Source organism: Dermacentor silvarum, chromosome 3 (genome assembly GCF_013339745.2).
Source record: "Dermacentor silvarum isolate Dsil-2018 chromosome 3, BIME_Dsil_1.4, whole genome shotgun sequence".
Lineage (NCBI taxonomy): Eukaryota > Metazoa > Arthropoda > Arachnida > Ixodida > Ixodidae > Dermacentor > Dermacentor silvarum.
In genome coordinates this window covers 166,017,274-166,079,837 of record NC_051156.1, presented here as the reverse complement: position 1 = coordinate 166,079,837, position 62,564 = coordinate 166,017,274, and the positions used below count along the sequence as shown (strand labels likewise).

General features: G+C 46.9%; 2 protein-coding genes across 3 annotated transcripts in view; both read right to left on the bottom strand.

Annotated features, from left to right (window-relative positions):
- Nucleotides 1-12,485: 12,485 nt before the first annotated feature.
- LOC125944401 (Na(+)/H(+) exchange regulatory cofactor NHE-RF1-like) lies at nt 12,486-26,000 on the bottom strand. Its single transcript, XM_049664833.1, has 4 exons — nt 25,728-26,000; nt 22,651-22,899; nt 15,102-15,317; nt 12,486-12,713 (listed from the first exon to the last, which is right to left on the bottom strand). Exons 1-4 carry the CDS (start codon nt 25,998-26,000, stop codon nt 12,486-12,488), a joined length of 966 nt encoding a protein of 321 aa, XP_049520790.1.
- A 9,509-nt stretch (nt 26,001-35,509) lies between these two features.
- The window catches only part of LOC119445997 (solute carrier family 13 member 2), a 30,719-nt gene continuing 3,664 nt past the window's right edge, over nt 35,510-62,564 (bottom strand). Inside the window, exons 2-15 of one of the 2 annotated variants that reach the window (XM_037710298.2) lie at nt 60,345-60,463; nt 59,029-59,178; nt 57,415-57,530; nt 54,607-54,737; nt 51,705-51,807; nt 48,257-48,388; nt 48,048-48,167; nt 45,778-45,858; nt 44,815-44,922; nt 42,071-42,251; nt 40,591-40,752; nt 39,534-39,671; nt 36,177-36,889; nt 35,510-36,077 (exon numbers count right to left, since the gene is read on the bottom strand). In XM_037710298.2, coding sequence (XP_037566226.1) covers nt 36,671-36,889; nt 39,534-39,671; nt 40,591-40,752; nt 42,071-42,251; nt 44,815-44,922; nt 45,778-45,858; nt 48,048-48,167; nt 48,257-48,388; nt 51,705-51,807; nt 54,607-54,737; nt 57,415-57,530; nt 59,029-59,178; nt 60,345-60,443 — 1,740 coding nt within the window. In that variant the 5' untranslated portion in view covers nt 60,444-60,463 and the 3' untranslated portion in view covers nt 35,510-36,077; nt 36,177-36,670. The remainder of the gene's footprint in view (nt 36,078-36,176; nt 36,890-39,533; nt 39,672-40,590; nt 40,753-42,070; nt 42,252-44,814; nt 44,923-45,777; nt 45,859-48,047; nt 48,168-48,256; nt 48,389-51,704; nt 51,808-54,606; nt 54,738-57,414; nt 57,531-59,028; nt 59,179-60,344; nt 60,464-62,564) is intronic. The other variant, XM_049663801.1, reaches the window with a different exon arrangement.

Here is a 62,564-nt window from a genome sequence, read left to right as displayed (position 1 = left end):
TTAGGGCTACCAAAATTTTGACGGTGGGTTCGCAACAGCCAACCATCCATTCCGTGACCTCTCAAATAAATAAGCAGTTCCATTTATGGCATATTCCTTATAATAGAAGCTCAATTCTGATAAGCAACGCCCTGTACACATCGTGTTCGATTGAAGAAGTGGCATAGAAACACATTTAAATGCTGGCATATCTGAATTGAAACACTATTGTTAACCCTGATTATTGTTGGCGGGCTCAAAATGCTCATTTGGGCAGCCACCGTCGAGTTTGACGCTCCCCATAGTGAAATAGCAGTAGTTGAAGCACGCTTTTTGGCTCTGTTAGCAGTCTGCACTGGAAATCACAGTCATGTCATAGCCAGTGCTGGTGAAATAGCAGTAGACAACACGAAACTGACAGCCACTGTTAGCAGCTTGCACGCCAAAGCACATTCATGTGGTTGCATTGTTTATTTTGTTATCTGGCTCTCACAAGTAATGCGAATAAGAGAACAAATATAAAACACCATTATCTTAGTGAGGCCCAAATTGCTCATTCAGGCAGCCACCATCGAGTTTGACGCGCCCCGTAGTGAAAGAGCAGTAGTCGGAGCACGCTTTATGGTTCTGTTAGCAGTCTGCACTGGAAATCAGTCATGTCATAGCCAGTGCTGCTGAAATAGCAGTAGACAACACGAAACTGACAGCCACTGTTAGTAGCTTGCAAGACAAAGTACATTCATCTGGTTGCATTGCTTATTTTGTTATCTGGCTCACACAAGTAATGCAAATAAGAGAGTGAGTGAGTGAGTACGAACTTTATTGAGGTCATGAGGAGAAAGAATTAAAACGGGGCTGGAGTCCCCGCCAATCAATCCGTTGGCTCCACCCAGGTCGGGGCCGGTAGACAGAGTCCTTCGGAGACGGCCCGGGCCCTCTGGACAGCCTTGAGCTGAGCTATGTGCTCTGTACTTCTGAAATGCAAATAAGAGAACAAATATAAAACATCATTAGCTTAGTGAGGGCAAAAATGGTCATTCAGGCAGCCACCGTTGAGTTTGACGCGCCCCATAGTGAAATAGCAGATGTCGGAGCACGCTTTATGGCTCCGTTAGTAGTCTGCACTGAAAATTGAAGTGTTGTCATAGCCAATTTTTTATTTATTGATCTGACTCGGGCGATAATGCGAATGCAAGCACAATTATTAACGTGATTAACTTTGCTAGCATTTTTTGTCATATTTAAGTACCAGAAAAATGCTCAGCAAAGTTGAACGTGTTTTGATGAGTCACTTTGTTCATTACAAGCCGTAGGCAAAGTGACGGACAGATTCAGACAGTGATATTGGTGAAGTAATAAATGGTGAAAGTTGCAAAAGCTTTCACAGCACTGCTTTGCTGGACTCCATTCAATAGAAAACTGCGTTTGTAATGATGAAAGCGTCAAGACAGGAAATGATACCCCACTGCACAATGTTATATATGTGTACCACCACATGTGACGGGCAGAAAAACCATCGGTTTATTAAGATTGAATGCAACAACATAGCAAGGTACTGTTTCACAATATGGCACCTTTTCATGTGCACTTCTGGCAAGCTGTCGTGTGCACTGATGCATATGGTAGCTTGCAGGGGTAAGAGACACATTAACAGGGGTGAGAGACGAGGTAACTGTGCAAGCCACGTGATGCTTTTAACATTTTGTATCTGTCAATGTTTCTGTTGTCACAGCTGATAGAACTTTCCTTGGTGCACGTTGGTTAATCACCTTGCGGCAACTGCACAAGAAGCAAGGTCAGAATAGTAGGAGAAAACAAAGCAAGATGGCAGACTGAGGAGGCAAGGTAGACGAGAGAGAAAGGCTTTAATGACATCGAAGAGGCCAGCCCTGCTATTCACAGGACTTGGTGCTTTGAATGAGACGAGCTAATGAAATTGTAAAGAAAGATGTGACTGCAGCATGCCTACAAGAACAAACACAAAAATAAAAGGACGGAAATAGGAATAAACGCATACACGCACGGAAGCACTCACATATTCACACACATGAACACAAACGCGAGCGCGAAGACTAAGATCTAAAATACAAAAAAGGGGAAAATAACAAATATACACAAGCACGCAAGAAACACGCACGCACATTTAGCGCAGACGTGAGTACAACTATTAGGAGTCAGTTCACAAGCAGCTGTGCCTACTTGGTCGTACTTTTTTTTACTGTACATATTGGCTCTGTCGCCTTCACTGTCATAGGAATTCTTTAGTAGCGACATATCACGACAAAGCGCAAAGCTGTGTTGTGGAAAAGCAAGTCGAGCGCTGACAGCACAGCTTATGCGCGATTGTGTCACAGCAGGCTTTCTACAGCTGGCGCGTGCAGTGAGCGAAGAGTTCTAAGCCACACAGCGATGCGAATTCATGCGAAGCTCCCTTGTAATGGCACCAGTGTATCAGTCATAATTTTATATTATCACTGAGGCTGACTTTAAGGAAACAAACACTGCTCCCAAACGCCTGACCGTTAACAATCCAATGACATTCGCTCAAGCAGCACGTGTTAGTCACTGATTGTTAGCATTGGTGGAAAGCAATCAATCGACGGTGCTACACAACACTCGAACGAAGCTGCTAGACGCTCGGCTATCTTATCACACTTCTGCCAACAATCGGTTGTTTGCACGCTGAGCTGGCGGCAACGAATCTTTGTGTTGGAGGTTGCTTTCACGAATATTTTCTGTTGAGAAACTTGCAGGTTGGTTTCATCCGCGCACGCTTTTCTCATTTATCTTGATAAGGGTTGTGCTCCATCCGTTCGCCACGTCCGACGAGAAACGTAGGGGAACAGTACACAAATACACCCACCGCTCACAGTAGGTACCAGACTGGCGAACTCTCCTCGTCGTAACTTCACTTAGGAGCAAAACAAAACACCATGTAACAAACACGCACGATGTTTGTTTGCAGCGGTATGTCGCCGCGGGATCCTGTTTCCGAAACGCCACGCAGCGTCAGCGATATTCGCTGCAATCTTTGGTCGCCGGCTCACGGCTCAGAACAAACGCACGCGGCAGAAGTTGTGCATCGTAAGCTCACAATATTTCCGGCATGACAGACCACCACAAACAATTCGAATTCACTCAGATGAAGGGAGACGCACAGAGCTGACGCGACTCGACTCAGTTCGAAGCGAGGGCGGCCACGTTAGGCATGTTCTCCATCGGCGGGGTCACCGGCCGTCCGGCTCATGACGTCACCTAACGTGCGCACCTATTGGGGGAGGCTCGTGTGCATCCGCCTTTGAGGGGCAAATGCCACTGCCTTCTAAAGTTGTATCCGACTCTATCTATCTATCTATCTATCTATCTATCTATCTATCTATCTATCTATCTATCTATCTATCTATCTATCTATCTATCTATCTATCTATCTATCTATCTATCTATCTATCTATCTATCTATCTATCTATCTATCTATCTATCTATCTATCTATCTATCTATCTATCTATCTATCTATCTATCTATCTATCTATCTATCTATCTATCTATCTATCTATCTATCTATCTATCTATTGTATGCCGAATCAGTGGCCCAAGTTGTCTACGAGCCTGGTCCACTAGGTATGCGCTCATTACCGTCATGTCGTCGTGGCCGTTCCATCGTCTTCATTCCATCTTCATCATGCGAATATCCCCATACCGTAGGCGTCACGCCTCTTACGCCGGTCCAATGGCTTAAGTTCTCTAATAGCATGGGCCACTAGGTATGACCTCGTGATGGTGATGCCGTCGAGGTCGCTGCATCGTCGTCATAACGACTTTGTCATCTGACTCTCGTCAGGTCGTCGTCGTTATAATGTCTTCGTCCTTCCATCATTCTTTCTTCTTCGTCGTCCCATCCGCCTGTATGATTGACACTATGCGGGAGCTTAACTAAGAAGCTGGCGGTTAAATCTGGTTTGCCAAAGTAAAAAGCTTAAAGAAAGCAAGCAACACTGTAGGAAAACGTTCGCGACATTGATACAATGCTGACATGAGTTGCGAGAAAGGTGGAATTCTGCTGCGTGCAGCAGGGAGCCCACAATCTTGCATAAAAGATAGCTCACTGTGAGCTGAGGGTTTCAAAGCCCCCCGTCAAAGGCAGGATATAAATACTGCCTATGACGTCACAGACTAGCGTGCGCCAACTCATAGATGCCAGCCATTGGGCAATTGCTCCTGACCATGAGTTACTCCCGCGCACACATGGACATTATTTCCAGTATTCTACCTAACGGAGGAGCAGTGGTCGTTGACAGGTCCCATTCATTCTGTCGTTGATTCTCTGTCGTTCACGTCCAATTTCACACGTAATGCGCCCTTGCTGACCTGACAGCCACGTGATCTGTTCAGTCACGTTAGGTCATCCCTGGCCTTATCACGTGATCAGGCCAGGGATGCCCTGACGGAGATGATGAGGAGGCGCACTGTCGTTATATAAATAAAGAGGTTGTTTCATATTTTTATGGTACTTTTAATCTGGCCTATAAAAGGCATCTCGTTAAAGCAAATCCTTATGAAAGGATTTGCTTTGCTTTGCCAGACTGGAAAAGAATACAAGGAACAGTGTTCCTTGCTCGGTTGGCCCTTGGGTTCGTTTATGTCTTAATTCCGACTACCAATAAAGAAATTTCATGTTTGCAGATGCTGCCTTTAATGCGTACGGTTAAATCTTTCTAATATTTTTGAAGGTGCGCATGTGGAGTAATGGTAGACCATCCGCTTCATAGCATTTGTATGCTTGGTTCGAACCCACGTTATCGTTTCCGAGGCTCGTGACGGTACAAGAATATTCCGGTGCCTGACTCATACGAGTATGTGCTCGGCGCAGTAAAAAAAAAAAAAAAAAAAAAAAAAAAAAAAAGACGAAGAAAGAAGCTTGGTGGAATATTTACCCTTAAAGAGAAACGGAGCCGACTAATTCTGTAGAGTACTACGTACTACCGCGTTCGTGCTGAAATAAAATTGAGAGCACCAGTAAGGTCAGAGGCGAAGAGCTACAACGAAGAAGCAGTGCAACCTTTCTTTTTATTGTATTGCTTGCGAGAGTCACGTTCAGTGATTTCGCAAGCAGAATCAGTGCTTCGGTAAGCACGAGTAGAGCAACCACCCTTGGCATTGCCTCGGAGGACATCATCGCTCAGGAATGGTCTGCCCTGTCAAGATTAGCACAGCGTCATCACTCCAGTGCATGGAAGCTCCACAGGAGAAGAAGGAAGGGGTCCACGTTCCAGAAAACTCCTTCGGAAATATGACGCTGTGCGGCTAGCCCTCCTTACGTCGGTTGATGTAGGCGTACAAATAGTACACCACAAGCAGGGACATCATGATCAGGCCCAGGAGCAGTCCCAGCGGCAAGTGCAGCGGGATCAACAGGCGCACCGTCAACTCCAGCGCATCGAGCGGCGGAAGCTGCATGGGCTGCACCTCTCTGCTGACGGGATCTTGCGCGACAGCAACATCCGGTGCCGGTGCCGGCTCAGTGCTTGCTGATGTCCTGCGTTTATTTAGGTTAGCTTAAGAAGTTTCAAGTTTCAACGGTAAAGAAGTTTCATGCGTGCTCTTTCCTGTTGATAAGTTATCGTCAATCTTAAGCAAGACATATTTTCGTCATAGCACATCGTTGTCGTTAGACGAGTGCTGCTTTCTTTGAAAAGAAGACCACGGCCAGAATAATGTCGCGATTCTATACCAATTGTTTTATTTGTCGTGCTTCAACAGTGGTCTGGGCGCCGCTCCACCTACGTATCACTACTATCGGCCGGTTCTAAGCGATGAATGATAATGAAATATATATCCAAGATCAAGTGTAATGGATGCATGCACTAAGTATACTGGTCCAGACCCATATTTTCTAACCATCTCTTTTATGTATTTTTCGGGTTTGATGAATAAACAAGAGAGACGGAACAGTAAAAAAATCTTTACTGTTAAGAAATGGCCGAACAGTAATAAAGGTCACGAAAGCATGATATTCGTAACACATGAGAACTACACAATAAACAGAATGCGACCGGCTTGAAAACTGTAGATTTGGCAGTTTCTTGCAGCAGCAAACCAGAGGAGCAGTTACTAGTGTTAAGCGATGCTCAGGAGAAATAAAAATTCCAGCAGCATCTGTTCTGATAATCATAGAATTGCCATTGGGTCAGCTCTTGGTTGGAGCGGGGTCTTGTTGAACCAGAAAGATTACCCGCAGCGAACGACGAGGGGCGAGGGGCCTTCAAATCCCAGCAGCCGCTTCCCGTGGCGTGGGAATTTTCGCAAGGTCTGCTCGACGCTAAATAATTGTCTACTAATAAACAGAAACGCACATTACTTCGAAAGTATGCAAAGAAAATTTTGACAAGTTGTCAGACTGACTTCCTTGGCCTTTTTTCTTACACCGAAACCAACTTGAGATCCTCCAAGTAACGCGAATGTTCCCGGCATTCTAACGTGGGCGCCTAACTTGAGACAAATAAACTGAGGAGTTTGCTCTTTTTTTCATTTATTCTTCACTCCGCTTCATCCGTAAAAAAGAAGGTATGAAAAAAAAAAAAGACCTGTACATAATGGTTGTGTGTTTTTCAGTATGGTTTAGCTTTGAAGCGTTACATTAACGAATACAAGTAGGAAGCTGCACGTAAAATATATCGGAGTATACACTTAGGTTTGCCTTTTCTTAGTGTTTATGTCTGCTAAAACGCCCGATGCCATTTCTCAGCGGATGGTGCTAATGGGAACGAAAGCGGCTTGAGGTACCAGGAAAAAGAGGAGAAGCGTCTCGAAGTAAACAAAACACTGGCAGCATTCACTTCAAAGCACACATTAGTCCACATCAGCAACAATTCTGCTCTCTCAAGATGGAGCAGCTCTGTACCAAACAAAGCACAAGATTGAACATACAAGCCCCCTCTGGAAATCTCATTCTGCCATACCACTTGTATTGTGGTACTGCTGGACTTTCCCGTAATAATATACTCCAGAGGAGACATTCACAAATCATCATCATCATAATCATCAGCCTATCAGGTCCATTGCAGGACGAAGGCCTTTTCCTGCGATCTCCAATTACCCCTGTCTGGCGCTACCTGATTCCAACTTGCACCTGCAAATGTCCTAATTTCATCACCCCACCTAATTTTTTGCCGTCCTTCGGCTGCGATTCCCTTCCCTTGGTATCCGTTCTGTAACTCCAATGATCCACTGGTTATCTACACTACACATTGCACGGCCAGCCTAGCTCCATTTTTTTTTCTGAATGTCAATTAAAACATCGACTACCCCTGTTTGCTATGTGATCGTTACCCCTCTCTTCGTGCGTCTTTACATTATGCCAAACATTTTCTCGTTCCATCACTCTTCACGTGGTCCGAAATTGTTCTCGAGCTCCTTCGTTAGCCTCCAAGTTTCTGCCCCATATGTTAGCTCCGGTAGAAATGCACTCATTGCAAATTTTCCTTTTCAACGACAGTGGGAAGCTCCCAGTTAGGATTTGGTAATGCCTGCCATATGCACTGCAACCCATATTTAATCTGTTAATTTCCTTCTCATGACCAAGGTAGCCCGTGAGTAAGTGATCTATATAAACTTACTTCTGTACAGAAATATAGCTCGCTAAATTCGGAAGCTCCATATACATCGCCGAGTTTTTCTTCGGGTGCTACTTTGGTGTGTCTCCCCTGTATGGTTCAAAACGAAAACCTGAGCACAGAAACAGAAATGAAATAAGAAACGATGGTGCCTTCTCGCAGTTGGCTTAACAACGTGGGCATCGCGAAGGCGCCTCGGACAGGATGAGAGCTTGTTCAAGAATGTCATTTTTATATCATTGATACAGCCGATGGTTCCTGGATGGTGCGTGACCCTTTCTGGAATTCGCGGTAATTCTTCCCTTTCCTATTCCTAAGCTCAAATTTCTTTGTTTGTAAAGTGAGAATAAATCGCGCTATATGTAATACTCGCGTATACTTGAAGTGTCTTGCAGCCACTCCAAAACAACTTTGAAAATGTTAAAGCTTTTTACAATTCCAATATGCAGATTTCAACGAGAAATATATCGGGAGAACGGCCATCTTTATAGCTTACTGGAGCAAAAAAAAAAAAAAAATGGGGGGGGGGGGGAAGGGCTGGATAGCTTCAGGGTACATGTAGATAAGGCGGCTCAAGATATTCACTTATGCTGACGTTTTGGAAAAATAATTTTTGTTATAAGTTTCACAGTGTGCTGTGATGCGTATGAATTGTCATTTCATTGCAACGTCGGTATTTTCAAAGGCAGCCACTGCAGAAAATGGTTAAAGATTGCTAAGACGTACGCTTCCGCTAAATAAAAGCAAGAAAAAAAGTAACGTAATAAAGTGGAAGATGATGAAGGTACCCGCTATCTTCTAAATGCGTGATTGCGCCGATAAAAAGTTGGAAAAGAAGATCCACAAGGTCGGACGAAAATGATCTAAAATAGCACAGCCGGTTTCCGTACAAAAGTGGTTATTCGACTGTTACGTTGATGACGTTTTCTTGCTTTCAATGAACCTTACGTTGAGATTTAACTAACAACATAAACGCTTTTTTCAAGAGTACACCTTGTGTTCGCTGCCATCAGACTTTGGCTGGGTCCCTTCGGCTGCAGTGCGTCGTCGCAATGTGCCCTCTGCCAGACTATCAGGCTCCTGCTGGCTGTTCATGAACGGCTCGTCCTTGTTCGACGTGCTGCTAGGCAGGTTCGGCGTGCTCCGGTCCGGGTCGGTGTGCTCCACCGATTTCTTCAGGACCTCGTGGTCGGCCACTTGAGCGGGGACCTGCACGAACAGGTAATTACGACGGATATACGCACATAACGTCGATACAACATCAGTGTAACACTGAGTATGTAATGCTCCAATCAGTGTCGATTTCAATTAAGTCCGGTGAACTTTCTTTGTCTCCCTTTCTCAGTACAGTTTCACTTTTAAGCGTTACATTAACGAATACAAGTCGCGAGCTGCACGTTAAAATGTATCGGAGGAGACTTAGGTTTTCCTTTGCTTAGTGTTTGTCTGCTAAAATCGCCGGATGCCGTTTCTTGGTGGATGGTGCTAATGGGAACGAAAGCGACTTGCGGTAACAGAAAAAAAGAGGAGAAGCGTCTCGAAGTAAACAAAATTGGAGGACGCTTAAGCTTCGCCTTTAAGAGTAGAACGCGATAGCGTTATCGGGACCCATTAGCATCGCATCGTTCGCATACGGCAAGTAGGCTTCATTCACTGCAACACTGAATGTGGAAACGCCAGCTTACAAAGACCAAGCAAACACCGATCCCCTTAAAGTTGACTTCACAATTAAACAGAAATGCATTTGGAAAGACGGTTTTTCCAGGGCAATATAAGTTCCTATATTAAAATGTGAGGGCCCTAGCACCTTTTTTATTATTTTATTACCTGTTTGCTATTGCCCCGACGCGCGCAGGTCTTGTAGAAATGCTGGAAAAGGGGGGTTTGTGTTTTAGTTTCCTTGTAGCAGAATTAGGTTTTCTCGCACATTAGAATTGCAATCCGATGCCGATTGGTAAACAATTCCATGATGAATCCGACGCCGAAATGTAAAGTCTTACTTTACCATTTTCTGACGGATTTCAGTGTCAGAAAATCAATTTTTGTTCACCAAAACCTTCACCAGGTGGAGGGCCTGCGCGGTCGGGGTGGTTGGGGTGGTTGCGGATGATTTTCTCGGCCACCCCGCCGACATCGCCCGCCGACGCTGATTGCCGACGCCAAATCTTGTGCGACACGGGGTCCTTAGCGCTATCGCGTTAAAATACTTGCCGCATTCACTTCAAAGCACACATCAGTCCACATGAGCAACAATACTGCTCTCTCAAGATTAAGCAGCTCTGTACCTAACAAAGCACACGAAGGTTGAACATACAAGCCCCTCTGGGAATCTAATTCTGCCATACCACTTGTGTTGTTGTACTGCTGGGCTTTCACGTAATAGAGGAGGCACACACAAATCATCGTCATCATCATCATCATCATCATCATCATGGTCCTTAACTTATTCTCGAGCTTCTTCGTTAGCCTCCATGTTTCCGCTCGTTATTTTAGCACCGGTACAATGCAAGAGATTGTACACTTCTCTTTTCAGCGCCAGTGGAAAGCTCCCAGTGAGGATTTGGTAATGCCTGCCGGATGTACTGCAACCCATTTTATTGCGACAGCAAATATATAGACACTCCAAGCGGATTTTTGCCGTCGCCGTCGCCGTGAGGTTCCATATAGAGTCCAACGGCGATGAAATCGTCGCCGCGCGCCGTATGCTGTATGTGCGAGTGAAAGGGAGCGAGGGACGCGCACTTTCACGGGGAGCGAACTCACGGCGGACAGCAAACGCGACATCTTCCGTCGCGCGAAAGGCCGTGGTGGGACGGGAGGGAGGGGAGGCGACGTTTAGCTGCGGCACCAAATTCGTATTTATATAAAAATTGTCGCAGTTTCACTCGAAAGGCAAAGCATCAATTGCGATAGCAAATTAGCAGAGAGCAATACGGAGTAAGGATAGTAGTTTTATCAGCTGTATAAACTTGGACATACAGCAGCACCAGCAACGCGCAGAACTGTTGTGCACCAGCAACGCGCAGAACTGTTGTCGACGCCGTCGGCGTTTTGCCCGCGGTCGCACTGAACGCGCGCGGCGTGACTGTTGCCGGTGCCTCTGGGGGCGGTTCGAAGGTTTTCGACGAGATAAGAATGGGACACTCGTCGAGCTGCGTCGGAAATCTTACCGACCTTCTCGCCTTGCAACGTTTTTATATAAATACGCATTTGGTGCCGCAGCTAAACATCGCCTCCACTCCCTCCCTCCCGTTGCCCCACGGCCTTTCGCGCGACGGAAAAAGTTGCGTTTGCTCTCTATATATGGTGATTGTAAAGGAGGAAAGAGACGCTTAATTCTGCAGCCCTTCAGGGAGCATGGCACACGGCGCATGGCGCTCCCCGTGAAAGCGCGCGTCCCTCGCGTCCTTTCACTCGCACATACAGCGTCCGGAGCGCGGCGACGATTTCATCGCCGTTGACGTCAAACGAAACCTCACAGCGACGGCGACGGTGACGACGAAGCCGACGGCAGAAATCCGCTTTGGAGTGTCCATATAACTGCTATCGCAATAAAACGTTGCGATGCGAGAAGGTGGTAATGACTTCCGACTCTGATCGACGAGTGTCCCGTTCTGATCTCGTCGGAAACCTCCGAGCGGCCCCCAGAGGCACCGGCAACAGTCACCAACGCCGCGCGCGTTCGGTGCGAACGCGGGAAAAACGCCGACGGCGTCGAAAACAGTTCAGCGTGTTGCTGGTGCTGCTGCATGTCCAAGTTTATACAGCTGATAAAAGTACTATTCTTACTCCGTTTAGCTGTCTGCTAATTTGCTATGGCAATCGATGCTTCGCCTTTCGGGTGCAAGTGCGACATTTTTTTATTCTGTAAATTACCTTCTCATGATCAGGGTCCCCCGTGAGTACGTGACCTATAAAAACTTACTCTTGTACGGAAATATGGCTCTCTAAATTCGGAAGCTCTATATACTTCGCCGAGTCTTTCTTCGGGTGCCACTTTAGGGGATCTCCCCTCTATGGTACAAAGAGAAAACCTAAGCACAGGAGCAGAAATTAAATCAGAAACGATGTTGTCTTATCGCAGGGGCTTAACAACTTGTGCATTGCGAAGGTGCCGCAGACAGGATGAGAGCTTGGATGAGAGTACGTCGTTTTTATATCATTGATACATCCGATGGTTCGTGGATGGTGCGTGACGCTTTCTCGAATTCGCGGAAATTTTTCCCTTACCTATTCCTACGCTCAAGTTGCTTCATGTTTCTAAAATAAGAATAAACCGTGCTATAGGTAATACTCCCGTTTACTTGAAGTGTCTTGCAGCCACTCCAAAACAACCTTGAAAATGTTAGAGAAGTTTACAATTCAATATGTGGATTGCAACGAGAAATATATTGGGATAACGGCCATCTTTATAGATTACCTGAGCAAAAAAAAATGGCGGGGGGGGGGGGCTGGATAGCTGTAGGGTACATGCAGATAAGGCGGCTCAAGATATTCACTTATGCTGACGTTTTGGAAAAATAATTCTTGTTATAAGTTGCACAGTGTGCTGTGATCTGTATGAATTGCCATTTAATTGAAACGGTCTTTTCAAAGGCAGCCGCTGCAGGAAATTGGTTAAAGATTGCTAAGACGTACGATTCCGCAAATAAAAGCAAGAAAAAAATAACGTAATAAAGTGGAAGATGATGAAGGTACCCGCTATCTTCTAAATGCGTTATTGCGCCGATAAAAAGCTGGAAACAAAGATCCACTAGATAGGACGAAAATGATCTAAAATGCACACGGTTTCCGTACAAAAGTGGTTAAAAATATTCGACTGTTTTGTTGATGACATTTTCTTGCCTTCAATGAACCTTACGTTGAGATTTAACTAACATCATAAACGCTTTTTTCAAGAGTATACCTTGTGTTCGCTGCCATCTGACTTTGGCTGGGTCCCTTCAGCGGCAGTGCGTCGTCGCAATGTGCCCTCTGCCAGGCTATCAGGCTCCTGCTGGCTGTTCATGAACGGTTCGTCCTTGTTCGACGTGCTGCTAGGCAGGTTCGGCCTGCTCCGGTCCGGGTCGGTGTGCTCCACCGATTTCTTCCGGACCTCGTGGTCGGCCACTTGAGCGGCGACCTGCACGAACGGGTAATCACATGAGAGAGAGAGAAAAAAAAACAACAACATTTATTGCTCAAGAGGTCGGGTGAATTCCTCGTAGGGTGGAGCCCTTAGTTTAGGGCCCCATTGGCTCGCGCCACCCCGCGTGCCCGCTTGATCAGCCGTCGCTGCTCTTGCGGGTCTGAGCTGGTCAGCGCAGTCTCCCAGGAGGAAGGTCAAGGTGGAGGAATAGGGGAATAGCCAGGAGGGTGTGAGCACTCCCAGGTGCAATGATATACTGTGTGCTTTGCTCCACAGTAGGGACAGTATGAGGGATATTGTGTGGGCGGAAGAGGTGAAGGTAAGAGAGACAGGGGAATGAATTGGTCTGTAGCTGTCGCCACGTGACGGAGACTGGTGTGGTGGCGGGTGTCTCCTGCTATCTCTGTAATGTTGTAGAGCTTCAGTGTGGTTCAGTGGTTCTGTCGGTGCGTCATCTGGGTTGGACAGCTCTTCCAATGGCACCCGGTTAGTAAGCTCTCGGGCTACCGCGCTAGCACGTTCATTACCATGGAGGGGAGCGTGTTCAGGTGCCCACACGATACGAACCCTGCGTAACGCTGTGGGGTGTAATAATGTAAGGATACGGTGTGTGTAGGGTGTCACCATCCCTTGTGCCAAAGTCCTGCACGCGGTTTGAGAATCAGTGACCATTGTGATGGGTCCAACCGGTGCCGGTATGGTTGAAGCGTGTACAATGGCTAGGGCGATAGCCTCTTCCGCCATGCCACTGTCCACAGTGTTGAGCGTGGCCGAAGCTCTCAGAGTGTCTGTGCTATCTAGTACGACTAGACACACAGCACAGTCTTTGTGGGTACCGGGCAACGTCGGTGTAAAGGACCGCTGTGTCTGATGTGCCATCGCCAAAGATTCGAGCCAAGGCTGTGCTCTTGCCTGTCTCCGGCCTTTATGACGGTCGGGGTGCATATTTCGGGGAATAGGGGCCACGTGAATTTTGTTTCGAATGCTGAGCGCGAGAAGTGTGCGGCTTTCCTGTTGTGGCTTTCTTGGTGTTTTGTATCCTAGACGGGATAGAATGAGACATCCCTGCCTTGTTCGTTGGAGGCGTTGTAACTGGCTGTTAAGGTGGCCTTCCACTAGTTCCTGGATGGTGTTGTGTACCCCGAGTCGTAGTAGGAGCTGCGTGGACGGGGGATGTACCGGGGAACCCGAATGCCAGAGAACGTGATGATGGCAGTGGTTGAATTTCCCATCATTCTTGCATGCAGGACCTGAGCCATCGGGGATCTGAGATTCGTCATCAGCGTTGTCGGCGTGGTGTTCTTTTCTATGCCGGAGATAAGTCCTTTGCAGGAAGCATCTGGACCAGCCACATAGGCCTGAACCTCGTACCAGGCATAGAGGCTTGATCGTGCATTGAGCCTGGCGTTTGCCAGGCATAGAGCCTTGATCAGTTGAAGTCTTGCCGCTAGTTCTTCGTCCGGTGTACTGACCACTGCGAAGTTCTGCTCTCGGCGTATGTGGATGGTTAGCAGATGGAGGGTGCTCTCGTTTGATTGAGCCGCCGTGCCTATGGCTCGGGCTATAGAGTGTTGTGGCCACTCAACCAGATTAAGACCATCTCTAGGTCGGAAGACCACTTTCAAGTCGTCGATCAGTAGCAGCTGCGAGCGCTTCTTGCGCAATGTCCCATGTTGCTGACCTTGATGTGTAGGTTCTAAGTTGCGTGGCAAGCTCGACGTAGCCTGGACCTGTTTCTTGCGCTTTCGGGCCACGAGAAACCAAGTCAAGTCCTCGTTGTCTTCACAAGGTTCTTGATCCATTGCGACGGCTGGTGTGGTGTGATGTGTGTAATCGCATGATATACGCGTATAACGTCGATACGACACTAAGGTAACCCTGACTATGTAACGCTCTAATAAGTCTGTATTCCCATTAATTGCAATTAATTTTCTTTGTCTCACTGATGAGCATTCCGTGCTCTCTTACAGCTAATGGCGCTTTTGAAATAAATGTTTCCTCTCTGGTTCTCGCAGTATAGTCGAAACGACTGCGGCATATGTAGAGAACTCAATATATTATCATCACAGTTTTCGCCGTCATCATTATCCTCACTGTGCGACGCACACACTTTCGCCCTCATCCGCTACAGAATTTTCCGATATGGCCTCCGAAACACCACAGCCCTCAGAGTCGATGTTTTGTTGACGGACACGAAAAATGCACGGAACCCTAGCCATAAACAGCTTCGCTGTAAAAGAAAATCCACTAGATATAACGAAAATGATTACAAAAGTGGTTACCAATATTCAACTGTTTCGCTGATGACGTTGTGTTGCCTTTATTGGATTACCGTCGAGATTGAACTAACATCATGAATGCTTTTTTTTTTCGAGTGTATACCTGGGGTTCGGTGCCACCAGACCTTGGCTGGGTCCCTTCGGCAGCAGTCCCTCGTCGCAGTGCACTCTCTGCCAGGCTATGAGGCTCTTGCTGGCGGCTCATGGACGATTCCTTCTTGTCGGGCGTGCTGATAGGCAGGTCTGGCCCGCTCCGGTCCGGGTCGGCGCGCTCCACCGATTGCTGCCGGACCTCGCGGTCGGCCACTTGAGCGGCGACCTGCACGAACGGGTAATCGCATGATATACGCATATAGAGTCGATGCAACATTAAGGTAACCGTGACTATGTAGTCCTGTAATAGGTCTGTATTCCCATTAGGTCCAATTAACTATCATTTGTCTCACTCATGCTCTGAAAGCTAATGGCGCTTTGGAAATGAATGTTTCTCTCTCGTTCTCGCGCTACGGTCGAAACGACTGTGGCCTGTGTAGAGAGCTTAATATATCGTCATCACAGTTTTTGCCGTCACCAGTATCTTCATTGTAATATTACTCCTCATCCGACTACCAAATGCGGCTACGCAAAGGTTGCAACCTGTTGTGCTGTGATGGCTACGCTGCGGCATGCAGCGTGAAGACCACTAGTAATAGGTCTTTCTCCTATAGGTAGGAGTAGAGTGCGTGTTACGCTTGAAGCGAGACGAGCTAAGAAAAAACAAGTGAGAAGTTGGCGCGAATAGTGTTAGCCCAGGTGTTTTTGGGAGTGTTTGGGAAATGTCAGTAATTTGACATGTTTTAGCCGCACAAACACGCTACATGATTATACTCAGCTTATGTTCATGAAAACCCGCCGGGGTGGCTCAGTCAGCTAAGGCGTTGCGCTGCTGAGCACGAAGTCACGGGATCGAATCCCGGCCGCGGCGGCCGCATTTCGGTGGAGGCGCAATGCAAAAACGCCCGTGTGCTTGCGTTGTAGGGCACGTTAAAGAACCCCAGGTGGTCAAAATTAATTCGGAGCCCTCCACTACGGCGTGCCTCATAATCAGAAGTGGTTTTGGCACGTAAAACCCCAGAAAGCAGCAGCAAAGCAGATGTTCATGAAAATTGAAATTGCTGATTTTATCCGCGTTGTGGCAGCAGTGGATTCATTACTCCGGAAAAATTGCAGTCGTCGTTGTTGACAGCCAAGTTAGCCAAGTAAAAACAAGTATTGTGTTACTTAGTTTGCTATAGGCACATGTTCTTGATGCGTTTAGATATAAGGAACGTGGCCCTTGCGTATTATATTTAGCAGTGCAATGAACTTATAAAACATTTGAAATTTACCGGAAAACTGGTGCCGGCTGGAGATTTCTATATATCTATAGGCTACTGTAACTTGCGCTGTTCCGGAGGGCGTAACCGGTGTATATCTGGGGAGGTCTGTTTCTGAACATAAAAAGGGTCTATAAGACGCTCGGTTAACAAGTTTCCAAGAAGAATGATTACACACACACACACACACAAAAGAAAGAAGAAAACAAAGAAACGTTTACTCTTAATGCTATATGCTCAGGAGACTGGCTCAAGCGCGAGTTTTATTGCAATAGACGACAAAAAACGCCACAGTTTCGCCCTAAGGGCGAAGCAATGAATGCGATAGCAACACAGCAATGTCATACGAAGTAAGGTGAGCGGCTTTGGTAGCAATATGAATTGTAGTAAACATGAGCTGATTAAGTAAGCAGGTGTGCTGCGGCGTAAGTAGACCGACATGAAGAGAGACTCGATGACCACGAGAAGGCGCGTGTGAAACGGTGGTGTTGATGAGAAGCGCTTCCCGTGGGCAGCGCGTGCGAAGGGACACACCTGTAGTGCTGCAATGCCGATCTGGGCAGCATTGCATGTGTAGCGTGCGTTGGAAAATGTGGCCCGACTATTACTAACTGAATGAACAAGCGTGGTGTAAGCGCGCACAAACAAACATGAATAGATCACACTGAATGACTGCAGACAACGACTGTCAAAACGCTGGCAGGCAGCAAGCCCATACGCCGCAGCGGGCGAAGGTACGTCCGGTCTATCGCTTCAACGGAAACTGAGCGGCGAATGCACGGCGCATAAAGTTCAGAGCCGTGTGGAGATAAGAGATGGTGCGGGCGAGCGACGAGCGCGGTTGTTGGCAGAGTAGAAATGCGCCCCCCCCCCCCCCCCCCCCCCCCACTCCCTCCGGCGCTGGCTTCCCGCTTCCTTGCCTGCGCGTGGGAGATTGAGTGCGTACGCTCTCCGTGATAGCGCGCGTCCCCGCACGCTTCCGCTCGGGCATACGGCCCGCGGCGCAGATTTTATCTATAGGGAACCTCACAGCGACGGCGACGCCGACGGCAGAAATCCGGTTGAAGTGTCCATATAATTGCTATCGCAATAAAACGATCGCCGGAAGGCGCTGCTGCGCCTCCTGACAGCGCCCCCAATGTGGAAATTTCAAGCAGCGCGGTCGCGCCGTGGTGCAGTCTCCGCTTTGTTTACATTGTTTCGCCCGCGCTTTCCTTCGCTGCTCGTGCTCACGGCGCTCAGTTTTCGACGGCGGCAGATCGCGTGCTTGCTGAACAGCGATGCAAAGACTGCAATGCGGTTTCAAGAAGGTTGCCGACGCCGACACCTTTTTTCGTAGCGACAACCTCAAGAAAGGGGAGCGCCTGCTTCCACACGTGTGTGGTGTTGAACAAATTGTGGGCGGTGATGTGACAGTGAAAGCCAAGTGCGTGTAGGAGGTGTCCAACAAGATTGTATACGACCTCGAGTTAGATGCACACACCGAGTTCAGTAATTTAGTCACTTTTATTTCTCTATGATGAAGTCACAAAGCGGTCATGCATGCTTGCAGAGATGTGCAGAGACGGTGACGATTGCGGTTGGTTTCATTGGTCGCTGGGCGCGCACACACGGCTGCTCTGAATTTGGCTCCCAGGGAGTGGCATCAGCACTGTCGGAACAGAAAGAACACATGCATTAGGCACCAATAAGCCAATAAAACGAATTAACCATGTAAGTACTACATATGTGCATAATGCCTTATATCATGCTGTATAAATATTTAATTTATATCATGTCTTACTCAATGCAGGTGTTAGAGTCATGGCAACTCATTGCATTTTATTGAACAAGGTATCTTTTCACTGGTCATGAGAAATCACTCGTACAAACTGCTCCGCAAAATTAACCCAGATCACGGTAACCAGTGATTACCTTGGAACCAGCAGCACGAGCGCCAGAATTAGCGATACATGCCTCATGAAAGCAAATCTAGTTTCTCGTCGGGCGAAAGGCCCCGCCGCAGCTAAAGTATATAGGCTCACATCGATGGCCGGCTACTACACGAAACGAAGATTCTTGGCAGGAAGAATGTCCAAGGTGGCAATTACTTTAAAGCATGCTTGGATATTGTGAACCCAGAAAGCATGGCCAAGCAACAAACATAATGCGCGCGTCTCGGGCAGCTGCTTTGCGATCTGCCGCTTACCGATGCACGCGATGACTGCAGCTTACATTAAATACGGATTGCCACCACGCAAAAGACAAGTAACGTGCGGCCCCTTTTGTTGCCTGCACAACTAAGAATTTAAGTTTCAGCGTTTGGAAAAAGGATATAATTATCTTAAGCTCGTCTTTGCCGATAGCGAGTGAACGAACAGTACAATCAATTAAATTCGCGGGTTTTACGTGCCAAAAGCACGAATCACTATGAGGCCCACTGTAATGGAGGGTCTGAGGAATAAATGTGATCACTGGGGGTACAAAAATCAAAGTACATGGTAAGAACTGTATTCTTGCATTTCGACCCCATTGAAATGCGGCCGCCGTGGCCGGGAATGGAGCTCGCGTCGTCGAGCTTAGCGGCTCTACACGTATGCATTTACCGCTATAAGCTAACACGGAGGATGTCACTGTACGATTAAACTACGCGACACGTCTAAATATACGGCCATGCGCTAAATACAGGCACATTACTAATGCGTTTTAACGAGCGGCCGTGATATTGCACGCGAATGCGAAAGTACGTCACTTACTTGACTAGGCGCACTGCAGTTATCCACGCTGGTCGTCTGTCCTTCTCGTACCACCTCCCCGGAATTCTGTAGGAATTCACGGGCGGCTTTCGACCTTTCGAGGCTCTTGTGGCAATCAACAACACAGCAGTATTGCGTGACACCTTTCCTGGTTGATGAGGTCGCGCTCTCCGTTGCGAAAAGAACGCGCACGATCGCTCGCGCCGTAGAGAACACGGGCGCGCGCTGGCTTAGCGGCGACCTTCGACACTTCCATCCTTCCGCCAGAGGAGTATTGGCGCTGGTGCCGCGCGGGCAAACTTTAGGTTGTCTCGTCTATAGCCCAAGAACCCTTGGTGGCGGAGCTGGAGCCGCGTTCTGCCTTCCACGGGTGGAATGAGCGCTGGGCGCACGCCACTATTGACCCTTTTCGCGGAGCAGTTTGTTTTAGCGAAATGAGATGGCGCTCACGGCGGCGCGCCATACGTCTCCTGAGCGATCGCGCACGAATACGAAACCATTACCGCTTCTACGTTGCTTCTGTGCGGTCACCTGTCGGAAATGCTACTGAGCTTTCGCTAACACACTGTGCTCCAATCATACTAGATTAAATCATGTGGATTGAAGACGTACATGTGCAGTAGTTGGCTGCAAAAATAGTGACTGGCATGTTAAGGAATAAGAATGAATCTGTGTGGCGAAGCTCGCGGACCGCTGCTGCAACTGTCCGAACGTGTTACCGGCACTTAGAGATGTACGGCTTTCCTCGAGGATACAGAAATTTGATCATCCGCCAGCCTTGTATCGCTAATCTGCAAAAAAAGGGCTTCACCCCTAGAACGTCGGCAAGAGTGAGTACCACTCGTTAAACAATGACAAAGGGAGTAGTGCCGATTCCTGTCATAGTAAGTTTCGCACGCGTTATCTATACACATCTTTCCAAAATGGCAGAAAAACTTGCGCCCACTCTATCGGCGACGTATTAAGAATAAGCGAATGGCCGCACACTTGAATATATGCGCACTGTATACGTACACTAAATGACGGACTACACCAATGGCGCACGAATGGACGAAGCTGAATGTTTCGTGACGGTCCACAAGAGTAAGCGAGTTACTAGCTTTAATATATATTTGTTACAAGGTATTAAAATGTACAAATAAGCTACGTTTCAAGCCTTGTGCTCAGCAAGAACAAATCTATCGGAGCTGAGCACACCCGCGAGCGATTAGGCAGAAAATAGTCGTATAGTGGCCGGCACTGAGGAACTTCACTGAGTCAGAAACTGACAAGCCACTGCTTCAAAATATTTGCCGAATAAAGAACAAAGAGCAAAACACACTAATCCTGACTGTATTCATGAGCAGAATGTTTGGATTGCTTGGATTACATATTTAGCCCCGCTTTTAGAACAAACCCAATAAACGCGGCTTGTGCCGTTTGGACATAGATTAATCAGCTCCGAAAGCGCTTTTGCATGTTCTCTGAATCTGTGATCAAAGCTTCGTGTCGTCCACCTAGTCACCATCTACGATATCACCGAAAACAGAGGTTTTCTAATATGCGCCGGCGTCATACACTTCCATTGTAAACAAGGAGGCAACGGAGGCAGTTGAGGCACTCAATGGACGTGTCACCACGTGATCAAACATGGCAGCGCCCACGGGAGCGCCGCGAAAAGGGTCAATATATACGCGCACTGGGGTTCCTGCCGAGCTGCTGTGTGTACACACTGGCCTGGGTAGGGGGGGGGGGGGGGGGGGGACGGGTTGTATACTAGAAGCTAACGTTATCTAATATAACACAGGGAGATGACTAGCCTCGATCCTTTCTCGTAGGTCTCATGGGTCTCGCTCATGTGGTGCACGATCGTGGTGCGATGCCTGCAGCGCCCCTGGCGGCGCTCGTCGTCACGCCAGTGTCGTGAGACGCCTACAATAGCTAGGCACTTCAGCGCCTGCGAAATTGAGTGCGCAGTAGCCCGCCCCGTTCCCCGGGTATCCGCCGCTTTCTACAGTTGTACATTTTGTAGTTCATATTTCGCGTGTTAAAATGTTAGACGGCAGAACGAGGAGAAATTCGGCCGGGTGCACATGTCCGTGTACGTCAGCGAGGCAGGAACAATATTCGCACAACGCCCACACTGACCGTTACTAGCGAACAGAGAAATTCGGCCGGGTGCACATGTCCGTGTACGTCAGCGAGGCAGGAACAATATTCGCACAACGCCCACACTGACCGTTACTAGCGAACAGCGCAGACGTCTAACGAACGATGAAGGGAGCCCCCCCTCCCCCCCCCCCCCCCCAAAAAAAAAAGAAAAATAAATAAGAAAAATTAAAAAGAAAGCTGCATACTTTCAAGGATACGTTTAATATGCCGGTAGACATGTTTTCATACTAGTCACCGCAACAAAACATGTAAAACCATGCATATATACCGCTTCTCATGTCACTAGCGCGATGAGACGGTGCATTATAAAGACGTCAGCTCTTTTTCACACATACAAAATGACAGCGTAGGCAGTTTTCCAACGTCAAATAAACGTTTGCTTGAAAGAATGCTGTTGTGTGCGCGTCTTCCTTGTTCCTCTCTTCATCATACTCCTGCGCTATGCCACCGTCAAAGTGATTGATTTCATTGATTTGACTTATTCTTATGAGACATACCGTGTGGTGAGGGGTTCCGAATTAATTTTGACCATCAAGAGAGGTCTTTCACGTGCACATAAATCTAAGCACATGAGTGTGCGTGCATTTAGCCTCCACTGAAAAGCGGCCATCACCGTGGCTGAGAATGTAACCAAAGACATCGAGCCCAGCAGCTGAACGCCATTGCCACTGCGGCGGGTCCCTGTAACGATAGCAACCAACAAGACCAACGCGAAAGACTGTTCGATATTCTCGCTTAAATTCTAACCACGCAAATCTCCTATAGACAACAATCTCTATTTAAATAGAGTAGTGTTTAGTTTATTTTCGTTAATGTAATGGCACCCATCGCGATGCCCTATTGGCTATGGAGTTGAGCTGCTAAGCACGAGGTCGCGGGTTCAATTCCCAAACATGGAGGCCGCATTTCGATGGAGATGAAATTAAGACAATTCCCATGCTTTATGTGCATGTTGAACTCCAGGCGGTCCAAATTTATCCAGAGTCCCCGGGCCACTACGGCTTGCCGCATGCTCATTTCCTGGTTTTGACATCTAAGACACCAGAATAGAATTTATTCCTGCAATTGATTGGGGAGCCGTCGGCTCCCTACAATCATTTTCCTCAGGACACTTCAATTAAGTTCTTGTCAATTGTCAATTGTAAGGATGCATATATGCAGAGAGTCTTTTTTTACATATTTTGTGTAGGTTGTCACATGTGCAGGCGCGCTTGTAGTTTTATGTGTTCTCCTTTGTGTATTTTTCTACATTTAGTCCAAGTGTGCGGTACACATTTCTGCTCTGTGCCACAGCTTGTGTGCAACGGTCGTTCCAGATGGAAGGGGTCTGTCAGGCATTGCTGCCTTTTGTTCTCCCTTCCTAATTGCTAAAGATGTAGGCTTGAAAGAGTATTTAATTCAATGAACTCACACTAGGAGTCGAACTCGCCGGAGAAGCGCCGGCCTGTCGGCTGGCAGGCTTGCTGGCCGACTGATCGGCAGCCTCGGCACCGCTTAACTCGACGACGCTCGGCAGACTGTCGCTGTCGGCGACGCCACGTTCCCGGTTCCAACGACAGGTGGCGCCGTCCGCCACCAGTAGACGTGTCTCGTTGGGAATTGACATGATACGATCGAGAATGTCTTGGTGGCTGGCGCCCTCCACTTTAGCTCCGTTTACCTGCGTTACAAGCGCAGCCCTTAAGTGCTATTGTTATCGAGTCGTGGAAACTCAACATGGTCTGCGGCTGAAGCGCGGCAGCTCGAGAAGCTGTGCTGGAAAAAGTTCTTTGTAGTACATTGCAGAAGGGCTTGCTCGGCGTATTAATGGTCCACTTAGCCTAGTGTCACCTGGCAACGGACACGCGCCCCTTCCGCATATCCCTATATCTGTAGGACACATCTTTTTTTTTAACACGAAAGTGTTTTATGCCGGGGTCCCCCAAGACTTCACTGACGTATTTCCGTCACGGAAATACGTCACACGAACATAATACAAAGAAAGAAACCAGAAGAAAAATTTCCACAAACATGCAAAACTTGGAAATCGAACCCACGACCTCTTGGTCCGCGACGATAGATCGCCGAGCGTTTAACCCATTGCGCCACAAACGCATTTGCAGAGAGCTACACAGACGCGCCTTATATATCTAACACTCCTCCGTGTACCCGCGCTCTTGCTCGGGGCGGTGCCGCCGCCTACGAGCAGAAAAGAGAAGTACTGCATTATGACACTAACGCTATAGTGCCTAGAATATACTATAGTGCCTAGAATATACTTACTAGTGTGCCGACCGCCGGGCGTTTCCAATGGGAGACGCTGGCACCGCCGGTGATGCCTTCCGCCGGAGGCCACCAGACGGCGACACTGTTTGGGACCGTGCTAACCGAGCGGCGCATCACGCGTCGCTTGCGCTTCGGATGCACTTCGGATGCGCGTTCGTAAGCGCAGTCAGTTGCGGCCACCGTTACTAGATTACTCTGCGTTGGTTGCGGCGCGTTGTAGCTTTCGAGCAAGTAGCATGGGATGCCTTGGCCGCGTTGCTCCCCTTTGTTCAAGCTGCTCGATATTCTCAGCTCATCATTCGCACGGACTCGACTCAAGCCATCCACGACATACGTAGGGTATCTCGGTCCTCTCTTCTCTCGGATAGCATTCACCGTATTGCTGCCACTACGAATTTAGTGATACGCGTTCAGTGGGTGCCTCGAGCAGCCCTGCCGGGCCTACTTGAAGCAGATTTGGCAACCCACCCTGAGAACATAACGTACCCACTTCCGCATTTTCCTGAAGACGCTTGCGGACAACTGCTTCGGGAAAAAGAAAACCTCCGACGTACCACACGAGCTCTTATACCTCCGTGTGGGTCAGACCTCCCTGGTGGGTTAACCCGCCGAGAGGAGGTTACGTTACGGAGGCTGCGTGTCGGGGTCGCACTCACCCCGTCTGTGACCGCTCTCTGGGCACAACAGTACCATGGTTCCTATGGTACATCATGCCCATTTTGTGACACTACGATTCAAAATGTGACAGTGACACACCTATTATGGACGTGCTCAGGACTTCACCTAAGCCGTCTCCGCCACCTACGGGCAACAGGCCTTCGGCCTGGCCGCCCACCCGACCTTGAACGTTGGATTCATGGACCGTATCATCGTTCACTTCTGGATTTTTTACATGAATCAAGTCTGTTCGTGTATTTTAACACGAAAGTGTTTTATGCCGGGGTCCACCAAGACTTCACTGACGTATTTCCGTCACGGAAATACGTCAGCTTACAATGTACACGAACATAATACAAAGAAAGAAACCAGAAGAAAAAGTTCCACAAACATGGAAAATTGGAAATCGAACCCACGACCTCTCGGTCCGCGACGATAGATCGCCGAGCGTTTAACCCATTGCGCCACAAACGCATTTGCAGAGAGCTACACAGACGCGCCTTATATATCTAACACTCCTCCGTGTACCCGCGCTCTTGCTCGGGGCGGTGCCGCCGCCTACGAGCAGAAAAGAGAAGTACTGCATTATGACACTAACGCGCACCGACAGTGAACGCTTCGGTGGTCTCAGCACTGAAGTTGATCGCGGAGGCTGCAATTACGACGCGCTGTACGCGCTGATTTGACTCGGTGACGATTCAGTTACGTGCTTTGTCTTGCGCGTTGTATTAGTGTGTCAGTTACGTGCTTCGTCTTTCGCGTTGTGCTAGCGTGTGCAGCGTAGTGCAGCTTCCATATGCACGACGGTTGCTCATGGTCATCGACGTTGGTAGTCGTGATGGAGGAGACGTGCCACCAGGCGTCAGCGTGGGTGCATCAACGCCTAAGGGCGCTTTAGCCACAGAACACCAATAGACATTATATATCAATGTGCAATAAACATTACACTACTTCTGTGAAGACACGTTTCACTTTCGTGTTCTATACCGATTCCTATATAAGAGGGATCAACCACATTTTTTTTGCTTCTGTAGCAAACGTTCTTTCTTTTTAGAGCGAAAGCTCTACTACGCCATGTCTCGCAAGGTCATTCATCGCGTCGCAATGACCTTCAGCCGCCGGCGCACGAGCCGCCGGAGCACAAGTACGGCAGGGTGTGACGTCACGTCATGTGATCCACAGCGGAAAGGCGTCACAGCTGCGCTATCTTGGTCGCTTTATTAACGCCTTTATTTACTATCTTGGTTGACCAAATTTTTTCTCAGTTATCTTTCTGTAGTTCTGTTGATTCTTTATTTCCTCGTATTATAATTTTAACTCACCCTAACGCACAGTGACTATCGGATGCGCATACATATTTATGTTCTTGTCTTTTATCGCCTGCGGTTGTACTTGGTTCAAGTGTTGGTACCATTTATCGTTATTTCTTGCCTATGAAATTCTCTATCTTCACGTTTGTGGATATTGTAGATACTCAGTATAGTATTACGTATGTACTGCGGACTCTCGACACAGAATGTGCAGGAAGGCTCGCGTGTCGCCACCCTTAGACCCCGTGCCTCTCACGCAGGCCCCTTGTAGTATTTGAAGTAAAACAACCTCAATGATGACGTCCTTGACTCGAAGTCCTGCAGCTTCGGCTGGGCTTCCCGGTTCCACGGAGTCGACGAACTCCCGCTTACGTTCGGTGTCCTCGAGCAGCTTGAAACCGTAACCTACAAAGTCTGGACGGATCACCAGGTGGCACAGTCGTGCCGTTGGCTTAGCCTCCGGAGACGCCACTTTGTCTGAAATGACAGTGACCGCGGCTGCGGGCTGGGACTCGGTTGCAGGCGGCATGCCGTGCTGTGTAGTCGAGCCGTCCTTGTTCTGTTTGTGAGTTAAAAAAAAACACGCACATTTTCAGATTTATTGTTCGTAGAGTCCAAAATCTCTAAACGCGGCGGCAAATGTGAGCCATGATCATGACATGAACATGACATGAACATGACTCTAGGTTACGCGAAGCTTTCGTGAAGCAGTTGTATAGACGCTATTAAACAGTTCATCTGTTGCAACACGTTATGCAGCGTAGTGATTACGTGCTTACCCGGCCAATCACCAAGACACGAAGAGATAGAGAGAGAGACGTCGTGCACGTATCCCATTTGAATCCATACTTTTCCGTCGCCTCCTCCTTGTGTAATTAGTCTGCGCCGAGACGGAGCTCCGCCAGCCGGGGAGGTTAGCTGTTAGGAGCCACCGCCTTCGATTAACGGAGAAGACGATGATGACCGGGACGTTGCGCGTGTTAAGCCATCTTGGTCTCAGCCAAATAGTCTCCGTTTAAAAATCTTGTTTCGCTTTCATCTATTTGACACCCCGTCATAATATCATCAGTCGATCAGAACACCACATTCGCACGCGCATTAGCATAAAAAAAGTGAGCTGGTGCCAAGCCTGAGAGCCTACAGTAAGGCACCCTAGGCGCGTTTAGAGCGCTGACATACTGGCGCGACTCCGACGGGCTATGTATTGACTGCCGCTCTAGAGGAACGAGATGGCACTTTTGGTGGCGCGTACAAAATGTGGAGCGTTAGAGGGAGGGAGGACATGAGCAGTAATTGGCACCAAAAATGGTGATTGGCATATTAAGGAATGGAGTGACTCTATGTGACCAAGTCCATAGACCACTGCTACCTAAGGACTGTCTGTGTTGCCGGCCGCCCTTCGCGATACACGGTTTTCTCCAGGATAAAAAAAAATCTCTCATTCACCAGCGTGGTATCGTTACCAGCCAAAGAAAGGGCTTCAACCCCGGAACGCCGGCAAGTGTGAATACCGCACGTTACACAGTCACAAAGGGTGTAGCGCCGCTTCCTGGTATAAGAAGTTTTTCCCATGTTATCTACACACATCCACCCCAAATCACTGGAAAACTTACGCCCACTCTGTTGCTCACGAAATAGACGTGAACGGACCCACACTAGAATCAATGCGCCCAAGCACGGGTGACGGCGACTACACCAACAGCACACGAATGTTCAAAGCTGAACGTTTCGTGACGGTTCACAGAGTAAGCGAGTGACTAGCGATAATATGTCTTCGCTACAAGCTATATTACAAGGACATGACCCGAGGGAAAGCCGCGGGAGAAGATGGAACAACAGTCGACCTAATGAAAGACGAAGGAGATATCATAATTGAAAATGTTGCGGCCATTTATACCCTCACGACTTCAAGTGTACCAGAGAACTGGAAGAATGCCAAAATTATACTAATCCATAATAAGGGAGACATTAGAGAATTGAAAAATTATAGGCTTATTAGCTTGCTTTCAGTACTGTATAAAATATTCACCAAGATCATTTCCACTGGAATCAAGGCAACACTAGGCTTCAGTCAACGAAGAGAACAGGCTGGCTTCCGGAAGGGATATTCTACAATGGATCACATCCATGTCATCAGTCAGGTAATCGAGAAATCTGTGGAGTACAATAAACCTCTTTATATGGCTTTCATAGATTATGGAAAGGCATTTGATTCAGTATAGATATCAACAGTCATGGAGGCATTGCGTAATCAAGGAGTACAGAAGGCATACGTGAATATCTTGGTAAATATTTACAAAGATTCTACAGCTACATTGGTTCTCCACAAGAAAAGTAGAAAGTTACCTATCAAGAAAGGAGTCAGGCAAGGAGACACAATCTCTCCAATGCTATTCACTGCATGTTTAGAATAAGTATTCAAGCTCTTAGACTGGGAAGGCTTTGGAGTGAGGATCAATGGCGAATATCCCAGCAACCTTCGGTTCACAGATGACATTGTCCTATTCAGCAACAATGGGGACAAATTACAACAAATGATTGAGCACCTTAACCCAGAAAGTGTAAAAGTGGTGTTGAAAATTAATAGGATGAAGACAAAGATAATGTTCAGTAGCCTGGCAAGTGAACAAGAATTCAGGATCGCCAGTCAGCCTCTATAGAGTCTGTAAAGGAGTACGTTTATCTAGGTCAACATACAGGGGACCCTGATCATGAGAAGGAAACTTACAGAAGAATAAAATTGGGTTAGAGTGCAAACGGCAGGTATCGTCAAATCCTGACTGGATGCTTACCACTTTCGTTGAAAAGAAAAGTGTACAATAATTGCATTCTACTGGCGCTAACATATGGGGCAGAAGCTTGGAGGTTAACAAGGAAGCTCGAGAACTAGTTAAGGGTCGTACAAAGAGCGATGGAACGAACCAGGTTAGGCCTAACTTTCAGAGACAGGAAGAGAGCGGTGTGGATCAGAGAGCAAACGGGGATAGCCGATATTCTAATTGGCATTAAGAGAAAAGAAAATGGAGCTGGGCAGGCCATGTAATGCGTAGAATGGATAACTGGTAGACCATTACAGTGACAGAATGGATACCAAGAGAAGGGAGGCGCTGTCACAGATGGTAGAAAATTAGATGGAGTGATGAAGTTAGGAAATTTGCAGGTGCAAGTCGGAATGAGATAGCGCAAGGCAGGGGTAATTGGAGATCGCAAGGAGAGGCCTTCATCTTGCAGTGGACATAAATATAGGCTGATGATGACGATGATGATGTTACAAAGTACAGGATTCCAAGCCTTGAGCGCAGCAAGAACAAATATATCACAACTGAGCGTACACCCGCGAGCGATTAGGCAGGAAATAAACAACGGATAGTAACCGCACCAAGGAACTTTACTGAGTCAGAAGCATGACACTTCATTGCTTCTATGTGTTTGCCGAACAAGAAACGTAGATCAAAACACACTGATTGGTTTAATTGATCACCGGAAAGTTTGGACAGATTTGAATACATTTGTAGCCCCGCTTTTAGTACAAGCACCGCATACGCTGCTCTCAGCGTTTGGACAAGGTGTAGTGAGCTCCGAAAGCGCTTATATGTCCTTTGAAGCTGTATCCAAAGCTTCCCGGCGTCCACCTAGTCATCGTCTACTATGTCCACCGAAACAGAGGTTTGCTGAGCCACTCCGGGTGTCAGGCCCATCTATTGTAAACACGGAGGCAGCTGAGGCAAACAATGGACGCGTCACCACGCGATCGAATATGGCGGCGCCCACGGGATCGCCATGAAAAGGGTCTAATTAGACCGTTTTATGGACGAGGAAGAATGTAGCCTCGAACCAGTGTGCCGTGCCACTCTCCTTCCCGCACCGGTATGTGGGGATCGCCGTCTCTCCCAGCGGCAGCTTGGAACGCGGTGGTGGTTTCATCGCGAATTAGTGCGATTCTAACGGCTCCATCTGAGATTGCTGCGATGTCAGATGACTCAAGGTCAACGGGCTAGCACTGTGCTATATTCGGCTGCAAAAATAATTTTCGGAAGCGAAGAAGAAGTGCATCTTCAGCCACCACGACTTCGTGGACTCCGCCGCTGCGGTTGCAGAGCAGCGTCCGCTTTGGATTACTAGTATAAACGAAAAGGACTTGACGCCATCAGTCTCGTCGCGGGTATGCTCAGAAGATTTTGTTTCCGGTGAGCGCACGGCAACGAACTCGGCAACCATGATCAAACTGGGGATGTGCACGAAAGGTGCGTATTCGACTCGGTCAACTATGGCGAATGGACGAAGTCAACTATTTCTTCGTGCATCTACACTCCAATGTGTTCCAAGATTATCATGCATGGCAACCAACGTTCTGGTGGGAGATGACGGAGAACGTATTATGAAAACAGTACGTGCCGACTAAGAAAGTGAAGCTGTGTGTTTTCTTCAATAACCAAAGCCACGCCTACGGTATGCCGGCCGCCCCTAATCCACATAGGCTCTCCCGTGCTTCCTAATTTCTCCGGCAAGCTTCATGGCCGACGCCGCGCATCGCACTCTGTATTACTGCAGAAAATACAGTTACTATTGCAAAGAGTAGTTCGTTTTTCAGCACTCTCTAATCGGTGAGGTGCCCTTGCACAGCCACCACTCTAAACACAAGAGTGCGCATATTCTTTGAACGCGTAGCATGCGTCTGGTTGAGCTTGGCATATTCGCGGCCACTATCATCAGGTCGTTTTATCCGTGGTAACGGCCCTTTCGGTCGAGTTATCTTACAGTTATTTATTTTCTAAAGCTTGATGCCCGGGTGCCAGGTAAACAATGCTTAGAACATCGCACCGCAAAAATTTTAGGAGCACGAAAGCTAGCAAAACGTGTTTCCTCGGAGCTTCGAAGTTACCTGAATTGGGATGTACGTTGGTGCGGCACATCGCATGACACGCGGAGAACCGTCTGAATGTTGTTCCACGAGTGATACCCCAACAGAGTTCAAGGCCAGACATACAATAAGAATACGTTGTGCATATGTTACCTATGGACAATGTTCAGAGTTGGCTCGCCTCCTATTTTGATCGCGGGCAAGCTGTGCACTCTAACAAAAATGCAGGAGGAAACGGAAGTAACTGGACATTTAGGCGTGAAAGGATCTCTTTCGTCCTTCAAGGGACTAACTGTCGGAGTGTGCGTGCCGTGTGAAAATTTCGGAGGGCAAGTATTTAGTCCCAAGTCCGAAAGAGAGCAACGGGAGGACGAATGGGAATAGCTACTCCCCATGCACTCTGCCGTTTTCGTCTGTGATGTGGAGGGATACGGCGAAAACGTAATTGTCTAGAAATAGGGAACAGTTCGAAGTTCGTGTACTATCTCTTGAACTACATGCAAAGCAGCACTTTGCCTCTTCGTGAGAAAATTTCGTGCAATTTAAAAGGTGGAATTTGAAGAGCTATGCACTTCGTTTGCATGCACACCATATGGGAACGATACACATTAAACGCGCAAGTCATTGATGGACTGCCAGATTTTATTGGCCAATAGTACCTAAGTTCCATCCGTTCCAAGGAGATTGCAAACTTAACTGAAGTGATGTGTAGCTCAAACAAGGCACGCCAAGCGACAGAGAAGTTCGCCTTCTCTGTCGCCTTGCTGCCTCGTTTGCCCTTGCTACACGTACTCCCGACCAAAAACGTTTACGGACCACGGGATCTCAGAAAACGCTAAATATCCGAGCAGTCTTTAAAAGTAGCCAGCAAAACCGCACATCCGAATGTTGTTCGCATATACCAGTAGAGGCTGGAAATGGAAATACCAGGCTGCGCTTTGACGCTGCGGAGAAATTCAGCTTTTTGTCAGATCCCTTGGTCCGTAAACATTTTTGGTCGATAGTACATCACGTAATGTCTGAGTTTAAATCATCCTAGGAATAATCGGGCACCATTCTTTTTACAGTCGCTTATGGTTGCAATACACGCAACGTTAGACTCTCCCCGCATAGTGTACACAAAATGTCGAGTCTCTTTTGTATTGCCGCACCTGCGTTCTGATACTTAACCAGGTCGCACTATCCTGTCTCGGCAAACGAGCTGCCATAGTCAAGTGGTTAGAGCACCTGACTTGTCAGCCTGAGGACGTTAGTTCAAATAGTACTTTCGGGCACTTTTTTTATTCTTTTTTCAGCTCAGTCATTTTTTTAACAGCATATGAATGCCTAATTTCGTTAATGCCATCTTTGAGGAACATCGGAAAGAATGACCGTTACTCCCTTGAGTAGCTTTGGAAAGGAGCAACTGTAAGTCTGCGCAGGAGTTACCGCATGGGGAGTACAACTCATCCCCTTGCACTTACCCTCTAAAGGGAGGAATGGTTGTAGCAGATCAGTTCCTCCCCTAAAGGAGTAACCACAATACCCCATTTCCTCCTTTTCTTCTTAGACTGCGGCAGCGACTCTAGGCTCACCGGCATTCGATGTTGCTGCTATATCGAAGCTCAAAGCTTAGTATTGTTGAAGTCTCTTAGGAAATCGCGAAAACTTGCCGCTCGTCGTCAACAGCATGTTTGCTGTGCACCTTCCAGCGCGCGGTCCCACATACCAGCATGGCGACGCAAGATAGACGGTGCTGTGACCGCAAAATGGCGGCGCTCTCAATGAGAGAGTATATAGGCTCCCTAAGCGCGCCTAGGATGCATGCTTCGACAGCGGTGCGCTTTGAATTCTTGCTTGGCGAGTTACCGCCACTTTTCTGTATAGGGTATATATGTTTCTAGCCTCTTTCGTGGGTCGACTCCGGATATAGTTCAGGTTAAAAAATGCAGCAAATCCAACGAGTTTGATTCCTAATACGCATACAGCGAAACTTTGTGTGAGTGCACACGCACACGCACGCACGCAAGCACGAACAAACACACACACGCACAAGCGCGGGCGCACACGAATTATACGGAGTCAGCAACTCCACCTAGCGTTTTGCTAGGTGGAGTTGCTGACTACTACCGAGTACGACGGATGCCCTTGAACGCATTATAGTCTCAGAGGCAGCATGCGCATGGGTAGTAGCCCAATCCAAATCCATTATATCAGCAAGAAGCATTTACTACCTCATCACCGTGCAGCCGCGCATGCTCGAAGGCAAGATTTCTGGTTCTTTTATTTTTTAGTTCCCTCCCATGGCATGTGGAGCCGCTTTGCCGCTTTTCCGGATGCGTGGAGGCGAGCGTCATCTGGCGGGGCTGCAAGTAACCCAGCGAGGCGCACGGTGCGCGTGTTCCGCTATGATTGGTTGGCCTATTCGGCAATGTAACAGCCTGGCCGCAGCGCCCACGGTCCCGAACCCGGTGAAGAGCGCAAAGAAATGCTTCGCTTTCAAAATATGCGCCAATCCCGTATATCTGGTATAGTTGTGGTACCGTGGCTCTCGGTAGTATTTGTACTTGTGGTACCACCACGTACCACCACGTGATACCAGGGCTTTTGATGGTATGATACCGGTGGTAACACCGTGCTGTTCAAATGGTATCTGCACCCATGGTACCTCCATGCGCTCCCTGAGTTACGCGCAGTGCCACAGTATGGTGGCGGTAATGCCATGTAGTCGTACCAGTGGTAAGGGGAGTGTTCTCGCATTCTTTTCTCGTGACAGCACCCTTTTCGAGACGGAATCGTTCAGACACTGTCGGCCTCTCAGAACCCCTTTCTCATAACTCCCCAATGAAGACTTTGTCTTTCATCGACGTCTACTAGATGTCATATCGCCTTTTAACTTGTTTTATGGCCACTTACTCCTTCATCTGGCGGAAGCGTTGTTTGAGACCAGCGTCTAGCGTCGAGAAAGACGTCCGTCCCGAACAAATGACGGTTGGACGAAATGGTTGTTTTGTTCCAATTAGCCGACGACGAGTATTTGTTTCCCCGAACGCAGTCTTGTTGAATTAAGTGACACTACAGAGAAACGTTAAGTCACCTTTGTCTGATAAAGTATTATTTCAAAACATTATATGCGTAAATTTCGCGGTATTTTTTTTATTTTTAAAAGGAGAAATGGGGGTGAATTTCATTTTTCTTTAATTTCGTGCTGAAACCCCAGCGCTCATACGTCAGCGCGACGTCACGGATTTAAATGTTCTTTTTTTGTATTTGGGTCGTCGCGGTTCCGTAAGTGTTCTTGCAACTCGCTAGGTTCCATCTTTTAACCCTTCTAGCATCCAATGTAGCCGAACTTTACCAATGAACAGTAAACTAGACTCCAGCACTCGTCGTCAAAATCGATGGCGTCACGTCGAGCTGGTGCGGTAGCTTCAAGGTGGCGACGCTACCTTGCAACCTCTCCATTCATTATGGAGAAGTTGCAGGCTGGTGCCTGTAATTTCGCAAATCATATAAGCACCTCGAACCCATACTGCAGTTGGAGCAAGACCAGTTTTCATCGACGGAATATGCGTGTTTTTTTTTCCCTGTCAAAACACCCGAGATAAATATTCCGAAAAGCTAGACCTAAACATTCGCATCAAGTACACGAACAATAATTGTATTACTTGCTTTGCATGAGTTCACGGGTGCGATAACTGGCCATGGCGGCAGCATTCTTCTGGCAGCGGAATGCAAAAAAGCGCTAGTGTACTTTGATTGACAGGTAGGTGGAGGGTAAATATACCCCGATGGTTGAAATTATTCGGAAGCCCTTCACTGCCGCGTTTCTCATATTCTATGTGCTGCTTTGAGAGGTTAACTTCAGAATTTTATATATTATCACCGCTTGGTGGGGATTTATTTTCGCATAGATGCAACTTACATTCTGAATTTACTGCTGTATTTCTTTGTTACGACGCATGCGCTATAGCTGGGAGCAGGGAATTGCAATCTAGTGTCGTCGGTGAAAATATAGGGCGAACACACATGCACTGAGGACGCTAACGGAGACGTTGTCGTTTCAGCTACCCTCTTTGTGATCGTTCAGCAAAGACGATTTTCGTCGCTACACAAGACGATTTTCGACGCTACATCAATTGCACCCGCAGCATAATATATAATAACTAAAGTCGAGTTTGGAATATAAAAAAAAAAAAAAAACCGAGTCGGTCGTGGTTACTCCATGGCTCGCAGAGGGGCCTCATCCTGAAGGTTCCAGTAATCGTAATTGTTCCTTACTATTCAGCTTTTAATGAGTGTTCGAAAAGTTCCAATATTCGAATCTCAAATCAGAGGAGGATTCAATTCGTACTGGAAATTTTGAATAAACGTACACTCCAACTAGGTGCATTTCGAGCCTAAATGTCCTAAATAGGCGTTGATGCACGCCGCACGCGACTACCAACGTCGATGACCATATGCATATAACTAAAGTCGTAACTACACTAATACAACGCGCAAGACAAAGCACGTAACTGAATCGTGAGTCAAATCAGCGCGTACATAAAAAAAAAAAAAAAAGTACGGTGAACGAGGTCGTTGGTAGTGCTTCTTGATCGTCGGTGGCATCGAGGCGTCGTAGTGCTGAGACCACCGAAGCGTTCACGGTGCGCCATGGAGCGAATAATGAGCGAAGCGTAGAGGGGCCGTCATCCATTTTCGTGAAGCGTCTGCGGTCCAGTAATCGTCGTCTGCAATTGTGTCTGCATGTCTCTCGATTGAGTAGTTCCTATTCATTTGCATATTTCTTGAGAAATCTTCTGTCTCGACAATGCCTAGACTTCCCCGATAGATCCATCGGTTCGCTAGGCTTAGATATTCGAACTACTCAAATCCAGAAGAGAGCGATTCAATTCTAAGTGAATTCTGAAATTTTGAATAAACGTACACTCCAACTAGGTGCATTTCGAGCCTAAATGTCCTGGATATTTTTTTTTTGCACCGAGATCGCGACTTAAAATCAAAAATAAAGAAATGGATTACGACCGTTACGAAACAGAGCGCAAAGAATGGACACGGACGCTAAAATAAGTATACGACGCAAGTGTAGTCTCTCCAGCAAATGTTTGATACAGACACGTGACCTATATTGAGAAAGGTAGTCAAAATGTTCACAATAATGACTCTACATCAAACACTGAGACATGACGAATATGTGTGCCTGAAATGTATTTATTAATACTTTCTTCTAGCGGCCATGAACCGACGACCAGATTCAGACGTTTCTGTAGCACTGCTTCACCAGAACCGCTGGCGGTATCATGCCTTCCCTTGCTCAATATAAAAAATAATTTCACAGGACACCACGGCGTTATAGCAGTTGCGAACAGTGTGATTCTTACCTGATCTGAGAGTACAGAAGCTGGTTCCATTATGCAGATGTAAACGTTGCGGTTGCCTCAAAAGATGAAGAGCAACGGACAGTACAAAACTCGCGTGATGAAAACGGTGGAACTTCGTCTTCACCTTTCTCTCACGCCGGTAGGAGCCCATGCGGCTTGCATTGGGTAGACCTTCCTTTATTATAACCGCTAAGTGTAGTCACTTATAAAAGCAATGGTTAAAAAAAACAAGTTTGAGTTTTCAAATTAATACAACATCTGTAGCGGGTCAACAGCGGTCGAACAATGAATGTCTTTGACGCCAATGTTTTGACAAGCGGAGTTGTCTTCGTCAGGGCGAAGGCAAATCTGACGAAGACGAGGCCCCTTTTTGAAACGTTGGCTGTAAAGACGTCCCTTGTTAAACGTAGTTGAAACCACCTGCTTCTTGGCCAATCTCCCGTAGTGGGTATGAGCCAAGGTTTAGGAAACAAGACAAGACAAGACAAGACGTCCCTTGTTCTACTATCATTGACCACTTCAAGTCTTCATGTTCCGGAGGACGGTTGTCTTCTTTGAATGTGTAGGAGCACTAACACACCCCCATTTTGTACTCCCAGAAACGTTGTAACGGACGCGGTACGATACACGGGTGGTTAGATGCGACTTCAAGCCAACGGTGGTCAACGAGCTGTGACGCAAAACATATACACGTAAAAAGGGTGTCGTTAAGCGCATGCGCTATATTATGCGGGGTGTTTAAAAAAAGCTGGCGCGGCCCTGTGGCAGCACTATAAAAGGTTACGAGTTCGTAGAGTTGACTAAATGAGTACAGGGGCAATCGCACTTCTTTGGCAGACAAATGGAACAGTGCGAATCTTCTTTTTCTTTTTCGCATGTTGGTCATTAGCAAGTGTTGCCGTCCATTACGCAATGCATCGCAGTCCACAGACGTAGCGCAGCTGTCTCTTTTGTCGGCTATCATGCAGCCTAAGTTCACCAGGAAGTCCCACCGTCTGTGCTTGTAGTGATCGTCGTGCTTTCTGCGAATGAGCTCGAAGCGGCGTCGATGGGTTTGCTTCCATTTACAGAGTCCCTGTAGGGTTCTGCCCATTCCGGAAAAGTTGAAAGGCCAAAGATGGGAAAGCCCAAGGCGTGTATCATGGCCACTTCGACCAGCACGCATATTAAGTTGACGAAAAATCCTGGTTTTGCCTGCAACAAAAATAAATTATGAGAAAAGGTCGTTTGGTTTTGTGTGCAGAATGCATTTCCTTTAAATGTTTGAGGAGGAGGTGGAGCAGGAGAAGGTGTAGGTAATGTAATGCATAGTAAGAAAGCGAAAAAAAAAAAACGAGATCGCTAGTTGCGAAAATCAATTGCAAAAATAGTTGCCGAACTAAATACCTCTGCCTTTATAACTGAAATACTGAACTTCTGAACAGGTTGTACCGAGCTGGCTGTTCGATAACATATATCGTAAAAGTAGAATGTGGTAATCTGCTATATGTGGGCAAAAATGTAAAATGCAACGTGAGACTTAAGGAGCACCTAAATATACAGGCGCTAGGAAGGAGCAGCATGACGTCGACGTCACGTCGAAGATAGAGCGCCGGCTTTATCAAGGGCGGACGAGATAACTTGCTTTTCGCACATCTTTTAAGAACGGAGAAAGAATCACCGAGAAAAAGATTGATTTTGCGGAGCAGCTTGGAACTACTATCACATCAATCGTGGCAGGCGATACATTCTGGACGCATGTTTAGTTATTACGAGTCTTTGATTCCTGCGCTCCTTTAATAAGAAATTGATAAGGTTGATAAAAAAGTTCTTCATTGGCATATAGGACAGATATAAAGAATGTAAGTCTTACTCTCTATAAAGAATGTACCTTCATAAAGTTTCATAAGGGTCCATTTGCACGCAAAAAGAGCAAGGCCACCACAGGGGGACAGAAGAGAGCTATCTTTTGTCCCCTCTGGTGACCTTGCGTTGTTAACCTGACTTTAAAGCATGTTTTACCAACAAGCCCAATCTTACACCATTCTTAAGATCAAACAATGCCAGATCCCGAGGATCAAAGCACCAAAGGCACACAATACGCTTGCTAAGCCCAATCACTATTGTGCACGTAGGCGACTCGCGCGAATGATTTCGCCGAAAGAGCAAGCGGGTCTTAAGTGAAGAAGCAGCGTGCGAGAAAACAACGGTCGTGTTGCATAACTAATGGGGAATGAATCCACGTATACTTGCCATAGGAGGAAGTGGCTTACTGTCACATGTAGATCTTTGTTTTTTCTTTAGGCGCCCTAGGTTTGTTCAAATGCCACTAGAATCACTTGTTAGAAGGAACCTTATGTCCCCGGCTAGTGGTACACTAAACCAATAGGTTATAGATAAATTCATCTTAAGAACAGCACAACACATAAATTACTGGCTTCCCCATCCTATGACATGACGTCGTATCAGAAATGCTGGCTGGCAATGTATTCAAAGCGGCACATTAGTGACGCTTAGTGGGTTAATCTTTGTTACACAGCAACGTTTTCACTAAAGGTGTCCGCGACTTCCTGATATGATGTCGTGTCATGTCTTGAATTTATCCCTGAGCCGTTTATTAAAGGTGAGAAAAAAGGCATTTGGTGCAGCAGCTAAATGTCGCCTTCCCTCGCTTCCTCCCCCCCTCCCTCCCGTCTTTCCAAGGCCATTCGCGCGACGGAAGATGTCGCGTTTGCGCTCTCTCTCTCTCTCTCTCTCTATATATATATATATATATATATATATATATATATATATATATATATAAATGGCGAGTGTAAAGAAGGAAAGAGATGCTTAATTCTGCAGCCCTTCATGAAGCACATCGCAGAAATGGCGTTTGCTCTCCGCCGTGCGTTCGCTCCCCGTGAAAGCGCGCGTCCCTCCCGCCCTTTCACTCGCACATACAGCATACGGCGCGCCGCGACGATTTCATCGCCGTTGAGGTCATACGGAACCTCACCGCGACGACGACGATGACGGCGACGGCAAAAATGCACTTGGAGTGCCCAAAAGCCTGTCTCTGTTTCCATGAAACATCACTGGAAGCCCATACAGTTCACTTCCTTTCATTTTACGAGTAGCTGCGCGAATTGCAGCAGCCCTAATAAGGGCTCACTTGCCGGCACACTGGTAAAAACGAAAACGATATATTTTTCACTGGCATAAAATTTGCGAGAAGCCACGGGCAGGAGGGCATCAGTCTTACCCATGATAGCAGAGCACAGGAAAATACGACACAGAAAAAAAAATCACTGCCCCTTCCACTCTGTGAAGATTCGCGGCCGCTCGGCTGGCCCGAACGGCGCTACTTGCGGGGAATGGTACATGTCGGGGTCCACGGGGGACGGCGTTCCTAGCGCGTTCCGCACACTTTTTTTCTACGACGTTCCCAGGCAAGAGTGCTTGATCGAAGTTCCGTATATACGTACAACCCACGCTAACGCGAACTCCTCTAACACCCCATCCTCCGTTGACCTACTTTTTTCCTACACCGACATTGGTTGGCGCGCCTCACGCTCTCCCCCTCCAACGCGAGTATTGGACGGCGCGACTTACTGCAACCCCACTCCCCATTCTCCTTTTCGCCTGCACCCTCTCACAGCATTCTCACAGGGCTAAAGGGGTCACTCCAACCCCTTACACCCTGTTGAGCTGTTTTCCTCTCCTCTCCCGTTAGGTCACGTGGCCCCTTTTTAGCGAAGTCCGACAACGACGGCACAGGGGCCGCATCAACAGCTTCGCTGTAAAAGAAAGGTGGTCAGCCCTTGTTCCAACAAGCCAGGTACACTACCCAAGGGCATGTCTGCTCGGTTCTTACAATATCCGGAATGCGGAGCTTGGCCAGGTCGTAGGCGATGGCATTCGGCGGTGTACCGGCGGGTATGATGAAGGCGAACGAACAGGCGACTGCCACAGGCATGGCCAGGTAGATGGGGTGCAGCCTCAGTGCGACAGCCTGCGCCATGGACAACGCTGCAATATACTAAAACACGTCATAGTTATTGATTGACGAGGTTCAGCGACCCAAAACTACACTTGGACTATCAGGAGGCCGTGGTATATAGATTAACCTTGCTCCTCTGCAGTTTAGGGAGCGCAGAAATCTAGGCCGCGTAACGCGATTGTATTTTTATTACGAAGCATTATTCTCCGAGTCACGCCACATTTTGTGGTTTCTCTCGGTATCTAGCCGTTCTCGTGGGTCAACGAGCAGTCAACTACCGCCATCTGCTGTCAAGGATGGAAAGTAACTGAGGCTTCAGTTGGCGGCCGTGAACGCTGGTGACGATGTAGGAGAACTAGCCTAGCGCTTTGAGTGTGAGCTGATCGCGCACATGCGACGACGCTTCCCTCATCCGCCAAGCACAGACACTTGCGCTGACCAACATTGCCCTGACACTAGTTACATCGCTGCGTCGGGGTCATTCGTCGTGCCAGTTGTGAGGGGGTGACGGCCGCAAGGGGGACGCAAGCGAGAGTCGAGCAAAACGACAAACCACATTGCGTGCTGCTAAGGCTCCATCAGCTCGTATACAGTATAATATACAGCATAAAAGTATACAGGCGAGTCCATCGCAAGAATTCCGTGCGTGCCGCTCCCTTGCGTAAACGTTTGCGCGCAACGTCAGTCTCTGTAGCATTGCGGGTCACTTTTTCCTAGCTTGTTACTTATTCATCTCCAGGGCCCTCATACAGAAAAATGAATGTAGATGTATGCAAAAGAGCATGCGAAGCAGCTCCAACTAGACGAGCGATAATGGTGGTAACGCCAAGTGCGAAGGCAGTCGAGTCAACGTTGTAATGTTTTATCAGCCACAGAGCGAGGATACGCTGTCAGAGTAAGAATTCGCTGCGCATAGTTATCAGCTGTTTACCATGTCGCAGACGAGGGGCAGAAGTATGGAACTCGTGGCCGTGTTGCTTGTTATCTCCGTGAACATGGACGCAGCGAAGCAGAACAGCAAAGCCGTGAGAGCCGGTGGCAGTACGTCCATGCCCTTCACGTTGTCCACCAGTATCGAAGAAAGTCCAGATTGCTGGAGATTACAACGATCAAGTGCATCACTCTCACGATTGCTGATGCTGTGAACAACATGGCGAGCAAAGTTATTGGGCAATTTCCGCTAGTTCTTTTAACAGGAATAAGGGACTGCATTAACAAAGCCCCTCGTTCGCGGGAAGCGTTTGTCCTTGTCAATGCCTTGGTTATTGTGCAGGACTGTGTTCACTTGAGCTGTTTGGCACATGGCGTATTCTGAACTTATTCTGATAAACAAACATCGCGAGGGCTGGACACTGAGTGTGTTTCATTTGACCTCCTTATGTCTGCTTTTCCCCTCTGTGTTCCCTGTTCGGGCTGGTAGTTACTTAAAATGCGCGTAGTCGGCGTGACCGAAAGATCGTACCAAAAAGGGCCGATGGCGCAAATAATAAAAACGCGTAAAAATGTTCGCATTGACGTCGCATTTCTCAGGGAAGTTCCTGTAAACAAAGGAAATTAATGGCTCTGAAAAGAAAATTTGGGACATTTCGGTCTGGGTGGGAATCTAACCCGAGCCTCTAGGGTGCGAGACGAGCACGGTTCCCCGATGCCAAAGCGCCTCAACGCTTCTGGCTTAGTAAAGGTGTGCCTAGTGCGTGCGTGATTGCACACCTCACGTCGCAGCCATCTGGCTGACGAAAGGTGTGGCCTGGTGCGCGCGCCATTGGGCACGTGATGGCGCAGACAATGGGGAGGAAGCGGCGGCACGTCATGGGTGTATGAAATGAGCGCGTTCATGACTTTTTGCGTTCTACAAACGGTATAATGCTTCCACATACCCACGCGTAAGCCGTCTTAAGCGTCTCTGGCATTTTTTTAATCAGCATGATGCTTTTTTTTCCCTTTTTTCTGAGTATGCATTGACTACTATTCCAGTCGGTGCCACAGAACAGTTCATGAGCCTTTGTGTGACCTGACTGTGTTCTCTGCATTAGATGTATCCATGTGACCTCATTTAACGATCCAGGGTGTTTCATTCGACCTCACTTGCGAACTGTGTTTTGTGTATTTATGTGACCTGACATTGTATTCTATCTTGATTTAAGCTGCCTTTTTCGTGAGTTTTATTTTCTGCATTTATGCGAGCCGACTTGACGTTCCAGTGTATTCTTTGAGATCTCTATCGTAAGCTGTTTAAAAAGCATTTATGGCACCTGACTTCGAGTCTTACTTATTGTTGTTGTTTTTGGCTTGTTATTAAAGCGAAACTCTCGTTTGCTCGTCATTAGTGTTCCCCGATCCAGCTACGTCTCGGCTCAACAATGATACAGCAACGCTACGTCAAGGACACACTCTCTTCGATTTTACTCAACCTTGCAGGCCTCCGACAGAGTCATGCCTCCTCCCACGAGGATCACGACGCCCCACTTGACACCCTTGACCGCCTCCTCCCACGTGAGAAGTGACTGTGACTGCCACGGGTTTCCAGGATTCTTCGGTATTACGAAGAGCAGCAGCGCCATCAAGGCGATCAAGGCGCTGGGCTGCACGAGCCTACAATCCGGAAAGAAACGATGGGTGACACAGCCTGAAGGACACGAATACACTTACGGATGAGCAGCGCACATCGTCAAAATTCAAAGCAAGAAAAGGAGTTCTGCTGAATGTGGCCTTCGGCAGAAAGTGGAACTTCTTATTGCCTTGTCACTGTTGAAGAGGAGCGCACAATTACTAGTATAAGAACCGGGAAAGATTTACGCACGAACTTTACGCGCATATTTACGTGCATAACTCAAATATTTATGTGTCTTGAAACAATTAAGCGTTTATCACAAAACCCATGTGTTCGGATCAATCGTTTCACTGCCCTTGTTTTGTGTGCTGGTATGCAAAATGGACTACCAACATACTCAAACATTCACACCATTGCCAATATTCTGCAAAGGTACATTCAGCGACTTTAACGCATCCGTTCAGAACTCTCAGAACTCTCAAGAATGCAAATGCTGGAAGGATAAGTGAAAAAAAATGTCGCAGTTTCACCCGAAAGGCCAAGCATCAATTGCGATAGCAACTTAGTAGAGAGCTATACGGAGTAAAGATAGTAGTTTTATCAGCTGTATAAACTTGGACATGCAGCAGCACCAGCAACACGGAGAACTGTTGTGGACGCCGTCGCCGTTTTGCCCGCGTTCGCACCGAACGCGCGCGGCGTTGGTGACTGTTGCCAGGGCCTCTGGGGGCGGCTCGGAGGTTTCCGACGAGATCAGAACGGGAAACTCGTCGAGGAGTGTCGGATGTCTTTATGACCTTCTCGAGTTGCAACGTTTTTATATAAATACGCATTTGGTGCCGCAGCTAAACGTCGCCTACCGATCAGACAATAAATATGTTCGTACCTTTGTTCGAAATTATGTGTCACCTCTGTGTCGGGCGCTAAACAGCTTCGCTGGCCGTCCACCTTCACATCGTGCAGTGACTCATGAATTTTTATTCTTTCACGCTGCTCATATGCTTCTTTAAAGAATAGAATAGTCATTTTCATAATAGTAGAGAATGCCTTTTGTGAGCTTCATTGTTCCGCATATTTCATGCACTTTCGTCACACCTAAGAGCATATTTTTTATTTTTATACGGGCGCTCGAGGTGCATTCGCACCGTCGGCACTGCCATCGCCGTTGTCGTGCTATCGCTGACGGCGCGTGCGCGACTTGCGCGCGGCGCGTTACAGAGTCTCCAGAGGCAAAGAACGCGTTTAGCTGCAAACACAACTAAGCGAAATGGGCGCACCGTCGATACGCTATACCGCCTTGGTGGCGGATCCAGAGCAGCGTTCAGCCTTCCGCCGTTGGCATGAGCGTTTTGCGGGCGCATACCATAACCAAGCACACTAGCCTTCCTGCAGAGCTACGTGGTGTATGCTCTGGTATGAGCAGATAACGTCAAACTATAACGTTATATTTAATATTTCACTGTGCGCTGACTAACGCTGGCGGTCTCCCGTCGGGCTCACCTCGCGCACCATCGAAGTTTGACATCTGTAGCGCGCCACTGGCCGGTCTAATCACGCGCATATATATATATATATATATATATATATATATATATATATATTATTGGCACCTTAATCACGCCCGCGGTGTGAGTCGCCTGATAGCGGCCATAGCGCAGTTCACTCTGACCAGCAGGACTTGTCTTGCGTGCTGCGGCGCGTCAGAATGGTATAGACGCGTTTATCCGCGTGCTGGCATCAGTGTGTTCATTACCTCGGAAACCTTCCGGTTATGCATGACTGTCAGTCAAGTTAGCCAAGAAAAAATAAGTATTCTGTCCCGTAATTCAGTACATGGCTATATATACACTTGTTATTGATGTTTTCAAATATAAGGAACGTGCCCTATGCGTTGAGCTCAAGTTTGCATACGTGCTACAGTGCTCAGAGATTGAGAGGCGACAATCGGGCCGCATGGCGGCAAGCACTTTTTCGCCACCGGTGAGCGCTGGGTGACAGCCGAGAGGACCAAACGCAGTCACAATGCATCACAGAGTCTCTCGGCTTTCATGTGATTTAGTGCGGCCAACATCCAACCATCTCCCAACCGTTTGCAGATGAATAAAGTCTTCAAATCATCGTCATTCAGAACATGCGTGAGCTCGGTGTCCTCAGCGCTCACCAGTATAGCCAACAGTGCCGGCAGCCACGCGCTCCGAGTATTGCGTTTCAATCGCTGAGCGCTCTACCTCTCTTGTGTACATTCCAGTAAAAAAATAAATTTTATAACATTACAAGTCTGCAGCGAAACTGGCGTCAATTGGAGTCTTCTGTATATTTATAGGCTATGGTAATTTTCTTGGCGAGTCGGGATTAGAACCCGGGTACTCACGGTCCGAAGGCGAGCATCATACCCACTACGCTATACACCCAAGCTTGCCGAGCTCCGCTGTTCTATTAGATTTCACAAGCGTGGAACTGGCTTAATCTTTTTTGGTGTGTCGTAGCTTCACCTTACGTTACGAGTTACGTACAACACGCATTGATAAATAAATGCTTCGATTCGCCATTTGACCAACGAATGAGTCAATCCAGATAAGACAACATTCTTCATGCGGGACTTACTCTCCATGGGGAAGAGCGTCAATCCATCCCGGAAATATTTGCGGCTTCATTACGAACCAGGCGATGATCAGTGTACCGATCAAAGTGCCGACACAGGTCTCTGCAAAGCTGTGAAGGTAGTGAAAAGAGAAAAACAAATATGGGACTGAATTTTATTAGAACGAATTTCTTTGACTGTACTCAGAATGGCAATCACTCTTTTGATAGCCGCTTCAAATAACAAGAAACCAGATATCCCTGCCGCTATATGCATCCCTGTCTCTGGATTATCAGCACTGCTAGGCTACATCAATAGAATGGAAGTATTCGACGTTTTTCTGTTTTCGGGGCCCTAATGACGCAGCTCGGAATTTCGAGGTTGTTTCGTTAACAGACTCTATTGTTACATATTACAGTTTCCGCTTGTGCACACAATAAAATGTTTATGTTTAACAACGCCGAAATATCAGCAAGCAAAGGTTTTCTTGAACTATATTTACAAATTTCGCAGTAAGATACTCTTACGCACGTCCATACGATGCGTGTTTTGGGAATAGTTTTATAGACCGCAAGTGCCAGGTATAACACAAGGGCCTCGAAACACTTTTTATCAATTCAGACTGCTTGTCGACTATGCCTTAGTTCGCAGTACCATGACGAAAACGGCATGTGGGTTTCATTCATGCAGTCAAGAACCAGCATGCGCTCAAAGCAAATAAACTATAATATAATTTAAAATTTTGATAAATCTACGACTTACCTTAGATGCCTGTGGTAAAAAAAATCACACAGATTTAATTCTGCGTAGCGCATATACAGCCAGGGCAGTAACGAGCGCGCACCGAGTCTGCGTCCTCCATTAGGAAATTGAGATGTGACCACTTAGCCCCTGTCGATTATTATTCAGGCTATGCGGGACCACAACTCCTGTCGCCTAAGCAGGTTCGCAGGAAATATTGATAGGCACACAACTTTTGCACTCGCCTGATCTTTCCCAGCTCTTTATACCGCCAGGCAATCTCTTCCCGGACCTTTTCTTCTGTAGACTCGCCCGCTTCGCTTCTCCTGTTGAGGTCAATATAAAGGTACGTGTAGTATCTTTAATTACACGACGTATAGTATCGAAGACGCGCTAAGTTCTGAAAAGTGAGGTCCAACAGAGACAAGATTGCGTTACGTCTGAAACAATATATACCGCGATCAATATAGCACTCTGAACAGTGCAACTGTGGTCCAGGTGATACAGTCTTCAAGAAAAAGCTTACAGTTTCGCCGGTATAGCGCGAACCAGTGACGCTACAGCTGGCTAAATGTATTGCGCAGTAAGCCTGGCGCTCATGACGCACGGGCGAGTTGTCCTACTTTGAAGTAGACCTCTTTCCTTTATGCGTAAGCACGAGTTTCGCTGCTGACACATGATACGGCGCGGTCTCCTCTGTATGTTTGCAGTAAGCAACGCAGAGAACGAACATTACGCTGCCTCCATAAACTGAATCTTGCAAAACGTTAATAAATAGTGTATCTGATTCAAATTTGCGCTGCTGCTGACTGAAAGTGTATTTGAAAGCACTAGAATTCCTAATAAGTCACTATTGTGCTTCATCAAGTTAAATGTTTTTGAAGAGATGCGTACGAGGTTCTCTCTTTAGGCCCCTAAAGGAATGCGGATATCGCCTCTTTCGCAAGTTACCTTCACCGAGAAGGAGATGTCCCTGTGTCGTGTGTCACCCTGCGTGAACGCCTTTCCGGTAGGTGTTCTCTAGTTCAAATGCCTTTGGAGTGGCCGTGTATCAGGCGTATTAGGCTGTTTCGTTTTGGTGTTTGTTGGAGTAAACATTCGCAGGTGTGAGTGGACAATCTCCTTTCGAGAAGTTAAAGAACTGAGAGTTGTATTCGTTTGAGGCAGTTTGCGCCGCCTGGTGGGGAAGTGGACAGTCTGTCCTTTCCTTAGCTGGTCGCTATTAAAACAACGCTTTAGCTTCTTACTGCTGCATTCGCTCGGCTTTTTAATAATATATACTTTGGGATACCCTATTAGTGCGCCTCATGCCATTCTCGCAAAAAAAAAAAAATTGCAAGACGACGTCAGTGCCGTCCAGTAAACATGAGTAGGAATCCGAGCACTAGAAGAAGAGTGATAAAGACAAAGCAGATGTGCTCAATCGTTGTAATTGCATGTAGAAGAATAAACATTAATTTAGGACAACCTGCGAAATTAGGAAGGCGACGTGCTAGAACAATAAGGTGCGGACAACTCTAACCAGTACACAAATGTTGAGCGGGCGTTAGCGAATCGTGGCTGCTGCTGGCGTGATAGCGCTTTCCAGAATCAGTGTTCTCCACTGTTGTAGTATCGGCAGGGTGACTGAGAGGTGGAATCCTTGACTGCGAATCTGTTGCTCATAAGTTCAAATACTCGCGGCTCAGCGAGAAGTTTTGTTTGTAATTTTCTTGCCAATAATTTTGGGATTCAAGCGATGGAAGCAGTGGATATCAACACAACCAAGGGAGTGTAACAGCTATCGCTCTAAAATAACAAGAAATACTTAGAACAACATCTTAATACCTTGAAGTGTGTATCCTAAAACTTTACCGAGTGTAAAAATCCTGGCACTCTAGACTACGAAATTGAAATGTCAGACATTAGTCTGTGTGGAGGTGCGATGACCTTGTAAACAGTGGGAAAGCCAGCGTGAATACTTAGGTCATTGCGACTGCTATGTTCTTATATGAAAGGCTCTAACGCAACAATATAATTACCAAGTAATATATGATGTGATATTCCAGCAGAGCTTTCAACCTCTCGTGAAGGAATTCTTGCGTTATATCCTTACGTGTAGCTGATGCCGGCTGTTCCTATCAATATCAATGTATTAAGTTCTACAGAATTGCATATTTCGTTTAGCTGATCTGAACAGCTGCACTGAACTTTTGTGATTGTGAAGGACCACCTCATTTCTTTATTTGATATTTTTACACTGAGAATACGTTCGTTCAATGCAGCAAAGCTTTATTGAAGAGGGCTATTAGCATAGCGACAACCAGTTTGAACACGTTCTCTTTCTTTAGTGCCGGGCCCGATTGGGCTCCGCCGCACATATTGGCTTAAAATGTACAATAATTTGTCGTATTCAGTTTTAGGGCCTACTGCTGGTTGTCCCAACAATAATTTTCGTATATTGCATTCGCTTCAGAAAAGAAATCATAACCGCTGAATGACATTAAGGACGAACTTCGTCGCTTTCATGACTCACATGGCCTCACTAGCGTTCCACTGCATGTACGCCCAGCTCAGCAGAGTGCAGAGGAGCATGGTGGGCGCGTTGTACAGGAGCCACGTGACGAAAGTGATTTCCGTGGAACCTGGAAACAGGCTAGATTTTTGTGCATGAGCGGTGTGAGCGAAAGCGCTAAAGATATGCGTGGTCTTGCCGTCAGAATGTGTAGAGCTGCGAGCACTTACTCATCAACGATACCCTTAAGGAGAAAGTTTGGTCCGGTTCCCAAAAGTGAGCCTGTACCCCCTATACTGGTTGCGTAGGACACGCCGAGCACCATCGTAGTTCGGAGCAGCCTGGTGCGCTTGTCTTCGGTTCTGGCGAGAGGATAAAAGAAAACCGGAGTAAAGAACACTTTCAGGCAGGGAGGTAAACTGGACGCACGGCCAGTTTGCTACTTTACACTGTAGGAAGAGGCTCAAATTATGAAACAGAAAGAAAATAGTGTGGGTGTCGCTTCGTCTGTAGATCCACATAGAAACTACAGCCGCTCGCAGAGGCTTCTCGGCTTCAAGCAATGGGGTGCACCATAGAAGGTTCTGGTCATCATATCCGGGAAGATGCACAGATGTTTGATGGACTCATCCCACGCTCAACTGTGTCACTCATCCCTACGAGGAACGAATAGGTCTTTGTGGATGCCCCCGCTCCGCCACAAGTGACACAAAAAATGCTGCTTCGCAGCCGGAGAGGCCTCGTGGAAGCTGAAGCTTCAAGGAAGCGTCGATAATATGCAGGCGACCGACGACTCGGATCGCAGGCTGGTAACGCCACTGTGTAGCTCTCTCTAGCGCCCCTAGTTTCCCTTTCAGAATAAAATAATTCCTGGCGCGTGGGCAGATACTTGGGCTTGTTGGTATGGCATAATTCACTGTAACGTACGGAAAGGACAGGATGAAAGCACGGGGGACGACACACGGCACTGGGCAATGGGAAAAATTATGTCACCCCAGTGATTCATTCACGACATATTTTGCTCCAGTTTCGATAGTTCTGCCCCTATTAGAGTACCCTTGCTGTAATTGGCCGAAGTTAGAGTCAACATATGCTGGATGGGGGAATACGGGACCTTGAGGAAGTGAAGTTAAAAACCGAGGAACCTTGACTACCGCCCATAAAACTACTCCCAGGATTTAAATATTCTTCGTGAGGGTACATCTGTTTAAATCATGAATACGTTAATTGTGCAACTGTACAGTGGCGCTGTCAGAAATTTAATACCGATGTCATGTGTGAAATACACTATAGCCCGTTTCCTACGAAGTAGGCCATGCTACGAAGGCTAGAGAGACTTCTCTTACTTCTCGAACCCGTGACAAAATAGTATAGCGTCGTCAAGGAGGTTTAAAAAAGTTTTTTGCTGCATGTGTGTATGAAAGAGACAGACATGCGTCATGTACTTTGATTTAACTTAAGAAGGAAGCTAACCACTATTCCGCTATTCAAGCACACGTAAAACGCAGAAATGCCTTCATGAGGCAACCGCTGGACGGATTTAAATGAAATTTGTTGCACTTGAGACATAACGGTAAAATTTTAGTGACCCTAAGATGCAGGATTCTTATTTAGGACATGTATTTTTGAACAAAATATTTCTAAAACTGGTAAGCTTAAAAAAAGTTGCAGCACATGGTTTACAAAATAGTAAATCTGGACCAACTACAGATGTTGCAGTTCTCTAAACTGCATTTCTTCGAGCCTACGAAGCGGGAAGACTTGAGAAATGAGTTATCAGCTTACGTGAAATTGCTACAATGTTTGTTAGGGATTTGCAAAACTCCTGCTCACAAATTAATGGTGTTTTAACAGTGGTGTACAGCACAATTTTGCCCTACTTAGATCTATTCTTAGGTGCTGTATACAGAATCGTGATATCATTATTTATTGCGGAGTTACAGAGTAGTAAACTTGATACATGAGTTCTTTCGTACTTTTTTGGTCCTGTTGCAATATTCTAAAATTTTTATTAAAGCAATTGACGGCATAAAAATATCCACTTCCAACAATCACCAGATTTTGAACTTTACTTTTAAATTCAAGAAGCCTCATTGAAATCGGTGCAATGTACCAAGGCCCAATTACGTGACAAAAAAATTCACAGGGTCTCTTGTGTTATCCCTAAGACGAGTCGAATGAGGCCAAGTGCTGAATGCATTAAAGACGGACACATGACGTACACATCCCTTTTAATTGACTTAGTCTACGTTGCTTAGTCAGCCCTCCTAATTCGCTTACTCCTCTTAATTCACTTAGTCATCCTCCTTAATTAGCTTAGTTTACTTCGCTTAGTCATCCACCTCTTATTTCCAAATGTCAAGAGTTCGACTCCCAGCTAGGGTCGTTAGTACGAGTGCCCTAATAAACTCTATCTTAATTACCTGGGTCTTAATTAACTTCGCCTTAATTACCCCGAATGGTGGTGGGTTCGACTCCCAGCAAAAGTCTTTTCGACTCTGACCAAAGGCCGAGGGTTCGTAGGCTTTTTATATCTTTCGTGTCGCTGACACGTTTTCGCTCAGGGTCAACTGACTAATGAGACAGATAAGGCTTTCGCCTTGAACGTGCTTCCTAATATACAAGTACGCACAGAAGCACAGGTCTCCGTCATAAACCTAGAGCACACGAACACAACCAAAAACATGAATGAAAGCGTAATAAAACAACGATGAGCAACGACTGCGGTTTACCACTATTGCAGTAACGCTAACAGCAGCAGAGATATGCTAACAGCATCAGCGAATGACGCTCAGAGCGGCGGGGAGCTACGATTGAAGCAGTGCCAACAGCGACAGAGTAAGGTGATATCAACAAAGCTGACATCAGCAAAAACAAGACCAAGGGCGAAGGGAAACAGCAAACCAGCATTGGATCTGGTCAGGTTTGTCAACATCGTCAACAGGTTTGTCAACATGTCAGCATCGATAAACCTAGGGTAGGGGGTAATTTCCATGGCACTACTTGGTAGCAGATTCCAATGACTGATTGTGAGTGTGGAAAAAGAATTCTTCTAGGTAAAATTGCATAGGCAGATGAGTGTCGATGCCTTTAAATCCTTCGAGGAATGGTTTCGAAGAGGGAGAAAACTGGGGCAGGCCTCGTTATCATAAGGCCTGGAGAGCGCGCGAGTGTCCGGCTTGGTCTTCACTTAGGGGACCTAAGCTCAGGGGACCATAGGAGACTCAGGGCACCAAAGCTGTCAAGCTATAAAGAGCTTTAGTTGTAAATATTCAACTGTGCATGCTAGACTAAAAGATAAGCCGGGACTGATAATAAGAATTAGGTTGCATACTGCCGACGTAAATTGAATTTTACAATTACGTCGGCTCCAGCATTCGGGATACGAGTGGTCCTTTTTCATTGCTCTCAATGAAAATTATATGGCAGTGAGCTAGCTTCAATTGCAAGCAAAAGAAATGTTCGCTGAGGTGAAATAAAAACTTTCGAAGTATCAGTGTAGCGAATTGAAGTATACGTGTAATGATTTCAAATATATGTATTTGCCCCAGTACTCTGTACGTAAGCGCTTATTTCTGTTTTAGTTTTTAAAATGGCCGTATTTGTGCTCTGAACGCGATATACGAAATAAACGAACCGGATAGTATAAAGTATAAACCAAAGTTGAAGCAGCCGTACCTTGGTGTTTCATTTTCTTGCATAATTGAAACAGTACTTTGGCGATCTTCTATTAGCCGTTTTTCATCGGAACCTATCTGTTGACCACGTACGCCAATGGGGCCTGAAGGAGACAATGTAAAAATAACTTTATTATGAAGCATGTGGCCATGTGGACAATTGTCATCCGAATGCCAATGCACGTAGAAACCGCTTAGAAACCTCAACCGCATTGTTCAAAGAAACACAGCTACTCTGTGTTTTATTAAAATATAATTGAAGAGAGGAAATTAGTCGCCCTACAAGCTACTTTACATGCAGCAACGGAAGAAAATTAACATATCGACTGAATAAAGTTCACAAGCTAAGCGCAGCAAGCATAAATACAGCTATGAAGAGTGCATGAGGTCCTCAAGGTGTGCCACATGTCCGAGAATTTTATTCAATACCGGAGAAATGTAACATGCATGAATATAAGTACTTGAACCAACTTACCGTTTTACATAGCTCCCAGTAGAACACAATTATTTTTTTTTGAAAGTTAGGCTTTTGCAGCTGCCACTGGTGCATTGAGCTAGTTTATTGCATTGACTCGTTGCAATTAGTGCTAGATATAGTTACTAACAGTCTGTTATTGATTCATGTTCAACAGGTATACATCATATACACCGTGGCGGCGAAAGCTTTTGTAGACGTTCAGGGACGACCTGATTATTTAAATAGTGCGCAATTTACAGACTGCAGCCTCCCATGTTTTTATTAATTATTACGCGTAGTTGAGCCTAATTGCAATGATAAGCCGATCCGCAACGCTCTTTGTTAGTTGGGTCTAAGAGTCATGTGATGGGAAGCATAAAAATCGTCTTTCATATTGTTTCTACAGCCGTGCCATGAGAAAGGCTGAATAATAAATTACAACTTTTAAGGGCGAGTGAAGTGAGGAACAAGTAAAAATCTGACATCCGTGTGGCTGGAGACACGTTACTAAAGTTGCTAACCAGGGCAAAAGCGACACGCTGGTTCTTATAATATATCCAACACAGAACTCCTTGAAATAGGAGACGATACATGGTATTACAATTTCCCATAATAAATATGGCCTACGGAAGCAATAAAAAAATGCTTTGCTCATTTTTAAGTAGAATACAGTAGGCAATTTTCACAAATTGTTGAAAGAAGTTGCTTTCGGCTAGTCATTCTTCCATTTGATGGGTACGTGAAGAGGATGCCTGCCTGCACAAAACAGATGCCGGAAATCCAGGGAGTGTACTCACTGGGCTTCGCGCCAAGGTTTATTATCGATGGTTACGTGCTCCACAGCCACAACCTGTAGCTTCGATCGAACTTCCTAATTTAGGCTCGGCAGAAGACTGTCAATGAATCCTGACCGCCTTTTTCGTCAAGCAAGTGGGAAAAACGCTTGATTTGAGATCGTCTTACAGTTTCATTTCATTTCATTTCATTTTTATTTCCTTAAAGACCCCCGAGGGGGTATTACATAAAGGGTGGGTTTTTTTTTACACCGATCAGTGCGATGATACATCTGATATGCATCTGATATGATATGAGTTCTTTATTTCTTGAAAATTACTCTCGCAGAATGACTGCAATATATGGCATGGTGTTGCTTATGAACGCAACCTTTGTATGATATAGCCTGCTACTGTTGTCACAATTGTACTAACCCCCATTTGTTTTCTGCTATGAGGTCCCTCCGACAGTTTTTACTTAGAGACCTCCCACTGTGCAATTATATTCCACCTTTTTTACGTGCACTACTGATGAAAATAAATTCAAATTGCTCAGTCAGCAGTGCTCAAGCAGTGCTCAGTCGGCACTGGGCCTTGGAGGATAATTCGAAAGCAAAAAAAAAAAAAAATGTCGCAGTTTCGCCCGAAAGGCGAAGCATCAATTGCGATAGCAAATTGGTAGAGAGCTATTCGGAGTAGGGATAGTAGCTTTATCGGCTGCATAAACTTGGACACATTCGCTTTCTAACTGAATTGACAAGCGTGGTGTCATCGCGCACAAGAAACATGAATAGATCACACTGAATGACCGCAGACAACGACTGTCAAAACGCTGGCGCAGCCGCTGCAGTGGGCGAAGAATCGTGCGGTCTATCGCTTCAACGGAAACTGAGCGGCGAATGCACAGCGCATACAAAGGTCAGAGCCGTGGGGAGATAAGAGACGGTGCGGGCGACCGCCACCACAGCCAGTGCAAGCGTATTTGTTGGCAGAGTAGAAGCTGCAACCCCCCCCCCCCCTCCCTCCCTCCCTCCCTCCCTCCCGCGATGCCTTCCCGCTTTTTGATTTCGCGTGGGAGATTGCGTTGCCAGGTCTCCTTGCGCTCGGTTGCAAGATACGCATTTGGTGCCATAGCACAGCGTCGCCCCGCCTTGCTCCCCCCCCATACCCCCACGGGCTTTCGCGCGACGGTCGCGTTTGATTTCCGCCGTGCGTTGGCTCTCCGTGATAGCGCGCGTCCCCCGCGCCCTCTCACTCGCGCATACGGCGCGCGGCGACGATTTTATCGCCCTTGGAATCTATACGGAGCCTCACGGCGACGGCGACGGCAACGACGACGGCGACGCCGACGGCAGCAATCTGGTTGTAGTATCCATATAATTGCTATCGCAATAAAAAGAACGAAATAAAAAGAAAACGCCATCAGTCTAGCTCGTACAGCCAGTGGGACAATTCGCGCCGCCATGAAGCGTAGGCATGTAACATGCACCGGCACTACTTGCGCGGGACAAATGCGCACTCGCAGACTTTCGCTTCGAGCTGCACTTGATTGAAAAGGTTCTCGCCGCATTATCATAATGCGCGAGACGCATGGATGATGGCGCGCTCGGACTATCCCATTTCATTGGTTTCACGTGGTGTACTTGCGGCAGAGGTGGGCCAACCTCACGTACTCTTTGTCGCCGAGCGGTCCCTCATCTGGTCGACAACGGCCATGGCGATCGGAATCATGATGGATGCGGCGGCAATGTTGGGGATCCACATGGACAGGAACATCGTCACCAGCATTAATCCGAGCAAGAGCCTAAATGAAAGAGAAACATTCACAATGGCAAATATCAACCTATTACTACAGCTATAGTCGCGTATTTAAGTTCCAGCGTTGCTTGTTTCACCAGAGCACGTGTTAGTTTCCGAATTTCAACGCGCCAGTACAAATTGGATTGACTTTACCCATATTTATTAACACGTAAAACAACTTTCATTATGCTTAGCTCTGCATTATGCTATGCACTCCTGTGTCGTTTTCGTCTTCCACTCAGACGTAATTCAACACGGTGTCCTGTTGCCAATTCGCGCATGCGAAGTCTAGTTTTTTTTTCTACCCTTAGTTTAGCTATTTGTTGAAACGTGTTTCTGTTTTTAGGGTATATTCGTATTTATATGAGCTAGTTGTCTGCCCTTTACCGTGGCAGTTATACAGTCATTATGTATTGAGAGGAAGCTTTAGCTTGGGCGATGCCGCGTATTCAAATATATGTAAAATGCAGAAATGCTTTTCTGAGATAAACCTTGGCCGCTTTTTACTGAAATTTGTTGCATTTAAAGAGAAAGTTGATTTTTAGTGACTGTTGGAAGCAGCATTCTGAGTTAGCTAGGGCCCCAATTTGTTTACAAACCTTGCGGGAAATCGATGTTTGATAAAATAGAAAAAGGAAGTTACAACTGCCTAACTCTGCCCGTAAAACAGATATCGCAGTTCTGTAAACTGTATCCGTTAGAACACCCAAAGCGGAGAAATTCGATATAATAATTTATATCTTACTCGAATTTGTTGCTTTCTTAACAGGAGTATTGCAGAAGTCCTACTCACAGATTGCATAATAAACCAATTTTGTCCGCATTAGATTTAATATTAGGTGCAGTTTAAAAAATCGTGTTATGATTTTTCATTGCTGAGTTACAGTGTTGTAAACTTATTAGTTTCGTTTCCTGAAAAGTTACGACTTCCAAAAATGTTTATAAAACAAGCCAACGGCTTAATTCGAAAATACGCTTCCAACAGTCACTAAGTTCTGCCTTTTTCTTGTAAATACAACACACCTCATCAAATTTGGTGCAGTGCTTGGCGCGAAAAACGATTTTTTTGCATGTGTTTAGAAAGGAGCCATCGAGCTAAAGCTTCCTCTTAAAACGTTTCTTCTTCGTTCGTCCGGATATGAAGTGTGTCTTTGTTTGCGTCACCGCTTACGTCACCCGGCAGCGGACAGCCAGCCAACACCACCTAGATAGCACAGGCCTACACACTCCGATCTATGACGTCATGCTACCTGGCCCGAAATTTCTATTGCCAAGGTTGCCGTGAGGACAGCGGTGACGTGAAAATCACCGTTGCTTACGCTTTTATTTCAGAACACGGAGAGGAAAGATGGGGAGTTTAACTTATTGAGAGTGATAGTATCCGGTTTGCTACCCTGCACTGCGTTACGGGAGAGTGAATTAGCAAGAGTTTCAGACTTGGCGTTTACATATTTGGCCGATAGTGGTGCTACTTTCTGAATGCGTTGCTAAAAACAGGACAATGTGGTCAAGTTGGAGAGCCACTCACGCAATAGAGTCTGAAGTGAACACGTTTTTGTGTCCACATACAGCTACAGCATGGCACGATAAGAAAACGGTGATATCAGTTTTTCCTGCTCTCCCATGATGGTCGTGGACATGAACTAAAACTGTATAGCGGGTCATAACATGGCAGTGCGCAGTAGGGACAATGTGGTGTTATCATGCACTTACAATGACAGGGAGACGACTAGGTATACGATAGAGTGTGTTTGATGATGTTACACGCCAATAATCTTGAATGTACAGCCATAGAAGCAGAGATCGTAATTCGCCATTTATGATTTTAGTGTTGGGACCGCATTAAGAATGTTGGGTTCGGGACTGAATTTTCGGAGAGAATGTTCGAACGGACTCTCCAGTTTGTTTCGGCGCTTTCAAACTGACAATTTGAGAAAAACTAAACATACCTATGTAGCTCATGCCTAGTCAACTGAATACTTCTTTTTTGTTTTTTATTGCAGCTTATTGCATCGATCGGATATCGTTGCAAGCTAATAATAAACGTGTGAAGGACAAACCTCCTGGATGCTCTAATGTAACCACTTTTCATAAATGTTTAATGTTGGACTTTACATTGCAGTTTTGAATTTCACCAGCATTGTCTTTGCTTTTTTTCTCATATATATATACCGAACAAATATGAAAATTTGCTTCTTGACATTCCTGAGAGGACGTTGTTGCCCATTAGCCCACCAAAATTCGGCCTCTAAATAAGCTTCAGGTCTACAGTCACAAGAAAAATCAGAACTCTAAACATTAGAAAGAGGAAATAGAAAATTAAAACGATAACAATTCACACAGACTGTTCCGAATATACGCATGACTAGGCGAGTAGCCTGAGTTGCGCCCACAAAAATAATTGCAAGGAAAAAAAAAGGCTAGGTTAATAATAATGTGTTGCTGCGCGCATTGAAGGATATACGCCACAGAATAACGGTGTTTCAACTTCGTCAGTCGTACTAGTGTAACCGTAACTAACGCACCATCGTCGGCAGCGCCCGTACGCACATTGTACTGGTGCGCTGTCAGCATAGTGGACATTTAGAATACCGTGTGACTGTGTTTACCGCTTGCAGCCACCAGCTTTCCGGCGTGTCAGTTCAGTCTGCACGCGACTCCCAGATAGAGAACACACTCACCTGCGATTACTTGTCCCTATGACAAGTAAAGACTTGAGCGCGATCCTTTTGTGCAAGTTGCTTGTTTCCACGGCAACTCCCAGCATCATGGCGCACACCAAGATGATTCCAATCTCCTGCAAGTGCGCGCACTCCAATCACCTGATGCAGTTGCGAGTCAATAACTAAACATGCAGTTCGCAGCGATGTTTTTTTTTTCTTCTTTTTCTGAGACGTCACTCGGCTACTTTAGAAGCAACGTCTTGCGCATCTGGCTTGTAATCAGAGCAAGTAAAAAAGAGGGCAAGAAATATTGAAACAACGATATTTTCCAAAATATTGTTAGTGCATTATTTATTGTTTTCTTTTTACTTGCTCCGTAGGAAGCAGCGATATCTATTTAGTTGTCGCAGTTGCAACATAAAACAAAATAAAAGCACGATTGAGCAGGAGCAATAGAGCAACTTCTCCTATAGTTGACGTAGTTTCCGCGAAAGGCCCTTATTTCGCCATCCGCCCCGACGGTACCACTGCTGGTCTGCACTCCTGGGCCTCAATATTTCCGTTCACTGTCAGGCTACACGTTGCAAACAGGGCTCATGACAACTCCTCCGTATGTATATGTTTATTTACAAATATACATGCCAAGAACAGCTTACGGAGCTTCCAAGCTCCAGAAGTTCGCACGGCTCTCTCCCTTCACAATCCCCCCCCCCCCCCTCCCCGTTTTAAATAATTCGATGTTCTGAAAGCACGCAGCTGTCACCAGGACGAATTGCTGGAACGAATAAGCCAAAAAGCTTTCTTTCTGCTACCCCTATTGGTTCCTTTCGCTCTTTCCTCTTTTCCTCTGGCTACTCACTGACATTGTGGATTGACAAACACAAACTAACCAACCTTTTCTGTATGTATCTACAGAAATAAATACACCGTTCATTCGTAAAATAGGCAACCCAGCAAAAAGAAACAGCACGAAGAAAGTACACAAACAAAAGCAAAGGAAATACATTTGCTCTACATTTTTAGAGTCCCCTTCGTTACCCGGCTCGTGCACTCGAGCAAACTACACGCAGAAGAACGTGCCATGTCGCAACTAAAAAACACGGGCGACTCGCTACTCTACGTGACGAAGCGCGCCTGAGAATCGCGACTCTTATCTGGCCCCCAGCTTCACAAGGACCGCGGCCGGCGCGCGCCTTCTTATTCTTTGTCCAACTCCCACGACACACTGGGGTGAGCACCGCGACGACCGCACGTGCTTGTCGACAACCTCGTCTTCGGGAAAGGGCGTTGATCCGCGCTTAGCCGTGCGGTTAGAAACACGTGCACGTGCGGTAAACGACCATCGGTTTGTCCGATGCCTGTTATTTTCTCTAAACAACCTACTTCGCTAGCCGATAGCGTGCACGTACTACCCGAGGCGGCACACATATTCAAACTTTTTATGCCAACTATCCCTATGCGTCTACATCGAAATAAATAAAAGGCACAAGCGACGAAGGTCGTCTAACTTAATGTCCATGTTTTATGGACCCTGTTACACGCTCAAGCTTTACCCCTTCCCGTGTGTCCCTAAATATGCCTGTGACAAACAGTGATATTTGGTCGAACATGAAATTCAAATAAGTAGCTTACGTTTAGGTAGAACGATGATACCCGCTGGGATGAAAGAATGCCGAGCAGAGGAAAGAGTACGACGGGCATGAGCGACGTGATCGCGAGAGGGATGACTTCTGCCGTCCAATAGAACGCCATCCACAGGATTACGTAGGCACACCAGCCCGCCTTGAAGAAAACAATAAGAGTAGCATCAGAAATGCGAAATGGTCGCCCGGGGGCCATGCGAAAATATTCGGGGAGCCGGTATGGGGCCTGTCGTGGGACAATTAGCCAGCTCTCTTTTAGCACAAACGAACCAGCAGGTAAACAAACAAACAAACGCTTCCACCCATAACATTGTGACTGAAAGGACTTGCGACAGCAAGTTCACGTCTTTCTTCCGCAAAGCGCCGCTGACTTAGACGCTCCGCCTCATCTAAGACTGTTTTATAGGTGCCTGTCGGCGAAGTTGCATTCGCACGGTACTTAGATATATATACTACGCACCTTGTTCAAGCTTCCGGATTCTCTGCTGCGTGCTACTGTGGTGCCGTCTAGCATGCACTCGGTGAGTGACAGCTCATGCCTCCGACGTTACGGTGCCTACAATTTTGTCTTCCTCTGTATCTTTCTCTTTTCTTCCTTTTTTCTTTTTTTCTCTATTAATAATACGACACAAAAGACGATTTTGGCGTGACGACGCGAAAAAATGTCATCACTACTCATACATAGCTTGAGGGCAACTGAAATTATGTGGGTCTACACATATCAGAGGCACATACGGCTTAGCGTAACCACTAAGTTATTTACTGCTTGGTACACTAAGTTACTAAGTCACCTACTTATAGTTAGCGTACACACTAGGTATAAGTAGCTGTCGCAAGTAAGAGGAATCACATAATATGCAAACAGCGAAGTTACATCACTGCTGGTGTGGCGAACCAGTTTATACCAGTCAGTCATGCCAGACCGATTGTTAGCTATGGCAGTGATCGAGGAGCTAACGGAAAACTGGCGACCCAGACGTCACTCTTTGTTCACAGAACTATGCATACGAGAAAACGGCATGCCTTTATTTTTATATTTTTACCACAACTATTAGGGTGTGTTATACAACACGTTTGATCTTTTTCTTTCGGAGATGAGGGGAAGGGGACATAAGATCGAAGTTAATAAGGGGTGAGACGAGCCACGATCTTGCAGATGCTGGGTTGAGGGTTGACCAGGTGGTGGGCGTCACGTTACGTAATAGCTGTGCCTTAATAGGTAGACCGCGAAGGCTGCATCGACTCCGCGTTCCAGTTGCGCTTACAGCAATCATTATGTTTAAGGGTGAGATCATAAATGCACACCTTCCCTCCGATGACGAATCCCAATGGAAGGAAGAGTATGGGGGCTGCGAATATGGAGAAGAATCTCCAGCGAAACCGCGCTGTTTGGATGATGGACATGGCACCAAGAAGGCCGGCACCTGGAACATGTCAAAGGCGTATGTGATCATTGGCATACGGAGTATAAGCACGTCCTAAACGCTATCATCATTTCCTAATTCTCCGGAACCAAAAATCAGTTCTCCGGCATTGAAGAAAAGTTTCGGCAGAACCCATCTCCCGATGACTGTCGACGTTAATGCATTTGGCATTAAATCAATGTAGGGGACACAACGTATTGTCACCGTCGAAGCGAGTTACGTATCAGGCGTTTTCTGCAGCGGAATACCTCTTTTGCGCTTGGATGATGATGATGATGATTTATTGGCATCCCCTTTGAAACGTAGCGGTGAAAAATAGTCACCTAGCCTGCTTAAGTTAATCAGGTATGCAATACATGCTTTTCATTCTAGCATTTTTATATACCTCTCCTTGATCCTTTTTCTCTTCCTCAAAACGCCTCTACTACCTTGTACCGCTACCTATGCCTGTAACGGATCCGGTCGTATTAATCTCTTACCTGCTGTTTTAACAGCGAAGCTGTTTAAGCCGGTAGATGCGCCGATAGGTGTGTGGACAAAACCCTCCGCCTGGCGCTGACGTCCCATGCGTCGCGTAGCAACGCCTCGCCCAGCTGCGCCGAGCCTCGCAACAGGTGCGGGAGCCGAGCCATGACGTCATCGCACACGCCGCATCGCTTCGCCTTAGCTCTGCCTAGCCTTGACGCCATCACGCCATGCGAATCGGTCGCCGCAGCTGTGCAGAGGAGGAGCTAAGCTGTGACGTCAGGGTCCCGAGGGGTTTATATAGCTCTGCTTCGCCGCCACGTCACCATCGCTGCGGAGGGGAATGGAACGACCGAAGAACACCGTCACTCCCGAGGAAGGGGAAGTGCGGCGCAAAAGACAGCGCGCCGCTACTCGAGAGCGGATGAGATGACTTCGGGCCGATCAATGGTATTGCGCCGGCGAAGTGGCGACTAAATGACAGCGAATGACAGAAGATCCAGAGTTTCGATCCCGCGATAGCGAGCAAACCTTTTGAGCAACCAGAGGCGGCGCCAAAACGTTCCGCGCCTGGGAGACCTGGATAATTTCCAGCGACAAGTGCAGAGAGCCATGGGAGGTGCCTTGAAGACGTGGTGAACCGCGACATTGCGTTTATGCAAAGCGTTCCCGATAGCGTTCAATATTGGCAGGATTGCAAACGAGACGTCTTTGACATGATTAGGCAGTTAGAAAAGCCTCACGCTTTCCTGACTTTATGTGCGTCGGAGGTTCACTGGAACCGCTTGATCGGCGTCTTGGAACGACTGCGCGCCGGAACGGTGGGTGGGTCCGTGCGTACGGTTGACGAATTGACCAACTTGGATCGGGTCGATCTCTGCAATAACGACCCAGGGACCTGCGCCATATACTGCAACCGCATCTTTAGCGTGATACTAAACATTCTGAAGGACCAACGGTGCTCCTCGTCGAGGCCGAACTACCTCGCAAAAAACCTCGCAGAAAACTTGGCCGAGTCTCGAAGCATAACCACGCAGAAACTTAGCCGAATCAAGAATAAGCTAGGTGTCGCCAGCAGCTTTGCAGTTTGCCCAGTCTTTACACCACTAGTGCGAAACTGCCCCACATTTTTTTTCCACCAATACTCTAAGCGTCTCTTGCTTATCTTGACTGCTGATCGGTTGATGATTCCGTCCACTTTTAATCGAAGCGCTTCTGAAAGGTGTACGTTACCTACGGGTGGCACTGGTTGAATTCCTTCGCATTCCTTTAGGATGTGCTGAATGGTTTCCGCAATTTCGCTGCAGCATACGCATGCCTCATCTTGCTACGAATATTCGCTCCGGTATGTTTTCCCTAAGAACACTCGGCGCCATCTAGCGCTGCCGCCTCGAAGCCCGTGCGTGGCTTCCTAAATACATGGCGCGCCAGTGCTTGCGAACACTGAGAAAGGCGTCATATGGCAACCGGGTTTCTCTCTCGCGCTTCTTTCTGGACATGCCGCGTCATCTAGTGGCACGGCCGAGAAGTCCGCGCGTGGCCTCCTAAACGAGAAGCGTGGCGCGACGGTGCCTGCAAACACTGAGGATTGGGTTGCGGTCCTTGAGGAACCCTTGTGAAGTGGGTTTGAATCCGT

Bases quoted from the DNA above. Each gene is read 5' to 3' on its own strand.
- LOC125944401 (XM_049664833.1), bottom strand. From the start codon at position 26,000: ATGCCGCCTGCAACCGAGTCCCAGCCCGCAGCCGCGGTCACTGTCATT. The intron at 22,900-25,727 runs GTGAGAGGCACG...CTTGTAACGCAG, and splicing joins AAATACTACAAGGGGCCTGC to GTAAACGGAGCTAAAGTGGA. The intron at 15,318-22,650 runs GTGAGTTCATTG...CCGTTCGTGCAG, and splicing joins CGGCGAGTTCGACTCCTAGT to GTCGCCGCTCAAGTGGCCGA.